The 60,948-nt window shown below is 41.9% G+C and overlaps 6 protein-coding genes, 1 long non-coding RNA gene and 1 pseudogene across 8 annotated transcripts; 7 read left to right on the top strand and 1 right to left on the bottom strand.

The window, feature by feature from the left end:
• The first annotated feature begins 2,622 nt into the window (after positions 1-2,622).
• On the top strand, positions 2,623-4,369 carry LOC115664453 (disease resistance protein Roq1-like). The gene is made up of 3 exons (XM_030586383.2): positions 2,623-3,181; positions 3,351-3,626; positions 3,719-4,369. Exons 1-3 carry the CDS (start codon positions 2,867-2,869, stop codon positions 4,367-4,369), a joined length of 1,242 nt encoding a protein of 413 aa, XP_030442243.2. The 5' UTR covers positions 2,623-2,866.
• Positions 4,370-12,082: 7,713 nt separating this feature from the next.
• LOC115668031 (TMV resistance protein N-like) lies at positions 12,083-16,433 on the top strand. Its single transcript, XM_030589543.2, has 5 exons — positions 12,083-12,685; positions 12,977-14,057; positions 14,226-14,501; positions 14,598-15,512; positions 15,596-16,433. Exons 1-5 carry the CDS (start codon positions 12,099-12,101, stop codon positions 16,028-16,030), a joined length of 3,294 nt encoding a protein of 1,097 aa, XP_030445403.1. The 5' UTR covers positions 12,083-12,098; the 3' UTR covers positions 16,031-16,433.
• Positions 16,434-17,206: 773 nt separating this feature from the next.
• LOC115668046 (UBP1-associated protein 2C-like) lies at positions 17,207-21,691 on the top strand. The gene is made up of 2 exons (XM_030589562.2): positions 17,207-18,547; positions 21,328-21,691. The coding sequence occupies exon 1, from the start codon at positions 17,269-17,271 to the stop codon at positions 18,544-18,546; it is 1,278 nt and encodes a 425-aa protein (XP_030445422.1). The 5' UTR covers positions 17,207-17,268; the 3' UTR covers position 18,547; positions 21,328-21,691.
• A 5,746-nt stretch (positions 21,692-27,437) lies between these two features.
• LOC115663930 (malate dehydrogenase, mitochondrial) lies at positions 27,438-49,495 on the top strand. 2 transcript variants are annotated; one of them, XM_056311223.1, is made up of 7 exons: positions 27,438-27,798; positions 28,368-28,541; positions 28,861-29,029; positions 29,180-29,241; positions 29,352-29,473; positions 29,791-29,908; positions 49,239-49,495. In XM_056311223.1, exons 1-7 carry the CDS (start codon positions 27,538-27,540, stop codon positions 49,374-49,376), a joined length of 1,044 nt encoding a protein of 347 aa, XP_056167198.1. In that variant the 5' UTR covers positions 27,438-27,537; the 3' UTR covers positions 49,377-49,495. The 2 variants fall into 2 exon arrangements, with proteins under 2 accessions (XP_056167198.1, XP_056167197.1); XM_056311222.1 differs by lacking the exon at positions 49,239-49,495 and adding an exon at positions 30,416-30,817.
• On the top strand, positions 31,612-33,184 carry LOC130138120 (uncharacterized). The gene has a single exon (XM_056311221.1). It carries the CDS (start codon positions 31,693-31,695, stop codon positions 33,133-33,135), a length of 1,443 nt encoding a protein of 480 aa, XP_056167196.1. The 5' UTR covers positions 31,612-31,692; the 3' UTR covers positions 33,136-33,184.
• LOC130138121 (uncharacterized) lies at positions 36,257-36,968 on the bottom strand. Its single transcript, XR_008816531.1, has 2 exons — positions 36,825-36,968; positions 36,257-36,557 (listed from the first exon to the last, which is right to left on the bottom strand). It is a non-coding gene; the product is annotated as an uncharacterized LOC130138121 (long non-coding RNA).
• LOC115662620 (uncharacterized) lies at positions 37,256-40,211 on the top strand (annotated as a pseudogene).
• An 8,748-nt stretch (positions 49,496-58,243) lies between the features above and the next one.
• On the top strand, positions 58,244-60,874 carry LOC115662622 (malate dehydrogenase, mitochondrial-like). The gene is made up of 5 exons (XM_056311666.1): positions 58,244-58,532; positions 59,501-59,562; positions 59,673-59,794; positions 60,108-60,225; positions 60,735-60,874. The coding sequence occupies exons 1-5, from the start codon at positions 58,244-58,246 to the stop codon at positions 60,870-60,872; spliced, it is 729 nt and encodes a 242-aa protein (XP_056167641.1). The 3' UTR covers positions 60,873-60,874.
• The last annotated feature ends 74 nt before the right edge of the window (positions 60,875-60,948 follow it).

Below are 60,948 nucleotides of genomic sequence, written 5' to 3'. Positions count from 1 at the left end.
TTGAGACTCTTTAGGCTGTGTTTGGTTGTCCGGATTTCTAAACAGGATAGGACTAGATAGAATGGGATAAGAAATCCTGGGATTTCTTTATATCCTATCCACTGTTTAGTGGATTACGGATTTAAAGTCGGATAGGATAATTTTTTTTTTTGCTATTCACGGGTCCGGAGAAGTTGGTGAAGAAAAAAAAGCCAAGAAATTTTTTTGGTGAAAGCGCACAAGGTGTGGGGATGAAGATAATGGTGAGTGGAGCGTAGGATTTCTGAAAAAAATAGGCATTAGAAATCCTATCCAGGTCTATCCCACCCCCTCGGATTTTTTTATCCGAGCTATATCCGGTCTATATCCGACCTTATCCTATCATGGACCACCACCAAACACAGGATAGGATAAAACATATCATATCCTGACTTTTATCCGGTCGACCAAACGTAGCTTTAGAGTGTTATATAGCAAATTAATCTTCCAATTTCAATTTTTTTTCTTGTCATACGTGACGATAATACGAGAGAAAATCCAATGGCTTTATCCCCCTCCAAGATATAGTTTGATCTTGATGTTTTGTTTGTCTTATTGTCCTGAATGGTGGGTGAAGTGACAAGCCATTCGAATTCATGACATTTAATCTGGAAAACCATGGGTGGAGAAAGGTTCTCCCTTTGGCATTTTCTTTAATGCCATAAGTGGTACTTTCCTTCTTCTTTTTAGAGTGTTAAGTTCAGTAATCGTCCCCTTGGGAATCTGATTCCGATGCTATTGCGTTATTTTTTCAAACGAAAAAATGAAATGAAAAAAAAGAGAGATTGGTTTTGGAATTGGCAATTTTGGGTTTTTTTTGTATTTACACAGTCCGACGCAATATAAGTAAAAGAAATAAAAGGCATATCATAGGGATTTACATATGACGTAACGCAGCTTCAATAAGTTATGTTTTTACTCCATCCTCTAATTGATGAAAATCATCTACATGCAAAATTCAAAAGGCATGTATAACGAGAAAAGCCTTAAACAAACAGCTAAACCCTGCTTGGACATTACTTATCATCACTATGAATTCACTCCTCGTTACGAGAGTTGGAAGGTTTAAATTACTTGATTTTCCTTTGTTAAGGATGGAAAAAATTAAAGAAGGGGTTGTCATGAATGACGAGCAAAAGATAAAGATTTTGAAATGCCAAACGTACGACTGAGTGACTTGAAAAATCTTTAATACGACAAAAGGAATCAAAATAAAGCTGAAGGGAACGCTTCATGCATGAAATGTGATACATTAGAATCAGAAACACGTCTCCTCTTTCGGGCCACTTGGTTTCCATTCTCCTCTTCAATTTGGCCAATTTAATTATAAACATATTGTACTTGTGTCAAATTTATCAAAAACTTTTCGATTGTACCAAAATTTTTTTGACGATTTGTCAATTTAGTCATTCCGGCTAATTTTGATCGTAAATCGCTGACGTGATAGTCCAATCGGCATTGATCGTCTTAGGTGGCACGACCGATGCTGATATGGATGGTTTTTGTAATTTTTCTAAAAATCTTTCTAAATTTCTTCGTTCCTTTTTCTTTTTTATCTTTCCGTTGTCTTTTTTATTTTTTCCTTATTTCCCTCCACTGGTCGCCAACCTCCGACAAGGGTCAGGATGCCCTCGCTAGAGGCGAGCAAGGGCATCCTGGCCCTCGCCGGATCTAGCGAAGGGCCTCTCCTAGTCCTTGCTAGAGGCCGGCGAGGGCGTCCCGGGCCTCGCCCATGCCGATGACAAGGTATCAGCAGAGGGAAACAAGGAAAAAAGAAAAAAGAAAAAAAGAAACGAAAGAAAAAAAAGGAAAAAATTCATAATATCTAAAAAAGATTACAAAAATTGTCCACATCAGCGCCGAATCTGCCACATAAGACGACTTGAGCTAATCAAACCGCCACATCAATAATTTTCGGTCAAAATTAGTCTGAAGGGCTCAATTGGCAAATCGTAAAAAATATGATGACTAAATTGACAATCGTCAAAAAGGTTTAGAACTCAATTGACATAATTGAAAGGTTTATGACTAAATTAATAAATTGTCAAAAGTTTTAGAACTAAATTGGCCAAATTGAAAGGTTTAGGACTGAATTAGCATAAGTGCAATAGGTTTAGGATTTTTTTGGTAATTTTCCCTAGAAAAGCCCTAATCATACAGTTTAACCCAGCTAGGACATCACTTATCATTGCTATAAATCCATGGCTCGTCATGAGAGTCAGAAATTTAGATTACTTGATTTTCCTTTGCTAAGGACGGAAAACTTAAAAGAAGGGGTTGTCATGAATGACGAGCAAAGGATAAAGATTTGAGATGTCAAAGGTGCATTTGAGCGACTCATAATCATTGATACGACAAAGGAATCAAAGCCAGGGGGATTGCTTCATGCATGATATGTGATACATTCGAATCAGAAACACGTCTCCTCTTTGGGGCCACCACAGTTCCCATTCCCCTCTTCAATTTGACCAATTTAGTACTAAACATATTGCACTTGTGCCAATTTAGTCATAAACTTTTCAATTATTCTAATTGAGTCATAAACCTTTCATTGTCACAACCAGAGATGGACATTTATTAGTAGCTCACAATGTTCCTTGGACACGTAAAATCAATTGTTTACATGATCAGAATGCTCTTCAGCTCTTCTGTTGGAATGCTTTTAAGGATATCCGTCCTCAAATTGGTTATGAGAACCTCTCGTATATGTTGATAAATTATGCTAAGGGTCTTCCGTTAGACCTCATAGTATTAGGTTCTCTTTTGCGAGGTAGAAACTAGAAACATATCTGAATGGAAGAGCACGCTGGATAAATTGAAAAGAATTCCCAATGAAGAGATCTTCAACATGCTTAAAATTAGTTTTGATGGACTAGAGGAACAGGAGAAGTCCATTTTCCTTGATATTGCTTGTTTCTTACAGGGGAAGAGTAAAGACTACATAATGGATTTTTTAGATGCGTGCAGATTCGATTCGGTAATTGGGATACAGATTCTCATAGAGAGATCTCTTGTTAGTATTGAGTATGGTGTGATACAGATGCACGATTTGCTTCAGCAGATGGGATGGGAAATCATTCGCCAAGAGTCTATTAGGGAGCCTGGACAACGTAGTAGGTTGTGGTCAACTGATGATGTGCTCTATCTTTTGAGTAACAGTTTGGTGGGTTCCTATATACGTCATAACGTGAAACATATATATTCCGGTGAAATTGATGGTTCCGCTTTTCCTTCTTAGGTTTAGTACTGGCCTTGTTACTTAAAAAGTGACTTCTTTTGGGTATGGGTGTCAAAAGTCTGATGACTGAATCAATTTAACTTTGCTTTTTCAGGGGACAAATGCAGTCGAAGGCATAGTTATAGATTTACTTGGACCTGAAGAGGTGCACTTGGGTGACAATGCCTTCGCAAATATGACGAGTCTTAGACTGCTTGTAATGCATGGTGCACACTTTTCTGGTACTCCTCTCCGACTTCCTTCTGGGTTAAGGTGGATTGAGTTGGCTGGATGTTCTCTTCCATCACTTGAATTTAATTTTGGCCTGAAGAAACTTAAGGTAGTTAATCTGAGGGGCAGCAACATCAAAAGCCTGGGAGCGGGATTCCAGGTACAAATAGCCTTTGCTTTTACATAATGATTCTTTTCCTTTTGCTATCAATCAAGCAAGGTCAGTCACCAATTTTTCTCCTTTCTTGGCAGAATTTCAAGCATCTGAAATCCATAAATTTTGCAGATTGTGAACGATTAATTGAAATCCCTGATTTTTCAACTGTAGAAAATCTTGAGACATTAATTTTTAGTGGCTGTAATGCCCTAACTAAAGTTCATGAGTCGGTTGGATTTCTTTTGAAGCTCGTCACTTTGGACCTACATTCTTGCTCTAACCTCAGCAGTTTTCCTTCCATCATCAAATTAAGATCTCTTGAAACTTTTGCCTTAAGTGGGTGTACCAAGCTAAAAACATTTCCTTGTGTCGGTGAAAACATGCCATGTCTGTCTGATCTTTGCCTGGAAAAGTCCGGTATAGAGGAGCTGCCTTCATCTCTTGAACATCTGGTCAATCTTGAAGCCATATTCTTGGATGGATGCAAAAACCTTACCTGTCTTCCAACAAGCATGTATAAAATGCATTGCCCTCGCCTGCTTTATATGAGTAATTGCTCAAAACTTGGTAAATTTCCTGAGCTCATTGAAGATGTAGACTCAATATGTTTACCTTATCGCTGCTCTTTGTTGAGGTCTGCAAGTCTCGGGGAGCTTGTTCTCAGAAATTGCAATTTAAGAGATGTAGATAACCTATTGGCTCCACAAAGCTTCACTACATTGAGAGGCTTAGATCTGTTGAAATAGTGATCCAATTTCTAGAAGTTTCTAGCATACTCAAGATCTTTGGAGAATAGATACTTAGATGAATAATTTAGAAAGTTGTGAGAAATATCTAAGATATTTCTAGAAGAGTTTCTAAAAAAAAGCTATGATATTTCTAGAAGGTTAATGAGATATGTGTAGAAAACTCTAGAAAAATATCTATGTAACATGCTCTAGATTTTTCCTTAATGGCGGTGGAAGAGGGCTATAAATAGTCAACCCCTCTCCACTTCAAGGACACACCCATCAGAAGAAAAAACTAAGTCCCTTGTACAAAGCCTTCATAATACAATACTCCTTTTGTCTTCTTTGCTTCCTACTTGTCTTCCACTATCAAAAGTTCTGTTCTATTGTTGCTTCAAGTCCACGTACCAACACTTGCTCTCACTAAATCACTCGCTCACTTGCAAAACAAATCACGCTTCCGCAAACACTAACAAATCTGAGAACCCTTTTGTTTGCCTTCCTGCGAGCATTGGGAGGCTCTTTCACTCGGACTGGCTTTGCTTAGAGCGTTGTGGACAACTTCAAGAAATATCACAGTTGCCACCAAGCATTCAGTATCTGTATGTAAGTGGATGCAAGTCTCCGAGAAAGTTTTTGTGGTTGTCAAGAGTGTCTGTATCTGACATGAAGCAGTTACCACTCCTTGAATTGATCGACTTCTCTAATTGCCATGACATGACTTGGTTTGCTGACGGACCATCAGCTGAGGTATCGCTCTGTCTCTCTCTCTCTCATGCGCACATGAAGTGAGAGTGGTGCATTTACAGATTAGAGTTGGTTTGCAGGACTTGAGAACGACCTTAGTTGACGCATATTTTCCAGGAAGTGAAATTCCCGAGTGGTTTAGCCATCAAAGCGAGGGGGGTTCAATATGTTTCCAAGTGCCGTTGGATAGGTTTTTGAATTGCAAGTCCTTCACTCTTTGTGCCGTCTTCGGATTGGAAGAAAGTCTCGCACAAGAATGCGGGACGATGGACGGTACCATAGAGTATAATTTCTCTACCCTTGTCAATGGTCAATGCATTATGAATGACCGAAATGACATGAAGTGCATTGACTCAGATCACTTGTGGCTCTTTTATGGTTCACAAGCTTTGTATTGGTCCCATCAGGTGGTCGAGTATCAGCTGCATGGCTCACTGTGCTTGATGTTTTCAGTCGTAGTTAACAGAGCGCCCTCCAATGTAGTCTTGAAGAGTTGTGGGGTACATCTATCATAACACAAGATGAAAATCAATAAGTATGTCTGGCCTTCACTGGACACATCTGATGATAAAACGGTGAGACAGTCCATGGATTTATATAAGAGTGAGAAGTCCTCCTGATGATGATAATGGAAGTGGTGATTGGAGCATAAAGCGAAAGAGCATCTGTGAAAGTCCTTCTCACTGATCTTGTTGCAGTTTTCAAAGACCATCGGTTTGTCTTCTACAACCGAATTGATGCTGCAACTACATCAGAGTCTGCTCCAGTTTGTGCCCCCTGATGTAAGTTGAGCTTGATCCTCCTCAACAACGTATTATTCGAGTGAAAATCGAAGATCTCAAACCCATCATCTTTCCAATGTCATTCCGAGTACTGAACCGCTTTGCCGATCTACTCTGAGCTTTTGAAGTCATGGTGTACAATCGAAGTGTGAACATTCCAAGGTTAGGAAAGTGAAGTTCCAATCGTGCTAGAGCTCTCAAAGTACTGCGTTGATAGTAAAATATCCAGCTTGTTGGCTACCAGTGAATTAAAACACTCTATTTCTGGCAGCCTCGCTCTGGTTGCAGATTCTTGCCATGCAAGTCCGTGACCATGACCATGAATTTCAGTTCAATCAAAACTTTAAGTATTATTTAAACTTTAAAAAGTAATAATGGATTTATGTATTTTGAAAAAGTTGTGTATTCTATATTAAATGAAAGTCAAATTGCATGAGGTGGTAAACTTGAAAAGGTGAAAATTCAAGAGCTGATAAATATGTGAAAAATTTGCTTAACTATGACAAGTGACTCCCATTTTAGTCCCCAAGATCCCGGGTTCGAAATCTAGGATGCAAGTATGCAACTCTTCGTTCTAATGTTTGTTTGTTTGAAACTATATGTAGTGTGTAATGAAAATCCAATATTCAAAATCTCAAACAACAAATGGAGAATTATATTTTGACCCCATGTGTTTGGCACATGTGACAAGTTGCCCCTTAACGTTTCAATTATTTTCAATATTTCCCTAAAGTATTGATTTGAGCTTCAAAGCCACCTGGACTTTGATCTACACCACGCCCCTCCCCGTCTCTCTCTCTCTCTTTTCCTTCTTTTATTTAGATATTTCTTTTATTTTTTATTGATAATAGAAATTATAAAATCATTCATTTTGATATATAAATATATTTCCCATGCAAGAACTCATAGAAGTAAAATTATTTTAATGATTTGATAATTTTAATGATAAAACATGCTACATCGTCATGCTGCATCAGTATTTGATATTCGTACCATGTTTATTATAAAGTGACATTAGCACAAAAGCAGAATGAACATGTTAGTTTGTGACGGGGAAAATTGTCAAAAAAGTTATAAACCTATTGTACGGCGGCCAATTCGGTTATAAACTGTTTAAGTTTGCCAATTCAGTCCTAAACCTTTTTAATTATTGCCAATTCAGTCCTTCCGGCCAATTTTGGCCGGTCGACGCCGGCCGTCCGGCCAACGCTGACATGGCAATTTTTTATTATTTATGATTTCTTCCTCTAACCAGTCCGGCGACCGGCCAGAGGAGAGAGCCGGCGAGGTCGACCTCGCTAGCCTCGCCCAGCAGAGGCGAGGCCGACCACGCCGTCGCCTGGTTCGCGACGGCGAGGTCGAGCCTCGTCGTCGCGACCCAGGCGACGGCGAGGTCGGCCTTGCCGCCGCCGGGTGAGGCGAGGCCCAGCCAGGGCGAGGTCGAGCCTCGCCCAAATCCGCGAGGCTCGACCTCACCGTCGCGACCCGGGCGACGGCGAGGTTGGCCTCGCCGCCACCGGGCAAGGTGAAGCCGACCTCGCCGACGCCCGGGTCGCGACAACGAGGTTGGCCTTGCCGCCACCGGGCGAGGCGAGGCCTAGCAGCGGCGAGGCCGACCTTGCCGTTGCGACCCAGGCGTCGGCGAGGTCGACCTCGCCGCTACTGGGCGAGGCGAGGCCGACCTCGCCGACGCCTGGAATAATTTCCGAAAATTAAATATTAGTATTTTCAAATGAGTTTAATGCCGAATTGTGATTGTATATGTTTGGATGGTGAGTCCATAGTTGGATTTTACCGTATAAATTAGCGTATTTGGCTAAATGATTTGGATGATTATTTTTGGAATTAAGTATATTTTATTATTAAGTAAATAAATTTCGGATTTAAATATTAATATTTTAGTATTAAATAATTAATTTCCGAAATTATATATGGATATTCTCGGACAAATTCTAATGTTACATTGTGGTTTATATGCTTGAGTTATGATGCTTATTCTACGAATGGTCGTGTTGATTAGTTGGAGTAGCTAAATGAATTTAATGCCTTAAGGATGAAAATTATGTTTTGAAATGAGGTTCACAAAATCGATTGACCATTTGCATATGTGACCACTTGGCTTTGTTCTGTGGTATTGATGTAAGCACGACTCATGCATGCATTGGCTAAATGAAAAGATAAGAATTGGCTTGAATGTTCGAGTGCTCGTGTGGTCACATGTTGAAGCCGTCTTGCTGGATACCGCTTGATGATGCTTGACTTATCGGGGACTGCTGTAGATTACGCCTGATTTGTCGGATGCCTGACTTATCGGGGACCGCTGTAGATCGCGCATGATTTATCGGATGCCTGATTATCGGGGATTGCTGTAGATCGCGCCTGATTCATTAGATGCCTGATTTGTCGAGGTCTGCTGTAGATCGCGCTCGATTTATCGGATGCCTGATTTGTCGAGGTCTGCTATAGATCGCGCTTGATTTATCGGATGCCCAGTCATCCCGGAAGACTGCCATCTCGCTGTGTATCGCTTGATATTGCACTAGACCTAAGAGGTCATGAGAAATTAAGAAATGGAACACGCATGTTGCATAGTGTTCGATTATGCGGTGAATATTGCTAGGCATGGTATGGGACGTGCCCAAGTGATTTTACCTTATAATCGAGACACGCGCGAGTATGGACGCATGATGCATGTGAAATCTCTTTATGTGTTCCGAGTACGTGTTGTGCTGTGTGCATTGTTATGACATTGTTGACTGATGTTATGCATGACACGTGTGCCAAAGCGAGGTAAGGATGCCTGTGGCTGATTAATGACTTGTGTCCAGCACGTGGTCGCGTGATTAGGGACTCCGAGGTGAGTTGGCCTTCTAAACGGGGCTTAGGCCGTTAACTTATTGAGACTTTCGTCTCATTTGTTGTTGTTAACATTTTTTAGGCCCTTAGCATGTTGATGCACCCAATATGGTTCGGGGTGTCTGGAAGCTGGCTTTTTGGGATTGACCTGTTGGTGAAGTAAATTGGCCCCAGCCTGGTATCTTTTTGTTGGCTTTTGTGGTAATGCCTGAAGTGGGCTTGTAAAAATGTTCCCAGGGGTTAATCAAGGGAATATTAAAAATGGTGTTGTTGTTTAACTGTTGTGAATCGTTTTCTTGTCTATCCCTATTTATTGTAGTTGTTCGGGTGATTATTGTTATCGCTTCCGCATGCGTAATTAAAAGATAAAATGAAGGGTCGAAGACGAGTCCTGGGACGTCGCATCGTGACGATCATAGTGGGATGTTGCGCGTCCGTAAGGTTCGGGGCATGACAACTAATGCCAAAAGCACGACCCTAATTGCCATCAATGCAGCCGCCCAACTCCCCGTCAAGCTCTTGCCATCCAACTACTCTTCATAGCGTGCCCAGTTCATGTCCTTGCTCGTGAGGTATAATCCCTTTGGGCCATATCGACGGCTTACTTTCGTAATCATTCAAAAAGTCATAATTACTCACAGGAAAGTTATCGATCCTAATCCTACATATGTTCTTTGGAATCGTTGAAGTCAGCTTCTCCGCCATGCTATTTTCACGTCAGTCTCTGAATTTGTAATCCCATCTCCGCTGCTAAAACCTCATGGGAAGCACGGCACATCCTGGGAAATATGTATGCCAATGGTTTCCGTGTTCGAGTGATGACTCTCGAGGAACAGCTACAACTGTCAACTCGTGACTCGAACTCTATTTTTGAACTTCTCCACGGCCTCAAATTGATTGCTAATGAGCTCACACTTATTGAAAGCCTAGTGTCAATTAAGGATCTCACCTCGCATGTCATCAATGCTCTTGGATTTGAGTTTCGCAAGATATTGACGTTCACTTGCACACACGTCGCAAGATATTGACGTTCACTTGCACACACGTCAGCCCTTTGACCTTTGAAGAGCTCCTTGAAAAATTAGTGGTTTATGAAGAATTCCCCAAGAGTGAGAACACCGCTACCAATCTCCACGTTGCAATCGCCAATTTCACACGGAGGTCCTCCCATATCAACAAGTGGTCAAACTCCACCAAGCAATCACCTCACAACAACAAATTCACCACTCAAATTAATCGGCCTCTCATCATGGCGGTGTCTCGAATCAAAGATGCATCCACATTCGCTACCCACGCACTTTTTTTTGTCAGTCAACTTTGATGGCTAAATTGTACCCATGGAGATCCTAAAGTTTACTATCCAGCCTCCATCGCTCCCATCAACAAGAATTGGGTCATCAATTCCAGAGCCTCTGATCATGTTACCGCTGATCTGAGCAATCTCTTAGTTGCATTCTGAGTACGATGGTCTAGAAGAAGTTGCCATTAGTGATGGTAAAGGTTTGCAAATCACACATGTAGGATACTAACAAGTTTCAAGAAGCCTTGTTGGGAAACCCTTGCATCGCATACCGTGAATTACATTTTTGCCTCCAAATTTTGTCAATTATCATAAAATGCCCAACTGACTTTTCAATTTATGCAATATGACCCTGAAAACTTAAAGCCAGTTGTAACGTCCCTCGTAAGCCATTTTTCAATCACAGCTTCGATCATGTGCTTGTCACATGACTATTAAGCTCCTTTTACATAGAATAGATTTATGCAACAATAAAAGTGAATTGTATTTTACCCCTTGAGTTTTTGCGTGTGTCGTAAGTTGCTCCCTAACTTTTAATTTTTTAAATTTTCTTGTAAAGTCTTGAAATCGATTGTAATGTCTTTCCTAATATTGGCTATGGCCTATTTCCATAAAGACCTACACTTTTACTAAATGCTCATGATCTAAACCACACTTTAATCAATCAAATAACCACATTCTGTATTTCGTTTTATTTATCGCCTCCGAATCTGCACCAAACTTTCAAAGTTGTCATTGTAATCAACCAAAATTTGAACATAATTTTCAAAAAGTTACTTCTTAGGGCTTGCAATACATGGTAAGACACAAAGGAGATTAGATGCAGAGAAAAACCCAAACATTACAAAGACACAATACAATATGCACATTTTATTTATCGGCACAAACGGGAAAATTGTCAAAAAAGTCCTAAACCTATTGTACGGCGATCAATTCAGTCCTAAACCTTTTAAGTTTGCCAATTCAGTCCTAAACCTTTTTAATTCTTGCCAATTCGATCATTCCGCCAATTTTGGCCCCGTGACGACGTGGCCGCCAGTCAGCCAACGCCGACGTGGTAATTTTTATTATTTTTTTAATCTTTTTTTTTCTGATTTCTTCCTCTGACCGGTCCGGCGATCGGTGGCCGGCCAGAAGGGAGGGCCAGCGAGGTCGACCTCGCCCAGCAGAGGCGAGGCTGACCTCGCCCAGCCTGGTTCGCGATGGCGAGGTCAACCTTGCCGCTATTGGGCGAGGCGAGGCCCAGCAGAGGCGAGACCGACCTCGCCGACGCCCGGGTTGCGACGGCGAGGTCAAGCCTCGCCGATCCGGCGAGGCTTGACCTCGCCGTCGCGACCCGGTGACGGCGAGGTCGGCCTCGTCGCCACCGGGCGAGGCGAGGCCCAGCAGCGGCGAGGCCGACCTCGCCGTCGCGACCTGCGTCAACAAGGTCGGCCTCGCCTCGCCCAGTAGCGATGAGGCCGACCTCGCCGACGCCTGGGTCGCAACGGCGAGGTCGAGCCTCGCCAGATGTTTTAAGGAAACTGTGTCGAACACAGGCTTCGGTATCCATTTGTATCGATTCCAATTCTGTTATTGTAATTTCATTTCTTTACAATTATGTATTGTTCGTAATATTTATACTAATGCTAATTTGAATTTCGCAAGAGGAACTCACTGCGGCAGGCCACGCCAGGGGTGGGTGTCGAAGATATGCGGCTTGGGCGGTGGGTGGAGAAGGTGGAGATGGCCGTGGCCGTGGACGGAGGACGAAGAGGGAGAAAAGTTCAAATTTTGAAATTTTTTTTTTATTTGAGATCGTGTGTCAATTTGTAATTGGACTTACACCTGCTTGCCACCTGCTTACGCGGTAGTCTCTAACCGCGGAATATTTTCTGCTTTCTTTCCCTCTCTTTGCGGGACTACTGCATGCTTCTCTCCTCTGCTAAGTCTTCGTCAAAAGGGGCGAATCTGATGTCCTTTTTATGAAAGACCCTCGTCTCTTCCTCTCACCTCACCCTCCTCTCTCTCTCTCTCTCTCTCTCTCTCTCTCTCTCATTCTCCACTTCCTTGCTCGGTTTATATGAGAGTGGAACATCATCATCGTTCACCGAGCTTCAACACAGTCCACTGCGCAGAGCAACCTGGAACACCTATAATCGCCATGAGTCGTCTCGGTTTCACTGGACACTGTTGTTCAACCCCTGAGCGCTACAGCCACGACGTCTTCCTCAGCTTCCGGGGCGAAGACACGCGCTACACTTTCACCGGCCACCTCCTCTGCGCCCTGCGCCGGAACGGAGTCGACGTCTTCTTCGACGACGACGGCCTCAGGAAGGGGGACGAGATCTCGCCCGCTCTCAAGCGAGCGATCGAGGAGTCCAGGATCTCCATCGTCGTGCTCTCGGAGAACTATGCCGGTTCCGCCTGGTGCTTGAACGAGCTTGCAAAGATCATCGAGTGTCACGATCGTGACGAGGAGAAGCAAGTGATTTGGCCGGTGTTCTACCTCGTGCAGCCTTCGCAAGTGAGGCACCAGATAGGCGCCTTCGGCACGGCGTTTGAGAAGCAGGTGCTCAGATTCGGCGAGAACGCCGACCCGGTCATGAAATGGAGGGAGGCGATGAAGAGCGTCGCTAAGCTTTCCGGGTGGACATTGAAGAAGAACGAGTAATCTCAATCCCGCCTTTTAAAATTCTGCCATGATTATCCACATTTTTTGCGTTCCTGCTTCCCATCTTTACTTTATTGTTCCCGTTTTTACAGTTTACTTTACTTTCTGAACACGCTTGTCTCGGTAAGAAGTATGCTCAAACTACTATATGTGTCCGTTCCAACCACCGAAAGATTTTCGACAGATAACCGAGCGGCACTGAAATGGCAGACAATCATCTGCTGTAGTAGGATGATATAGTCCTTTTAAAAATTCAACTCATCTAGATGGCTTTGGGCCTTTGGCAGGTATGAGTCGACATTCATTCAGTCACTCGTCAAAGATGTATTGGGCAAGCTGCATCCCAAATCTCTGCATGTTGCTGACTTTCCAGTTAGGTTGCAACCTCATGTCGATCTGATTATTTCAAAGTTAGAGCGGAACCGTGTCGTGGGGCTCTATGGGATAGGTGGAGTAGGTAAGACGACTGTTGCTAAAGCCGTATATAACCTTATTGCTGATCAATTTGAGGGCAGTTGCTTCCTCGCCAATGTTCGAGAGAATTCCAAGCTGGGGGGTCTAACTAGATTACAAGAAGCTCTTCTTCATGGAACATTGATGGATGTCAACTTGAAGATTGACCATGTTGATCAAGGAATTCACACTATAAGGGGTAGGCTTAGCCGGAAAAAGGTTCTTGTTATAGTTGATGATGTGGATCACTTGGAACAACTGAGAAAACTAGCAGGTGGACCCAACTGGTTCGGTCCAGGAAGTAGAATCATTATCACAACCAGAGATGAGCATTTATTAGTAGCTCACAATGTTCCTTGGACACATAAAATCAATTGTTTACATGATCAGGATGCTCTTCAGCTCTTCTGTTGGAATGCTTTTATGGAAATCCGTCCTCGAATTGGTTATGAGAACCTTTCGAATGAGTTCATAAATTATGCTAGGGGACTTCCATTGGCCCTCATAGTATTAGGTTCCTTTTTGCGAGGTAGAAGCATATCTGAATGGGAGAGCACCCTGGATAAATTGGAAAGAATTCCCCATGAAGATATCTACAACGTACTCAAAATTAGTTTTGATGGATTAGATGAACAGGAGAAGTCCATTTTCCTTGACATTGCTTGTTTCTTAAGGGGGATGAGTGAATACTTCATCATGGAAATTTTAGATGCGTGCGACTTCGATTTGTTGATTGTGATACAGCGTCTCAGAGAGAGGTCTCTTGTAAGCATTGAGTATGGTGTGATACAGATGCACGATTTGCTTCAGCAGATAGGACGGGAAATTGTTTGCCGAAAGTCTGAAGGGGAGCTTGGACGACGCAGTAGGTTGTGGTCAACTGATGATGTGCTCTATCTTCTGAGTAACAGTTTGGTGGGTTCCTATTTACGCCATAACGTAAACCATGTATTTTCTTGGGAAATCGATGGTTCCACTTTAATTCTTAGGTTTAGGAGATGCCATGTCACTTAAAAAGTGATTTTCTTTTCAGTCTGGGTGTCAAAAGTTCAATGATTCAGTGAATTTAACTTTGCTTTTCAGGGGACAAATGCAGTTGAAGGCATAGTTATAGATCTACCTGAACCTGAAGAGGTGCACTTGGGTGACAAGGCCTTCACAAATATGACGAGTCTTAGGCTGCTTGTAATGCGTGGTGCACATTTTTCTGGTGCTCCTCTCCGACTTCCTTCCGGGCTAAGGTGGATTGAGTTGGCTGGATGTTCTATTCCATCACTTGAATTTAATTTTGGCCCGAAGAAACTTAGGAAAATTAATCTGAGGGGCAGCAACATCGAAAGGTTGGGAGCGGGATTCCAGGTACAATTAGCCTTTGCTTTTACGTAATTTTTCTTTTCCTTTTCCTATCAATCAAGCAATGTCACTCACTCGCTAACTTTTCTCCATTTTTGGCAGAATTTCAAGAATATGACATCCATAAACTTTGAAGGATGTGAGCAATTAATTGAAATCCCTGATTTTTCAACTATAAAAAATCTTGAAAGTTTGATTCTTGATGGCTGTACTGCCCTAATTAAAGTTCATGAGTCGGTTGGATTTCTTCCTAAGCTCGTCGATTTGTTCCTAGATGATTGCCCTAACCTCAGCAGTTTTCCTGCCACCATCGAATTAAAATCTCTTCAAAATTTTACCCTAAATGGGAGTACCAAGCTCAAAACATTTCCTGATGTCGGTGAATACATGACACGTCTGGATTGTCTTTACCTACAAGACTCCGGTATAGAGGAGCTGCCTTCATCTATTGAACGTCTGGTCAATCTTCGATCCGTATACTTGACTGGATCCAAAAACCTTACCTGTCTTCCACCAACCATGTATAAGTTACATAACCTTCAAGATCTTTCTCTGGGTGGTTGCTCAAAACTTGGCAAAATTCCTGAGCTCGGCAGAGATGTAGACTCAATATGTTTGCCTAGTTGCTGCTCTTCATCGAGGTCTGCAACTATCAAGTACCTTCGTCTCAGCAATTGCAATCTAAGAGATGTAGATAACCTATTGGCTCGACAAAGCTTCAATACATTGAGAAGCTTAGAACTTTCTGGGAATCCTTTTGTTAGCCTTCCTGCAAGCATTGGTAGACTCCTTTACTTGGACTGGCTTGATTTAACGAATTGTGAACAACTTCAAGAAATTTCGCAGTTGCCACCAAACATCAAGGAGCTGATTGTAAGTGGATGCAAGTCTCTGAGAATGTTTTTGGGGCGGTCAATGGTATCTGTATATGACATGAAGCAATTACCACTCCTTGAATACGTCGACTTCTCTAATTGCCATAACTTGACTTGGTTTGCTGATGGACCATCAGCTGAGGTACTCTCTCTCTCTCTCTCTCTCTCTCTCATGCACACACGAAGTGAGAATGGGGCATTTATAGATTAGAATTTGGGTTGCAGGACTTGAGGACGACCTCAGTTACCATATATTTTCCTGGAAGTGAAATTCCCGAGTGGTTTAGCCATCAAAGTGAGGGGGGTTCGATATGTTTCCAAGTGCCGTTGGATAGGTTCTTGAATTGCAAGTCCGTCACGCTTTGTATCCTCTTCGGATTGGAGCAAAGTCCCACCCAAGAACGCGGAATGGTGGATGGTGTCATAGACTATGATTTCTCTCTCACTGTCGATGGTGGATACATTATGGCTGACAGAGACTACATATGGGGGATTGACTCGGATCACTTGTGTCTCTTTTATGGTTCACAAGCTTTGCTTCGGCCTGATCGGATGGTCAAGAATCGGCTGCAGGATTCGGTGCGCTTCGAGTTTTCGGTCAGAGTCCACAGTGCGCCCGCCAATGTAGTCTTCAGGAGTTGTGGGGTACATCTAGCATAACACAAGATGAAAATCAACAAGCATGTTTGGTCTTCACTGGGCACATCTGACGATAAAATGGCGAGACAGTCCATGGATTTATTTAACAGCGAGAGGTCCTCCTGATGATGATAACGGAAGTGGTGATTGGAGCATCAAGCGAAAGAGCGTCTGTGAAAGTCCCTCTCTTTGATCTAGTTGCGGTTTTCAAAGACCATTGGTGTGTCTTTTATAATTGAATTGATGGTGCGGCTACCAGAGTCAGCTCCTTCGTGGCCCCTGATGTAAGTTGAGCTCGATCCTCCTCAACAACGTATTATTCGAGTAAAAATCGAATATCCTAAAACCCATCATTTTTCCAACATCATTTCTAGTACTAAATCCATTTGCCGATCGACTCTTGAGCTTTTGAAGTCACGGCGTACGATCGAAGTGTGATCATTTCTGGCAGCCTCGCGCTGGTTGCAGATTCTTGCCATGCGAGTCTGTGACCATGACCATGAATTTCAGTTCATGATGCGATGGTTTGATAGGCTGTATGTGCGACTGAGTGCGCTTCCTGCTGTTCATGTGCGTGCACAAAGGGAAAGGATTTTACGAATGAGACGTCCTTAGTCGGGCTTGAATTTATATTCACCAAATTCCAAGTTCAACTGGTTCGGACAGCGGAAAAGCTTTTTTTTTTTTCATCGTTCTCCCGTCGAAATGTTGAACTTTAGAAAATAACAATGGATTTATGCATTTCGAAAAATTTTCGAGTATTTTATATTAAAGAAAGTCAAATTGGATGAGGTAGTAAATTTGAAAAGATAAAATTCAAGAGCTAATAAATTCACGAAAAGTTTGGTTTATATAGATATGTGATTCCAGTCTTTAAGATTTCAAGTTATAACACGCGCCAGAACTCAGGGTGAAATACAATTCACTCTTATTGCGGCGTATATCTATTCTCTGTAGAAGGAGCTAAATAGCCAAGTGACAAGCACATGGCCGGAGCTGCGATCGAAAAAAGGCCGGAATCAACGCTAAAGGGACGTTACAACCGACTTTAAAGATTCCGGGGGTAGGGGGGCGATAATGCATAAATTGAATAGTCAGGGGGCAATTTACAATAATTGCCAAAATTCGGGGGCGAAATGTAATTCACGGTATGCGATGCAAGGGTTCGTTAACATCCACCCAATACGGCAAAAACTTGTGCTGCGAGCATCTCTCTCTCTCTCTCTACCTCCTCATCTTTCTAGCAGTTGATCACTGCAATGGATCTCGCGAAGAAGCGGAAGATGGACGGCAACGGCGTCGCGCCGTCGGCCCCCTCCGATCCCGGCCCCGCCCTCACCCGCGGCGAGGGCCGCCGGATGCTCGAGAGCTTCTCCCAGGACCAGCTCCTCGACCTCCTCCAGGCGGCCCTGCTCCGCCACCCCGACGTCCTCTCCGCCGCCCGCTCCCTCGCCGACGGCGACGCCACCCGCCGCAAGCTCTTCATCCGTGGTCTCGGCTGGGACACCACCAACGACAGCCTCCGGGCGCTCTTCTCCACCTACGGCGAGCTCGAGGAGGCCGTCGTCATCCTCGACAAGGTCACGGGGAAGAGCAAGGGCTACGGCTTCGTCACTTTCAAGCACGTGGACGGCGCTCTGGCCGCCCTGCGCGAGCCGAGCAAGAGGATCGACGGGCGCGTCACGGTCACGCAGCTCGCGGCGGCTGGCAATTCGGGCTCGAGCACGGGCAATTCGGCCGATGTGTCGGACCGGAAGATCTACGTGGCGAACGTGCCGATGGACATGCCCGCGGATAAGCTGTTATCTCACTTCCTGATGTACGGTGAAATCGAGGAAGGCCCGCTGGGGTTCGATAAGCAGACTGGGAAATCGAGAGGGTTTGCTCTGTTTGTTTATAAGACAGCCGAGGGAGCTCAGGCGGCTTTGGCCGAGCCAGTGAAGACCATTGACGGGAGGCAATTAAGTTGCAAGCTTGCAATTGATGGGAAGAGGAAGCCGGGTCCAGCTGGTAATGTTGGACCTGGTAATGGCCACGCTGATGCAGTGGGGATGAGTGGCCCAGGGTCGGTTCCTGGGCAATATGGTGGACCCGGGGGAATGGGGTCCTACGGTGGGTTTCAGGGTCCGCCCGGATTGGTACACTTGAGTTCGGGCGGGCCTGGGATGTCGGCGGTGGGCAGTCAGGTTCATCCCAGTTTAGCTGGTACTGGCGGATACGGCGGTGGGATGGTTGCTCCATATGGTGGTTATGGGGGACCAGGAGCAACTGGATACGGCGGTGCGGGCGGTGCTTTAGGTGGTGTTGGGACTGGTCTTGGTGGTGCAGGTGGTGGTGTAGGCGGTACAAGCGGTGGATTAGGTACCGCTGGTGGCTCATCTTTGTACAGGCCTTCCGGAGGGTATCCAGAAAGTGGACAATATGGCTTATCATCTGCGTCGGCATACCCGAGCCAGCAGCATCAACCAACAGGGACTTCTCCAGCGCCGAGGGTTCCACCAGGAGGAATGTATCCGAATGTGCCCTCCTATTACTGAGGTAATTTCATTTACGAGTATTGATGGTTCTAGTTGTCTATTTTCCTTTTCCAGATTGGTATGTTATCTTATACCTGGTTAGATATGATTGCTTGACTTCCTTATTTGCTGGGGAGCTTGTTATTTTTTTTTTTAAATTTGTTTGTGGATGGACACTTTGTGATGAGCTCTTATGCTAGTGCTCTCAACGATGGCATGAAATGGTTTTTTCTTAGCAACGTGATTCACTTGGTTGTTCTTTTCCACCTCCTACATTATTTTCCTTTGTGCGTGTGCCCTGTCGATTATATATATCCAATACTGCTCTATCTGTGAATTGCATGTGCTTAAGCTTTTTTTTTTTGGGATGCCTTTATCAGGAATGTCAATAAAGGATGTTAAAGTGATCAATTTTTTGATTTGGTTGTCTTGAGTTGCATTAAATATTGTTGGTTGGTTCATGCTGTCCATGCTGATTATTCTTTTATTCCGTTTCCATGATGTTTCACTTCTGCTGCATTTTTCTGATATGTTCGATTATCATGTCTCAATCTGCATTTAGATGCTTGTGGCAGTTTTTGCTTGTGGTTGTAGCTCATGGTTGGATGAGTTTTGGTTGCTGGGTGCTAAATTTATTGATTTTTTTTTTTGTGGTTGTCTTTCGGTAGCATTTCTTGTTGTCAATTGGTTAATGAGGTCCATGACAATTTCAATTTTTTAACATTATTACAGTATTTGAGTTCTACACAAGTGCCTGGATGATTAGGCTATCATTTCTCAGTCTGTTATCTTGGTAGATGACAAATTACTCTGTGTGGTTGTATATCATGGAGGGGTTGTTTGACTGGATTTGGCCTGATAGTTAGGATGGCTTGACTTGCAGCCACTGTATGAATTCTTGTGGCTAAGGAAGTTTAGTTTGCTTTGCTTGTTTTATTATCTGCCATTACAGCTATAAGTAGATGATTTTTGGTTTTGAATCTGAGTTCAACACCTTATTGCCTAGCTAGACAACCTAGCAAAACTATTAATTTGTTCATTGACATTACAAAGTAGTGTCATTACATCGTAAATGTGTATGTTGTCAAAGGTTATTCTTTGCAAGTTGGGATCTTGCTAATGATAAAGATTTACATGATACAAGGATGCTTTTCCAAACTGTTTCAGCTTTCTGCATGTTTGGGGGCTGGATATGCTTTGCTTTGTGCTAGCTCTAAAGGCGTCGTTTGGTTGGATCAAAGGATGACGTTAAAGTGCTGTAATCTTTTATTAAGGCGCTTCAATCTTTTATTGATGCTCTTTATATTTAAGTTAACAATAGAAGGCAGAAATCCAGTCAGTATTGCAATACCTCATCCTCAGAGTCGTCCTTCCCAGGGGTTTTTGTCCTAATTGTAGGAATGAGACTTTGATATAGTTCTAAAAACCAAGGAGCAAGCCCCAAAAAATGAGGAAAAAAAAGTTTTATAATAAGATTACGTAAAGCTATTCACAACGGAAAGCACCATGTTGTATTTACCCTCTGGCTTCCACTTCTGGCTGTCTTAATACCATCTACAGCTTGGCCTATGGAAAAACCTTGACCAATTCTTGGTCCAAAGAAGCAAGCCTGGCAACTAAACCAACATCCACAGTGGAGGTGGATACATCAATTGATTCTTCACACATAGAAAGAAAATAAAAAGAGAGAAAAATATGAGTTCTGGGTCTATTTCAATTTGGTTATGTGATGTGAATGCTCATTTACGACAGAGGACTTGTCCTTAGCCATATTTTATTTTGTCCGATATAGTCAGCCTTATTCAACTCATGCAAGTGATGCTCCTTCTGCCTCTTGTACAGATCTTTCTTGCTATTGCTTTAGTAGGCTTTTGCTTTATTGACTATGTTTCTTTTCAAGTTTGACTGGACTTATGGGCTTTAATACATTAGATGAAGTCAAATGATAAGCATTAGCATTATAGTGTTCTGAATTAAAAAAATAAAATTTCTCAATCTATGATGAAGCTGTCAAATTAGAAAGTTTGCTGTCAAGGGTATGGCTCTAGAGAAAATATTTGGTGTTTTATACTTTTGTGTTTTGTCGTGAGCATTTCAATAAGCAGATGTGCTTTGCATGTCCAGAGTAAGTAATTGCTTCTCTTTGTGGGTCCCTTTTTATTTTCATGCCGGCTGTCTTTGTTTGTTTACTTAGATGGGTTAAGTGGATGCATACTTGTTGGTAGTTTGTTGTTTTTACCCTTGCTTTCTTTTGAAATTTTTAAAAATAGAACATTTAACCTTTATAAGCATATTTGAATTGCTTCATGCTTGAATTTGCAATGGTTATTGTGTTAACAATGTCTGTTTTAGAAGAATTTCGGAAAGATCTGGAGTACTTTGATCTTACAAAACACTCGATATCTAATAGAATAGAGTACAATGGCATAAAAGATTTATAATCCCAATTAGCAGGATAAGGGGATGAGGTTTGATCACTTGCGTTGGTGGCGTCATTGTCGTCGTTGTATGTTTGGTTCTATTCTAACACTTGTGTTTGCTAGCATCTGTTCTCTTTAGTTAATCAGCTTGTTTCATTTTCACAGCAGAAAATTTAGATATCACTTTACCTGAATTTTATGTCAGGGAATACCAATCTTCTTCTCTTTGTAAACTATTTTTGGGACGACTGCCTCACCATTATATCTTTTACTGTTGGCATTGACATTGATGAATTTTTGCCTTAGCTTTATGTGTTTGCTTGAAGAAATTTGTGTTTGATTCTGTTGAATGATGTGACATGTGACTGGATGTTTGATTCAGGTGTATGAGAGCTTGTTGGACGCAGATGCTTTAATCATTCTGGTGATTGCGTAAATGAGGACAATATATTCTCTGGTTGATGAGTGATTACCTGTGCTTTAGCAGCCGCTTGCTTCATCTGCTCCTTTATGCTGTGGATTATTGTGGTTGTCCTGGTTGAAGTTAATTTTAATTATGGTTAGTTTACTTAGTGAAGTTGGTACTTGTGCTTTGGGATCTTGCAGCGTGGAGGGTTGTTTCTGGTGCTTATAGCATCTATTTGCCTTTCCAACGCTAGTTCTGAACCTTTTGACAACTGTTATGGCACCCTTGTATTGGCTGCCTCTTTTTGGTGCTTTACAGTGATTTTGCATATTTGCGATAAGATATTTTGCTTCTATCACTGTTGGGCATAGTGACTATGTTAGCCAATCATTACTATTGCATGTGGATAGAAAGCCATCATGGATCCCTCTATCTACCATCTTAAGTTGGAGTCTGATTGATGGAGGTCTCACATTACTTTGTGGTATTTTAGATCAAGTGATCATTTATATGTCTTCATGGCCCTTATATATTTTTCTAAATAATATTTTGCATGCTTGGAAGCATCGCCTGCCTATGTCGAGCATTCAGGGACTGAGGGGAGGGGGACCACCAATTTATATATGTTTTTGAAGCAAAAGTGTGAATAATTTTTGTATACGCTTAAAAATTTAGTTTGACCCTGCCCAAAAAGACGAAAACACACACACACACAAAAGGAGAGAGAGAAGAAAATGACCAAAAAAAAAAGCTTAAAACTTTCGGGTCCAAAATTGGTGTGAATGGGAGATCAGCAACATCTGAGTATAAAAGATGCACCTTAATCTTGCTGTTTAATGCATTTGGCCAGGCCAGTCATAGTCTATGAGTACTGTTGTACTTGGACTTGCGGACGGTGTATCCATGAACCTCTTGTATGATGTTCTTCTCAATGCTCCCCGGTACAGTTTTGCAAGTGTGATTTTTGGTGAAACTATGAGAATGCCTAGTTGTTGGATGCGTGCATTGATTATTGATTTGCTCTAGACTGCTGCTGGTAAAAGATATTGTGGTCAAGCCTACCTTGTGATTCTGGTACCTTGCAGTTATTACTTGCTGACTCTGGCTCACATTGTAACTTAGGATTCTCCCTTGTCAATTAGTGTGAGTTGTAATCCTTCTATGGCCAACGTTCAGCATGGCACTTAAAGTTAAGGGATTTAGTCTCTTAACACTTAAAGGTGACATCCACTGCTATTGCTTTATTATCTGAATATGGATGTGGGGTTGACAACCACACATTCATGATGATTCTAGCTTCCTGCTAGATTGGGGCTGCTTTCTCGTCTGTTATCTTTTGTACTAACTAGGTCGTTCTGTGTCTTGTATTAGGTAGGTTATTCTGTGCATTTGTTTGAATTCATCCAGTTTATTTTTTATCTTTACTTGAGACTACCTTAACTTTGGATCCTGATAGGCAGTTTCCATTGTCTGAGCAATCCTGCTTACCAAACCGTTGTGTGTCCTTTCAGCATTTCTTTTGCAAGGGTGCTAGTATCCGGCACTTATTTCGTGTCCTGCAGCACCTCGGCCTAGGTGCTTCACATAAAAAGAGTCAATTAAACTTAGGTCCTTGTCATTGGGTTTGGATAATCCATTTGTCCGCGAATCTTCCCTTATATTTTTAACTGCTAGGATAGGATGTTCTAGAGTCCTTGATTTCCAAAGGATAGATATATTGAGGGAAGTGCGTTTAGTTATTGACTTAATTTGAAGGAACTACCTTTGCCAAGGGTATAGGGCAAATCCCTAGTGCTGAATAATTCCGTTTAACTGTCATGATCTTGCCATTTCCTTCTACAGTTTGCGTAAGAAATTTTGATTCTTTTGTAGCATGTTTACCAAGTAGTGGTATTGCAACACGAGGGACTGGGTTATCGAATGTCCATTGCTACATTAATTTGCTAACAGTTTTGGCTTGTGACAAATTTTTGGGTTTTGGTTTGTGCCTTTATCCTTTTCTGGAGGGCATGATGTGGCAGGATTTGTAGCAGGAGGCTGATGCTACATGATTACATGAGAGAGAGAGAGAGAGAGAGAGAGAGAGAAATTTGTCGAGGAAAGCTTTCGAATTTTATCGCATCTCTGGAGACATTTGTCTAGGGAAATTTTGAAATGTATTGCCGAGCGATGTATCCGCTTGTGCATAATGACTATTGTGAAGGCGTGTCGTTTTATGTGACTTACATGATGGGCTTGGCAATCGGATATCTCCTTACATGCAGAGCGCGATTTCCCTTGGAATGAATGACCAACTCGTTATCTATTGGCAATGGGTTTTATCAGCAATGCTCGGAAAAGAGTTCACTCTAATCTTTTTTACATTCTCACTGTTCCCGGGTTTGTTGAGAAACCTAAGAAATGAAGGGAAAGAGCGCTCATTCATGGCCATCGACATAAGTTTAATAATTTCCGTATTGCCATGCACGATGATTACAATAGTCGTTGTAAGATTGGAATATCCTCCGTTGAGCGAGTTCAATATTCTTGGATTTTGTTTGGTGGCGGGCAGAAATTGGCTGGTAGCCCAAAACGGACTATGGCGGTTGTACTTGCATCGATTGTTGCTGTCTGTCAAGGCCCTGAGCAGAGGCAACGGACAGTTTTGTCGCCAACTCATTTGGTTTTGGAACGTTTTGAGTTTCTCTTGTTAGCGGAGCAAGTTGGGGCCGAGGACTCGGGTTACTTGGGATCCTCTCAATCCTCTCAAAATGGGAGACAATTGACAATTGCCGACAGCTATTTAATTTTGGGCTAATTTACTAAAATAATCCATGCACACGTCCAGAAATCCTATTAATTTCTTCAAGATCATCAACATCAGGAGGTTATTATTGATATAATGAATTTCTAATTGGCTCTAATGTTAATAATTTTGAAGGAATTAGTAGCAATCTTTGGATGCGTGGCTGATTTGGTACTAGTGAAAGTTAGCGAATTTGGAAAAAAATACTCGGAACGAAATCAGGATTAAACCTTAAGTTGGGTTTTTTATTTAAAGGAATTAAGTCTTTACTTTTACGCCTCGGCCACGGGGCTTGCACACATGAATGAGCTCCCTTTTGAAAGCAATTGTTTAGAACAAAAAAAAAAAAAAAACACCAAGGCAATTGCGGGCGGCGACTTGTCATGCGCGCCCAAGTCGAAAGCCAATGCCATTTTGGACCTGCTCTCCTCAGACTAGCAACCCATCATTTTCATTTTGTCCTTTTAAATTGGACCTTTTCTACTGGTAAAGAGAACAGTGTATTGTTTTTTCCCTACCTCCATTCTTCTGAATTTTATTAATTTGTGTAATCTTTAAATATTTCGATTAACTTCTGCTTTTTGTTTTTCTTTTCAACTCTTTTTTTTTTATAAAAAAAATTGCGACTTCCGCAATTTGAGCATTGCTTAATGTGAAAAAGCCCATGATCAGAAGCGCTACTTGGACAAGATAACGAAGTTAATTACCTTCACATAAGACCAAAGAGCAAAGAATAGGACATACGAATTAAAAACTTAAGAGAGAAGGGAAATGCTATTTAGTAATGTAATGTCAAATATCATTCAAAGGAGCGGTTCTTCTCAACAAGTCGGATCATATTTGCCTAAACTGATTAAATTTTCGGGTGGCAAGGCGGAACGAATTAGAGTAAAAAAAATTATAAAAGGTGATTTGGGCACGTTCACTTTTCCTCGTCACAAGCAAAATTCAATTTTTTGTTTTTCATTTTCGATTCCTCAAATAATAATGTGTTCATGAGAGTCAGCCAAGGCAAAAATCGCGATCGAAAATTGTATTTTTTTTGGTGTCCCACGTGAGCTTTTCGTCAATTAGGTAGCGAATGATAACCATTCTGTTCCGGAATGAGTTCCTGAACCAGAAATAGATTTTTCTATTTCTGGTTCCTGGATGAGTTTCTGAGAAAAAAAATCCGTTTGATAATGACAAAAAATTTCTATTTCTAGAACAGAAATCCGTTTGATAACAGCACAAAATTTCTATTTCCTGAAATAAAAACCCGTTTGATAAACAACAGAAAATTCTATTTTCAGGAACAAAAATCCATTTTTTTAGAAATGGAATAAAAATAATAAAAAATCCGAAAAATTCATAAAAATCTTAAAAAAAATTCAGAAAATCCCAAAAAATTGAAAAATTCTAGAAAAAATCATCAAAATGTCGAGAAAATAAAAAAAATTTAGATTTCGGGAAAATAGGAAATTTGTTGAATTTTTTCAAAAAAAATCAAGAAATCAAAAATTTCAAAACTTCACGGAATTGCTTAGAATACTGTGGCCACCCACTTTTAGTGAAATTTAAATTTTTTTAGGTGCCCAAAAAAAATCAAAAAATCAAAAATTTCAAAACTTCACAGAATAGTTTAGAATATATGTGGCCACCCACTTTGAGTGAAATTTAAATTTTTTAAGGTGCCCAAAAAAATTCAAAACTCAAAAATTTCAAAACTTTACAGAATGGCTTAGAATACCTGTGGCCACCTACTTTGAGTGAAATTTTAATTTTTGAAGGTGAAAAAAAAGTAAAAAATCAAAAATTTCAAAACTTCACATAATGACTTAGAATACATGTGGCCATCCACTTTGAGTAAAATTTAAATTTTTTTAGGTGAAAAAAACATAAAAAATCAAAAATTTCAAAACTTCACTGAATGACTTACAATACCTCTAGCCACCCACTTTGAGTAAAATTTAATTTTTTTTAGATGCCCAAATGGTATTTTTTATTTTTTATTTATTTTTTTTGGTTCCTAAAGAAAATTAAATTTCACTCAAAGTGGATGGCCACATGTATTCTAAGCCACTTTCTGAAGTTTTGAAAATTTTTCTTTTTTGCTTATTTTTATTTTTTTTCAACACCTAAAAAAAATTAAATTTCACTCAAAGTGGGTGGCCACAGGTATTCTAAGCAATTATGTGAAGTTTTTTATTTTTTATTTTTTTATTTATTTCGGCACCTAAAAAAATTTAAATTTCGCTTAAAGTGGATGGCCACAGGTATTCTAAGCCATTTTGTGAAGTTTTGAAATTTTTTCTTTTTATTTTTATTTTTTTCGGCACCTAAAAAAATAAAATTTCGCTCAAAATGGGTGGCCACAGGTATTTTAAACCATTCTGTAAAGTTTTGAAATTTTTACTTTTTTGCTTATTTTTATTTTTTTTGGCATATAAAAAAATTTAAATTTCACTCAAAGTGGGTGGCCACAGGTATTTTAAGCTATTCTGTGAAGTTTTGAAATTTTTTATTTTTTTTATTTTTTTCGGCACCTAAAAAAATTTAAATTTCACTCAAAGTGGATGGCCACAAGTATTCTAAGCCATTCTGTGAAGTTTTGAAATTTTTGATTTTTTGCTTTTTTTTTATTTTTTTCGGCACCTAAAAAAATAAAATTTCGCTCAAATTGGGTGGCCACATGTATTCTAAGATATTCTGTGAAGTTTTTAAATTTTAGAATTTTTTATTTTTTTTTGGCAACTAAAAAAATTAAATTTTGCTCAAAGTGGGTGGCCATAGGTTTTCTAAGTCATTTTGTGAAATTTTGAAATTTTTTTATTTTTATTTATTTTTTTCGGTACCTAAAAAAATTTAAATTTCACTGAAAGTGGGTAGCATACATGATTCTAAACCATTTTGTTAAGTTTTGAAATTTTTGATTTTTTGCTTTTTTTTTCTCACCTCAAAGATCGTGACTTCCATATGAATATGTGTGTTGAAGAAAATGAATTCCTCAGAAATGGTTCTCACTTTTGTTCGAAATGAAAAACCAACTTTTTTGGTTCTCATTTCGGTTTGAAATCGATTTTGGAAGCAAACTTGTCTAAATAGAAAAATGAAATTGCGTTCACCAAACGGGTTTCTGGTCCAAAACTGATTCTGGGAACAAAAAATCAGTTCTGGACAGAACCAGAATTGTTTTCATGCAGCACCTTAACGTGATAAATATCAATTTTAATTAAACACTTTACGTGAAAATTACTTGTTTTTTTCCGACAATAAAGCTCCATATATATATATATATATACATATATATAAACTAAAAGCCTCCGCCTCGACCTTGCTTTTCGACCTCTCTCGCTCCACCATTTCTAAAACCCTCTCTCTCTCTCTCTCTCTCCGTTCTCCATTCTCCATCTTCGTCAAAGATGAGGACTTCAATGTTGAGGCTGATCCGATCGAGGTCCTCCTCCGCCGCCCCTTCGCAGCCGCGCCTCCTCCGCCGCCCCTACAGCTCGGAGTCGGTGCCGGAGCGGAAGGTGGCCGTGCTCGGCGCCGCCGGCGGGATCGGCCAACCCCTCGCCCTCCTCATGAAGCTCAACCCTCTCGTCTCCCAGCTCTCCCTCTACGATATCGCCGGCACTCCCGGTGTCGCCGCCGACGTCAGTCACGTCAACACCAGATCTGAGGTCTCTACACACTCCCTCCCTCTCTCTCTCTCTCTCTCTCTCTCTCTCTCTCTCTCTCTCGATCAGTTTTATTATATTTTGGTTGAATCTCGGATTTTCTATACATGTTTGTTTGGGGTTCTGTACGTGATTAGCAACCTCTTTCTAGTCTGTATATGCCCTTGACCGCATGATTTTCCCCCAAAGCAAACGATTTTTGGCTAATTTGTTCCCGTGCCTCGTCTGCGTTTGCCTGGCCTGGTTGATTAGCTTATGATGATGATAGCCATTTCTATTGAATTAGAAGACGTTCAACCAGTACCCTCATGTTCAGGAATCATATTTATATGCTTCACATCCGCATGGTATGAGCTACTTCGGTGAAGCATCTCCCCTATTAGTTGGATTTTGTTGCGTGATGGATAATCCATGATTAATTCTCCATCTTGGACTTCTGATATCTGCGAAATAGCTGTCTTTTTAGGCAGACAGAGTTATTAGGATAGCTTCATTTGAGCTCCTCGTTTCAATACGGCTTTGAAATATGATGCGGTGACGTCAGCTCATTTTGTTTTGTTCGATGATCATAGGTTGCTGGATATATGGGTGAGGAACAGCTTGGGCAAGCTTTGGAGGGATCGGATGTTGTCATTATTCCGGCTGGTGTGCCAAGGAAGCCTGGGATGACCCGCGATGATCTCTTTAACATAAATGCTGGCATTGTCAAGTCCTTGTGTACTGCAATCGCAAAGTACTGCCCGCATGTGAGTATTCTATGTTCCACCAGTGAGAGTCTTGACAATATGATTTTCCGATCTCCTCTATAAATTTTACGACAATTTAAGTATATGTGACTATATATCTTTTTCTCTTTTGTTTGTCATTGGTCATTCTAATTTGGTCATCAATATCATAGAATCACCTGTATTTTACCTAATTCGGGTAGTGTTATATGCTCTGTGTCTGAAGTGTCCTTTGACCTATCAAGATGCTGTAAAGCAGTGTCGTATATGCTATGTAGTTAAGTATCCTTGGGAATTCTCTGAAACATATGTTTATTGGAGACTATGTTCATGTGATCAGGCAATTGTGAACATGATTAGCAACCCTGTGAACTCAACAGTGCCAATTGCTGCTGAGGTCTTTAAGAAGGCAGGGACCTATGATGAGAAGAAGCTTTTTGGAGTGACAACCCTTGATGTTGTTAGGGCCAAAACTTTCTATGCTGGGAAGGCTAAAGTCCCTGTTGGAGGTACGATTGTAGAGCTTATTATCAGAAGTCACACTTATTTTTGGTTGCTATGTGCTATTGGTTTTTTTTCTTTATTTCAAATAAAATAAACTTATTGATTAATCTTCTTTAAGTTGCTCAGTCAATTTTTCTTTGCCATATTCTTTGCAGAGGTAAATGTGCCTGTTGTTGGTGGTCATGCGGGCATTACAATCCTCCCTCTGTTTTCTCAGGTACTTGCTTTTCCTTTCTTTTCATTCATTTTGAAATATAAGATAGATATTTGTCCGCAACACCTTAAGCGTATGCATAGGTAATTTGATTACTATTTCTCACTTTATAGGCCGTACCCAAGGCCAATTTGGCGGACGAAGATATCAAGGCGCTTACCAAGCGTACACAAGACGGAGGGACGGAAGTTGTGGAAGCAAAGGCTGGAAAGGGATCTGCAACACTGTCCATGGCGTAAGTGTTGAATGAGGCCATGAGATATATTGTCTGAATATCTGAGTCATTTTTTTGCTTACACTAGAATTTTACTGCAAAAACATAGATGAGGGGTTCCATCAGCTCTAACTATGAGATGAAGGATCTCTCTCTCTCTCTCTCTCTCTCCATGTTCATCTGCACAGATGCTGATGTTTTTGGCTGGTGGGTCCACCGCCACCTGGTCTTATATTTATTTGACAAAATCAAGAAGATTGCATCCCTGTATTTTGATTTTTTAACTTTGCTCCAGTCTTACAATTTATTTTGGTGGATTCAATTTGCATCTTTTGCAGGTATGCTGGAGCATTATTTGCAGATGCTTGCCTGAAGGGCCTAAATGGTGTCCCCGATGTGGTGGAATGTTCCTTTGTGCAGTCTAGCATTACTGAACTTCCTTTCTTTGCTTCTAAGGTGATTAATTCACTCTGGAAATTCTTAAAAGAGTTCTTTTTATGCCTATGGGGTCTTTCATTTGGTTTGTATGCTTTATTTAGAATATGATTAGGGGCTTGGGATGGTCTGGTTTGTCATCTCTATCTCGCTATGCAAAGTAGGAAGTCAAGCCTGTTTGTATTCGAAAAAACAAGTTCAGATATTATCTTAACATGACTAAATGCAAAAGGCTCGGTGTTGAAACTTGGTCTATGTTGGTTGTAATGATTTGTAGCCTTGAACTCTCATAAGGGCTGTATTCGAGATACGTCTATGGAATCTTGATGTTGATGGAGCTTCATATTTAAGCACTAAAATACTTTGTATTGCACCCTGAAGTCGGCTAGGCTAGGCTAGTGCAAGTACATTATGTTCATATTTTTGCACATATCCTTTCCCTTTTCGGAACCACATCAATTTTAGCTGATCATTCTAACTTTCATTAAAAGCATGCGCGGTGAGTTGACTATTTGGTTTTCTTTGTAGGTGAAACTTGGAAAGAATGGCCTGGAGGAAGTTTTGGAGTTGGGTCCTATGTCTGACTTTGAGAAGCAAGGGTTGGAAAGCCTGATTCCTGAGCTCAAATCTTCTATTGAGAAGGGGATCAAGTTTGCCAATCAGTAACTGGGGAACGAAAGACTGATCTCCCCATTTTGTTTGGGAAGCAAGACAGAAATTTTGCATCATTTGTCGGTGTTGTATTCGTTTTTGTGGCCGATGGCACAGGCTGTACTTGAGGAGTAGGAGGCTTCATATGAACATCTTAAATAATTATTGATCTCACACATGGAGGGGCATTGACATTGAGCTCCATTCAATTTAGACAACTTTCATTGATTGAGGATCTTTGAATTGCTGGCATAGTCATTATCTTTGCGATTTCATTCATTTGCCGTGGTTTTGGGAGCTTATTCACATCATAGAAACTCCTGAATGTCAATGATGCAACATTGATACAGGGATTAGATGGGGATGTAGTGAAGTTCCACGCGTAGTTTAAGTCCTCTAAGCCGAGGTTTACATTTTTCAGTGACGTCGTCGGCCTTCTTGCCATGGTCAAGTTCACGAGCTCAGTGGAAGAATACAGACGAAAGGGTGACATGCTTCGTGTTAAGATTAGATGGAAAAACGGTGGTAATTTAATGCCATGGTCAAGTTCACGAGCTCAGTGGAAGAATACAGACGAAGGGTGACATGCTTCGTGTTAAGATTAGATAGAAAAACGGTGGTAATTTAAGGAGAGTTTTGTAAGATACCGTAAAAAGGAAAATATGGGCATGTCATTTCTCAAAATGTAGATAAACCTTAGCGATAGCATCCACTAAAGTCAATCTTGATATTTGAAATGACCTTATTTGAAGATTTTTATGAGCTTTCTAGGGATGTGACCAAGTTCTTGTGGCAAAAGTATGAAGAAGGATTAACTAATTGGCCATTTCTTTGATGTCCTGGATCCTCACTTTGCTTTTGTCTTGACTTCGTTTGGTAAGATGCATGGTCAATAAAAAATTCTAGGATCCAAACTTTCACATACCCTACGGAATAAATAAATCATAAAATACATCCTAGGAAGGTTCAAACGTCGAAGTATATAAAAAAGTTGACAAATCCCCTTGCCACCATGTGCGGTTCCTTAAATGTTTTGCAAGCTCGAGGAGATCCGGCATCAATGGCCGAAAAAGGGTTAGTCTCAGATAGATCACGAGTTAAGATCGTTTCATCAATCTGGACAGAAGATATTGCTTTCTTTTTGGATTCTAGGAATGGGCTCGAAGCATCAGTCCTACAAAAACTCATCGTCATCTAAGCTGCTCTGCTTCAGACACTCTGCACTAGCTCTTATCTTCACCTCCTTGTTTCTCTTCTTGGTGCCTTTTAGGCGCGGTCTGGAGCCACTCTTCGGTACTGACCATACCCGCTTTAATGGAGACCTTAGAGATGCCAGGTTCCCCTGGAACCACCTTTGTTTTGGACCAGCTCTCGAGAAGCTTAAGCTTGCCGTCTTCTCCAAGACATGGCCAGTTGACGCTGCCCCCGGTGGCATGGAGCGGCACGCTGAGACTTTATATCGTGCTCTGGCTGCTAGAGGCCACGAGATCCACATATTCACCGTCCCTTCTGATAGAAAATTACACCATGATATCCACCAAGGGAGTCTCCATGTCCATTTTGCGGCCAACGATCATGGTTCAGTCAACTGTTCTTTGGCATTCGAGATATTCAATCAAGTGAATGCGAACGGACCATTTGATTATGTTCATACTGAGAGCGTCTCGCTCCCGCACTGGCGTGCAAAAATGGTAGCAAACGTGGCTGTGACTTGGCACGGGATATGGTACGAGATCATGCACTCGAAGTTGTTTCAAGAACTTCTGTCCAACCCCGACAGCCTTCTGCCAGGGCCCATGACCGAGCTCCAGGAGGCGATGCCAAGGCTCTTGGACGAGATAAGGTTCTTCCCAAGCTATACACAGCACATATGTATAAGCAACAATGCCGCCGACGTTTTGGTCAAGATCTACCAACTTCCGCTTAGGAAAGTGCATGTAATTCTTAATGGGGTCGACGAAACGAAGTTCACGCATGATCTAGTAGCCGGGGCCCGGTTCAGGAGGAGGCATGGGGTCCCAGAAAATGCAACCATTGTTATGGGAGTGGCAGGCCGGTTGGTCCGCGACAAGGGACATCCGCTTCTCTATGAGGCCTTTGCATCCTTCACAAGGCGCCATCCCGGCGTATTTCTGCTTGTTGCTGGATCTGGTCCTTGGGGAAGAAGATATGCTGAATTGGGCCACACCGTAAAGGTTTTAGGGGCATTGGATCCTTCAGAGCTGTCCGAGTTCTATAATGCCCTCGATGTGTTTGTAAACCCCACATTGAGGCCTCAAGGACTTGATCTGACACTGATCGAAGCAATGAAATGTGGAAAGCCGGTTTTGACGCCGAACTATCCTAGCATTGTTGGGACAGCAGTTGTTAGTGAGGAATTTGGTTACACATTTTCACCCAATGTGGAGTCATTTGTTGAAGCCTTGGAGTCGGTAGTGCGAGATGGAACGAAGAAGTTACGGATCAAAGGCAAGGTCTGTGAGCAGCGTGCAGTTTCGTTGTTTACAGCGAGTAAAATGGCATCTGCTTATGAGCGATTCTTCCTTTGCATGAAAAACTCCCAATACTGCCAGTATCCTCTTCCCACAGATTGTTAGGACTATTTCTGGTATATTGCAGAAGTACTCTCAGCCATTGAAAATTTATGCACTGTAATACAATGAACTTTATCCTTTATAGTTCATATGGTCCTTGAAAATTTCATGACTACTTTTTCAGTCTCCGGGTGAGTATTTGAAATCTCTAGGTTTCTACTGATGATTTCTATAGCTCAGACCTACTTTCTATGGGAACAACATATAGATAGTGGTTCCTTAGGAGAGACTATGCATAACATACCTCGCTAGGATCTGAAGAGTGTCCTGGAAACATGCGATTTTAACACAGTTCTATGTTTAAAACCCTCGTAATATAAAGATTTGTGCATCTGCTGATATTACTTTGCAGCTTGGGCAATGAAATTGTCATGGCATGAAGAAAGAATGTTGAGGCATTATTCTGCTTTCTACTAGGTATTTTTCCACAAGCAAGAAGATCAAGTCATACCCTTTACTCTCCTAATCCCAATCCTCTATTCATGAATTGACAGCTCCCTACTGTTGAGGGCAAATTAGATTTACTCGCTAGCTTTGTAGGAATTCAATAAGGTGAAATGGCTTCCCTGGATTTGATTCACTCGACTTGTATTGGGATGAATTGCCCTGATGCATACGCTGCAACTAGGATGATGCAGAATCTAATTTGACAGGAACAGAACCATATGACTTAATTGACAGGAAGACTACGAAAACTAACAAAGGATTTTCTTTCTTGGAGCAGCATAAAATACTAAGCCGTTGCACTTTTACCAGTAAAAAGATTAGTTGGAAGGATCATGTCCGGAAAATTCTCTTGCCCAACTGCATATTACAGGACCGAGCATTAATGGGTTTCTTGCCAAAGGCCAAGTACTGTCCCGAATGTTTTAACTCGTCTGACATTGTTCTACATTTCACAAAGCAACTATCATCACACACTTGAGGATAGAAAACATCAACAATAACAAAGATCTTCCAACTTCATTTTTGCATTAGTGAAATATTAAGTGAATAATCTCGCACTCACTTTCTTTGCACTTCAAAAAGAAATTAAGAAGCAGGCGAGGTATTCTTTAGCAAAGAGAGTTTTTCTCTCTTCTTTGGGTGCTAATAGAAACTTTAGGCAGAAATATTAAGTTATTGACAAATGATTGCTAGCGATGTTGAGGATCTGGTCCTCCTGGTGACGCTCTCTGTATCTCTGCTCCCATCCTCCTCCTACTGAACTCCAACTTCGAAACACTGTAGCCTAACTTATTCAAAATCTCCTGGCGATCAATCTTCTTCTCCGTCTTCGAGAACTCAAGAGTAAACCGGACCTCTGAGCTTACCACGAGCAAATTTACAAGTAGCAGCAGCAGCAAAATGTGTGCCTTAATTAGACGAGCCATATGATAGGGTTGTATCGGAACCGAATTAGAACAATTACACAGATAATAGAAAATTTGGCACACGAGTTTACTCAGGTTCACCCCAGAATAGGGCTACGTCCTGCAAAGGGATTCCACTATGATATTTAGGTTTTACAACCACTACCACTCGTCATAATGATTTCTCATACGAATATAATATATATAGGACTTAAAATGGGCCCAAAACCCAAGCCTATCCAAATCCCTTTGATCCCACAATAAACGGGTCAGCAAACCTGATGTTGTTTCGGGGGCGCTGCCCCCGAGCTCCCGCCGTCCGCTCACCGGGGAGCGGAACCCCCGCCCACTGTCCGGTCAGCGGGACCCCTGTGTCGGGCGTTGCCCCCGAACTCCTGCATTTCATGCGCAGGGGTCACATATCGTCGGATCATACTTCGATTTCCCTAAACTCATGTGGGCGTGCCCGATATGAGAAACAAGAGTCCCCGAAGTATTCGCCAACTCCAACACCATAGAGGATGAAGACTAGCGGGAATGCTAATGTAAAACAGCAAAACAAGCAAGCAAATGAAGGTGGTTGCAATCTGCATTAAGCAGCTCTAAGTACTTGCCTGCTGGAAGCTAAATTGGCCCCAGAATTTATAGGACTAAGGGCTTTAATATTTTCAATTCTACTGAACATTACAAGACAGAATGATAATGAAATATCAGCATAAGCAGAATACTACTTTCTTATGGACCCAAGCCCCACAATATTATCTTCATTGTAAAAGGTTGGATCTTTCTATTTTCTTGAATCAGCACATAACTTTAATGCACGGAACAATTGTCTTCATTCTGACGAGTAAGCCTATTTGGATTGTGTGATAAATGCTCGGGCCAATGTCATTCAAGTCTGTTAGAAGTTTAAAGGGTAAATTGGTCTTTAGGATTCTTAGGGTTATTTTGTTGGGTTATTTTGTTGCTAATTACTGATGTATATATATATATCCTTTTTAAATTCCTTTCACATGGTATTAGAGCTCGGCTCTCAACCCTAATCCACTTGCCGCCGTCGACTAGCCGCCGGAACCGTCGACCATCATCGCCGCCGCCGCCGCGGCGGGCTCCACCCTCACGCGAACCTCACTCGTGCAACCCTCGCGCTCTGCTTGCGCGAACCTTGCTCTCGTGCGAACCTAGCTCTCGTGCGTGCTCTTCTACTGCTCGCGCGTTGCTCGTGGGACTCGCGCAACCCTCGCACTGCTCTTACAACTTGTGCGATGTGCTTGCTGTCTTTGCTTGCGCTACCTCGCCATCGCTGACTGTGGTTACTAGATTCTTTGTGTCCCCATGAATTAATATGATCCATTTGTCACTAGCTCCGTAATCTTTTGGCCAACACATGAATACCTGAAGTCGCTTTTGTTAAAGTATTGCACTGGATGTCACTAGATGTTGTGGGTGTTGAATGTTGTGGTGCATTGAGGAAACTTGTCGGCAGTGATAGAGTTTGGAATTAAGAGGGTTTCTTCCTCTGTTTTTGAGATTCATGGGTAGTTGGGTACCAAGGGGTGTCAAAAAAATCCGCGCCAGTCCGACCCGACCCGGCCTGACCCTACCCAAAATTTTGGGGTATTTTGGGGTCGGGTCTTGGTCTTTTTCGGATAGGGCCTTTCAGGAGTGGGTATTGCTGGGGTCGGGCCGGCGCGGGTCTTTTGACACCGCTACCCAAAAACACGCTATCCCATTCCGAGCCCTAATTTCCATTCCACCCTCGTTCTCTTCCGTTCCTTCTCGCCTCGCTTGTTGTCATCCTCTCTCCTCTTCCTCGTCCATTGCAGCATTCACTCAAACACCATCTCTGCATCCGGAGGCCTCGACAGATGTGGTTCCTCAGGGGGAGATCTTCGGCGAAGACGACGGCCACGACGGATATGCGGGCAGCGAGCTTCTAGAAGAAGAGAAAGAAGAAGTGCCAGAACTGGCCTATGGGCAGCCAAGGACGGGCGGGAAAGTGCCTGATCTGAGTGTGAAGGAGAAGAAAGACCTTGCATCGTGGGTTTTCGAGGGGTAATTGTTAGGTAAGATCTTCAATAGTTGATGGGTTTTGGTTTTTTTAGTTCTAGGGAAGGGTTTCATCTGCAAAAATTAGACAATTGTTTTGGCTAGTTTAGTTTAATCTGTGTTATCGACTAGGATTTACTTCTATGTCTGAGAGTGGAAGCATTGTCGGAGTGTGATTTCATGCATCTCCATGGTTTCTTGGTCTTAAAGCGTGATGTTCTTTGCCAAGTCTTTAATGCCTTGTGCAAGATTTGGTTGCCTCATATGGATCTGCTTAAGTGCATATTCGACCCCTGTGGAGACACTATTTTCAAAACACCCAGGGACTTATCTTTGTGGTCAGTAGTAATGACAGAGAGAGGATATCGGAAGCTAGGGACGAGCTTCATTGGATGTTGAGTGAGGTTAAACTCATTTCTTCCTGGTCACTGGTTTGCCTTACTTCATGCTACTAATGGCTGCGAACTAAACATGGTAATCTTTCAATGTGAAACAACTGCAAGACAAGTTGTGCAATGCGACACTGCTTGTGTTTGCGAAGATTAGTTGTGTTTTGTGCTTTAGATTACTTGTTTTGCTTCCTAGATCAAATTACACAAGACTTGTCCTGGTGACCTAGATGAGGTTGTGAAGCAACTGGAGTTGGTCACCGACTCACCGGATTAGTTGTTGTTGGTTAGATTGGTAGGACCATTATCATATACAGGCCCAGCATTACCAAAATGCGGGCAGAGGAGAAGAAGAAACAGGCTTGCAGGGTGTTTGTTAGAAAAGGAGCTGACCCCAATCCGCTGCTCTTGGTAAAATGAAAAATCTTGGGATTCTCTTAGTTTACTCAAAAACATTATCCCTATTGCAATTTGTGGGAGCAATTTGAGAAGCTTCCTTAACATTTCGTGGTCAAATGCAGAAGAAAGGTCAAGCATCAAGACTTGCAGGACGTGGTCGTCGTGATAGCACCGGGGTCGGATTGATCGACTCGCCGCCTCAGCTAGATTTGTTGACCTTGTAATTAGGTAGGTCTCTTCTATCCAGACCATAGTTAAGTTCCATCTTCAAAATGAACCCAAAGCTAGAATTGGTTACCTGGCAAAAAAATATCTCTTGCCTTCTATGTCTATTAGCTAGAAGCCTAGAAATAGCTGAAGTTGCATTTGGTTTCATATTTTACATTTTGAATTAACTAGTTGTGCGATTGTGAAGGCCCTTGATCAACACTTTTCCTGCTAAGATGAAGTACGAGTGGAAGCGGCATTTAGAGGCTTGGAGATACAGATGTGGTTTAGACTATGAGCTATGAGGATGCATAGCCACATGACAAGATCTTTGTCAAATGGGTTGTTGAACATACTAGGGTGAAGTGCTGCAGAGAACTTGGTGGCACTTCAACAATGTATCTTTTTCTTTGTAATTGTCCATTTTAGTGGAGGAATTGTTGGAAATGCTAGTAGGAGGATTACCCTGCTAACATTCAACTCCAATCTTTTCACCATTAGCACATAGGTCAAGTGCACATCCACCTATCCAAGCTAGCGGCCATCGATGGTAGTCACTAGCTACAAGTTTGCGGGTCGGTTCGGGTACCCTAAATGTTTTCTTTATCATTGTGTTGTTGCAACAGTATGCTCTGCAAGTACTTAACATCACCTAGCCCATACCACGCATGACACATTCAACTTTGCGAGTTCAGTTGATTAGTTGGTGTTTTCAGTTAATCACGCAAGGAAATGAATTTAAGCACTCATTTCCAATCTATTTGTAATAAGAATAAATGGGGAAATGCGAAGGTGAGGGTGGTGATTCCATAACTATTTGCTATTCGGGTTCACACACATTTCCATTCTATTTGCCACAAAAAAAGAGAGAGAAGAACCGAAACCCGACCTGGGCCGACTCGACCCGACCCGTTGCAGGTCTCGGGCAGGGTCGGGTCGAGTCAAGCGCGTCACTATGTGGTTTCGGGTCGGGTCGGATATCATGGAGACTCGGCCCGACCCGACCCGACCCATTGACACTCCTATTGGGTACTGTGCTGAATTGAATTTTAGGTAATGGTTGGTCTTTTAATTGGTGGTGTTTGGGGGTCGTGGAGACTTACAATTGTATTGGGTTATTGAATTGTTGGAGTTGAGTTGCCTAAAAAAAGATATTGTGAAAATCTTTTATTATTATTGGAGAATGGGTGACCTAGAAAGAGTACAGATGAGGGTGATCCGGAGAAGAATAATGCTGCGATGACTGAGGTGATTTCCTCTTCATCTAATCGAATTACTAATAAGAAACTTGAGGGTAATGCTAACTTTCATCAATGGAAGAAAGTCGTGAAGCTTACTTTGACGGGTAGATATCAACATAGACACTTAACTGAGTCTAAGCCCAGATATGATGTAAATTAGGATCTTGTTGATGCACATATCCTTGGAGGTATTGGTCCAGAATATGAAACTGTTACGTCTCAGATTATTGGTGGAAAGACCATTGCATCACTCACAGATACATTTGTTCGGATTCTTCGAGTGTCTCGTGAGACTTCTCAGGATACCACATCTGTAGTAGATAGTTTAGCTTGTGTCCCAATCTGGAACTGGTAGTGGAAGTAGGAGAGATGGAGGAAACTGTGGAGGTTCTAATGGACGTGGGGGCTGAGGGGGAGGCTGAGGCACAGGAACAGGGAGACATCATGGCCAGCAAAATATTTATGGACAATCCCACCTGTCTACTGATAGCTCAAGGGCTACATGGACTTGTCATTACTGTGGCAAACCTGGTCATATACAGAAATTTTGCTACAAGTTACATGGGAGACTAGGACAGCAATAATAGTTTGCAAATACTACATTGGGTACTGACTCTTCTCCACAATCTTTCGACGGAAAGGTAGTGGTTATGTCTAATGAAGAATTTGCGTTGTACAATCAATTTCAGACTTCACAGCCTGCTTCTTCCACTGCTACTTTGGTACAGACAGGTAATGCCGTTGCATGCCTTTCAGCTGCTTCTCATCCTTGGATCATTGATTCAGGAGCTTTGATCACATGTTGGGTCTTTCAGGTATATTCTCCTCGCTCACTCCATCTTCATCCATAGTTACTATAGCTAATGGTTAATCTACACATGTTAAAGGGATTGGCATTGTTCATCCCACTTCTTCATTGCCGTTATCCTCAGTGCTTTATCTTCCGCAATTTCTATTTAATCTCATGTCTATTAGTAAACTTACTAAAAACTTTCAGTGTTAAGTAAATTTCTATCCCGATTCTTGTATTTTCCAGGATCTGGCTATGAAGAGGACGATTGGTAAAGGACGTGAGGTATGGGGGCTATATGTGCTTGAATATGCTCCTTCCATTGCGTGCTCTAGTGTTACATCTCCACATTAGATCCGTTGTTGTCTTGGTCTTCCTTCTTTACATAGTTTTCAAAAGTTAGATTCCATCTTCAAGTCCATTTCTAGTTTAGAGTGTGAGTCATGTCAACTTGGCAAATTACATCGTGTCAGTTATCCATCTTGAGTCATTAAACAAGGAGCATCTCCTTTTTTGTTAGTTCATTCAGATATTTGGGATCCTTGTCATGTGGTTTCTAATTTAGGTTTTAGATACTTTGTTACCTTTGTTGATGACTATTCCAGAGTCACTTGGTTATATTTAATGAAAAGTCGTTCAGAGTTATTTTCTATATTTCGTGCATTTATATTTGAAATTTATACTCAGTTTGGTGTGCATGTTAAAATTTTGCATTCTGATAATGCTAAGGAGTACTTTTTTGCACCCTTTTTTGACTTCATGACTCAACATGGTATGATTCAGGAATCTTCCTGCCCTAATACACCACAACATAATGGTGTTGCTGAAAGGAAGAATAGACATTTGTTGGAAGTTACTAGATCTATGTTATTTGAGATGAAGGTCCCTAAAACTTTTTTGGTCTGATATTGTCCTGACTGCATGTTATCTTATTAATCGCATGCCTTCTTTTGTTTTGCGAGGTGGTATACCCTTTTCTACTTTGTTTCCAAATCAGTCACTATTTGACTTACCATCCCGTATTTTTTGTTGTGTCTGTTTTGTCCGGGATCATTGACCCGGAGTATCAAAACTTGATTCCAGGGCTATCAAGTGTATGTTTATGGGTTACTCTTGTATTCAAAAGGGATATCGGTGTTATTCTTCATTATTGATAAAATACTTTATAACTGCTGATGTTTCATTCTTTGAATCCACTCCTTATCATGATGTTCTAATTATTGTTTCTGAGTTGGATGAAGATTTACATGTGACTAAGATTCAATCAACTTCTCCAGCTGTTGAATCAGTACCTACACAGGAACCACCTTCTTTGTAGGTTTGTACTTGGCGCCCTCGAGTAGCTACTGCCCCCCCTCTTCCTCCTGTCACTACTACGTCATCTTCCGTGCCAAATCCACCATTAGTTGATCCTCCTCCTGTGTCTGATCTTGATCTTCCTATTGCTCATCACAAAGGTACACGTACTTGTACTCAACATTCTATTGCAAATTTTATTTCATACTCTTCTGTGTCTCCTTTCTTTTAGTGCTGTTGAACAAAATCCTATACCCAAGTCAGTAGCTGAGGCATTACAAAGTTCTGGCTGGAGGACAACTATGGAAGAAGAATTAAAGGCTCTATAGGTTAATCAAGCTTGGGAATTTGTACCTCTTCCCTCAGGCAAAACTGCTATTGGTTGTCGGTGGGTGTATGTTGTGAAAGTCAATCTTGATGATTCTCTTGCTCGCTTAAAAGCACGACTTGTTGCAAAAGGGTATGCTCAAGTGTATGGGGTTGACTATCTTGATACTTTTTCTCCTGTTGTCAAGCTTACTTATGTTTGTATTTTGATCCCTCTTGCTGCAACACATAACTAGCCCTTGTCTCAACTTGATGTCAAGAATGCTTTCTTGCATGGTAATCTTCATGAAGAAGTTTATATGGAGCAACCTCCGGGGTTTGTTGCTCAGGGGGAGTCTCGAGGACTGGTTTGCAAATTAAAAAGTCTTTGTATGATTTGAAGCAATCTCCATGAGTGTGATTTGGAAGATTTTCTTAGGCTATACTTTCTTTTGGACTATCTAGATATGGCAATGATCCACTCTTTCTTTTATAAGCAATCAGGGGGAGGCAAGTTGTTCTTGACTGTGTATGTTGATGATATTATCATCACGGGAGATGATTTAATTGGTATAGCTGAACTAAAAATCTATCTTCATTAACAGTTTCAAACTAAAGACTTAGGGAAATTGAAATATTTCCTAGGGATTGAGGTGGCACGGTCACGGAAAGATATTGTTTTGTCACAGCGAAAATATGTCCTGGATTTGCTCACTGAGAAAGGTATGTTGGGATCACAGCCTCTTGATTCACCCATGGAACAAGGGGTTAAACTGGTTGCTGAGGGAGGATAGATTTTTTATGATCCCGAGAGATATAAAAGACTAGTAGGTAAGCTGAATTATCTCACAATTACTCGATTGGACATTGCCTTTCCAGTTAGTATAGTGAGCCAGTTTTTGTCTTCTCCTCGTACATCTCATTGGGATGCAATCGTTCGGATTTTGAGGTACTTGAAGAAAGCTCCAGGGAAAGGAATTATTTATCAAAATCATGGTCATGGAAAAGCTGAAGGATTTTTTGATGCAGATTGGGCAGGATCTCCAGATGATAGGAAATCAACCATCGGCTACTGTAACTTGGTTGGAGGAAATATGGTGTCATGGAAGAGTAAGAAACAAAGTGTGGTTGTCTGCTCCAGTGATGAGTCAGAATATAGAGTCATGGCACAGGTGACATGTGAATTAGTGTGGATTCAATAGTTGTTAACTGAGTTAGGCTTTAAAACTTTAGTTCCTTTGTCTCTATGGTGTGATAATAAAGCTGTCCATATAGCTTCCAACCCTGTGTTTCATGAGAGAACAAAACACATTGAGGTTGACTGTCATTTTATTCGAGAAAAACTACAGAGTGGAGTGATTCTTTCCGGTCATATTAGAACCGATGAACAGCATGCAGACATTTTTACTAAACCTCTGGGTAATGGAATGATAGAATATATTTGTAACAAGTTGGGCATGATTAATATCTATGCTCCAACTTGAGGGGGAGTGTTAGAAGTATGTTGACACCTAAGGGCGGTCGCGACAAAGTATAAAGGGTAAATTGGTCTTTAGGACTCTTAGGGTTATTTTGTTGGGTTATTTTGTTGCTAATCACTTATGTATATATAACTTTTCTGAATAATAAAATATTAAGAATTCCTTTCACATAGTCAAATACTTTCAGCCGCCAAATGGATCCCGCTTCTACTTTCTCATCTGCACTTAAAAGCTCAAACTCTCGTTGGAGAACTAGATCACCATCCTATTTATTCTTTTGTTCTGTTGCGACCATAAAGCAAAGTGATTCTCAGGAACAAGTAAGGACAGTGCAACCTTTTAACTACAGCCAAGCCGTCGTAACCACAATCAATACTTAATGATTTCTCGGGAACCTGAAAAGGTTTTTGGTCCATGAGAACCTACAAAATAACCCATTGTGAGCTTTGCTGACTTGTCCTTTTGCATGTCTATGCTACTTGTTTTGAACTATTTATGCAAAGGCAACTAACTTTTGTGAGTCCCGCATTACAAGACAAACATATTCAAGACGTTCCATTTGCTTCTTTAGTGCAAAAGAAGGCAAAAAGAAAAGGCGAGGCGCGTCATCAAGAAACGATGTAATTTTCACTAATATTTGGTTAAAGCTCCAGGTAAAGTAACTTTCCCCAAGCCACACATGATGAAGAACATATGAATTTAATCAGATGTTAGTACTTTACACGGTGAATTACTTGACTTGACAAGCCCTTTCTCTTGATCAAATGCATGCATGTATAGCATATGGATCTCCAACAGACCACTGATCTATTAACTACTTTTGTTTTTGGCGTTAAAGTTCTCTGCAACATGTGCATGTTGAATAGGCTTTGACACTGACTATATATTGCACTAACTGTCTAGTAGGTATAGTTTACATGGGACTGTAACCACCCTCGCATCATCACTACTGAAGATAATATTATAGCTTCAAAGGAGATTGTAATTGGCGATTCCTCTTGTAAAACAGTGGCCACTGGCCACAAAAGTACCACAAAAGAAGAGCAACCGGCCATGACGATCCCTTCACTGGAACTGATGCTTGTGCTCGGACAAAAGCTCCAACGATAAAAGTTTGGGCTGGTGAGGCCCATTGCGCAAGATGCTCTGAGAGCTCAACCCAATACAGTATAAATGCTGTTAGAGTTAGGCCACTGTGGTTCTGATCCTCGAGTAGTTACAAATTGTCGAAACCATGCGTGGGACTGTACTGTAGCGCTAATACTCTTCATCGTTGAGGTACTAAGTTTCCAAAGTGACCGTAGAAAACTCTCTTAACTCTCTCATGGTGAATCACGCGCATTTTTAACATCAACGTGGATGTCTGCTAGCACCCGAAACACCACAAACCGTGCGATTGTTCGTTACTAAGTCCGTTGTTCTTAAGTTCAAATTTCTGAGTTTCGTTGTGGTAATTAGATATGCCTTTAAATTTCTAAATTTTGTTGTGGTAATTAAATACGCGTTACTAATCAAGAAAAAAGAAGATTGATAGGCCTTTGTTAGCACAGCGTCGATCATCGATTCTATGAACCAAATGCCTTTTAATTTTACATTTTAGGGTGCATTGGGTAGAACATTTTCAAAGTTCTTTGGGTTTTCAAAGGCCCTTGAGCCAAAGAGGAGATGTTTGGCAACTAAATTTTAAAGGCCCTTGAGCCAAAGGTGAGCTTTACAAATGTTGAAAGCATAATGCAACTCCAAACCAGCTTTACCTTTCAGTATTCTGAAAATGCTACTTCAGGGCTTGAGTGAATTTTTTCCTTCTAATCTTGTCCTCACTAATATTTTTGTATTCCTATCTTGCCATCACTAAATTATTTGTATTCCGGTGTCACCTTCACCTCAAGCACGCTCTTTCTCCTTCCCCTCTCTCCTCCGCCTCGCCATTGCTCGACCTCACCACATCCGACTAGTCTAATATTGGACTCCACCCGCAATCACTGCCGCACCAACGAGCCCTTTTAGCCTCTATCTTCTACCTCCCGCATCGCTCATGGCTTGGGTCCGCGAGCCCGCTCCGCCTAGGGTTGGTGACAGCCTTGGACCTTAAAAAAGGCCACTTACCTCGCCACCGACCCAATCAACCTCGAATTGACCTCGATCCAACATCGAGCGAGCCCAAGATTCGAGATTTAGGGCTCAAGCGACCCTAGATCCAAGATTAGATTTCGATCGAGCATGACAATTTCGAGACTAAGGCTCATGCTCAATTTCAAGCCCTAGTTGAGTGCAACTAAGTTGGAGACTTGAGGCTTGTTGCCCTTGTCAACGGCTATGGCGACACGAAGCAGGACAAAGGGGAAGAATGATGATAGATGTAGAGATGGAGAGACTGATTCATGGTCGGGTCAAGATGTAGAGCCAGGGGAAGAAAGGGCGATGGCGTGTTGGGCCGATGGATGGGGCGGTGAGGCTGTCCTCGGTGGGGCTTTAGCTTTTATGATCAAAAGCAAATCTCTTTATTTTACTCTACCAAACACTATTTATTTTGAGCAAATACACCTCCAAAGTTCTCCCAGACACACGCTGAGTCCCTAGTTGTGCTACTACTTCTCGGCCTTCCTGGTTAGGAACATGTAGGTTTTCTTCTTAAATTACAGTGCTAATAGGATTTCCGAAATGTGATTGATTTGGTCCAGGAGAAATTAATTAAGGACGCAAGTATTTCTCCATAAGTACCCCAATTACCAATTAATCCTTTATCGGAGAGCAAGCAAGGAACTTTTTTTTTGGTCGCTAGCAAGCAAGGTTGCTTGATTGGGATCATTGTCTGTCGTTTGTGCAAAAGCAATAGCTCTCCATGATTCAAATGCCTAGTGGAAAAGTACACCCACTAATCACGAGTTGAAGAGCAAGATCACAAGAAACTTAATCTGCATTCTAGTGGAGCACCCATATAACAATCATTAATCTTGATGTTGTATGGAGATTAACCGTATAAAGACCAATATGCACCATCAATATAGTGGGGGAACCTTATTTCTTAATGCTTGTTCTTTTTTAAACTCAAGCCCTTTCTGTTAAAAACAACTAGTTCCCGCCAACGTCAAGCTAACAATCAATCATCGAAATGATGTAAAGACTTGCCGAGGCGCAGTGCCGAATTGGCATTTATTCTAGTAAAAGAGGACAGACGGTGCAATTTCTCTCTAAAAAAGAGAAATAGCGACAAGCAAAGTACAAATTTGCATCCTAAGTATGCCATGTAAACCGTAAAGCTCGCCGATTCAATCTCCCTTCTTGAGTGGAACGTCCCAACCGGGGTTCAGTGATGCTGCGGATCAGGTCCTCCGGGGGCAGCCCGCTTCGAGTCGATGTTCCACTCCATCTCCTCCTTCCTCTGCACGTAACCTATCAGGACTTGTTTCGCGATCTCCACCCTTGTCCTGCCTCCGCTGTTTGACAATGCCTTGGGCGTTCTTGCTTCGTTACACGAAAACGCAAGTAGAAGCATCGCAAGTCAGAGCCAGGACCTCAGTGAAGCCATCTAATCTAAGCCGAATTCAGTTTCTTCTCAGGTTAACTTGGTGAAGTGATGCACCAAGAACCGGCGTGGGGATGTATTTATATTGGTCATTATCCTGATACTATATTCGGAGCGGAATGTGTGGATCCGCATTAAACCGATAGAGGGGCGGCACGTTTTTTCGGTCAGTGACTCAGTGCATGCTTGTTTCCTTGTGATAAAAAAGAAAAGAGGGAGATTCAACGGGAAAACAACAATCAGGAGCTCTAGTTTCTTCTGAAAACCCTTATTTTCCTTGGCCTTATGCAATCTGACTTCAAAACATGATATTGAATTCAAATACCGACGTCGGTGGGAAACGGTGGATCCTCCCCGATAGCACAATAATGCCAGGTGGCGACTTTCCGCCGCCAATCTTAGCAAAGGAGCTCTCCTCTCCACCAACCCAAGTCTAATCTCAAACTCGAAAACATGTTTTTCTTGCTTTCTTGAACCTGACGGAACATATATACCCTTGCCCCTTTGGTTGGTGAGCGAGCGAATGAGGAAACCTTTTGGGTTTGACATTCACCCTCGCCCATTCTTGTCTGTAATGTTTTGCCAAGTTGAAGTGGTGTGCGCTTAGTCATTGCTAATGACTCGGTAGTCATGGCCGCATTTGTCCTCACTCACCCATCATCGACGTGGTGAAGTTCAACACCCCATTATCGCCTCAAAGCATGAACAGATTTCCATCCTAAATCTTTGCTCTGAGATTCTGTCGAGATTCAGAAGAAACCCTTTTGGTTTCGCTTTCCAAAGATATGAATGATGACACCGCCGAGTTTCTTTGATTTCTTGCTCTCAGTCTTTAGACTTTCTTACCTTAAGCCGCCATCTCTTTTTCCTCGGGAAAATTGTCCAAAAAGGGTCGCCGACCAATTTTGGCTCTGTATAATAGGTTTAGAATTGTATGGACAATTTTCCCCATCTTCCTCCTCTCTTCTCACTTGTTGCTTTTGATAGCTCTAAATTTTGAGTCTTTATTTCCAATCAAATGAAGGAGTTTTTATTTTTCTGCGATGCCGGGGAAGAATTCCTATAAATGCTATTATTCACTAATGGAGCATTGAGAAAATGGATTGATACATAGAAATCATTCGCCACAATTCACTATTTTTTAGGGTACAAAGAAAATCAATCGCCATGTTAACAACTTATCACTTTGAAAAATAATGTGATGCATCTAGAAGTGACTAGTATACGTTATTATCATTAGATTAGTAAATTCCTTTTTTTTTTGGAGTCAAACGGATTAGTAAATTTTACAAGTGTGTTCCATGACGCAATACATGACATCATCACACATGTTTATGCCCACGCCAACCCAACGTTTTCACTATTGTAATCGATGCGCATGAATGAATGAATTATACGAACCCAAAATGCTTTGTGAAAAGTAGTGTGGCAGGGGCAGTGTAGCTTAGACAAAAACACATTAGAGGAAACGAAAACGACAAGAGTTTTGAAAGTGTTGAGAGTTTAGAGATGGAAGAACTACTCAGTACGTCAGTAATTTAAGAGATTCAAGTCGCACGAATTGCACCTGAAAACGCTTGAAACGGCAAGTGCAACTCAAAACTTAAATCCAATCGATTACGTCTGAACTCTATGTAAAGTAGAGGAACGTGAAAGCCAGAAAAGGGGAGAGGCTAAACTTTTGGCCCAAATAAAATTTCAAAGCACAGGTTCATCAAAAACCTTAAAAGTTTATTGAAAAAAGTGCAAGCGAGTTTTAGGACATTCAAAAAGTTGCTCCTTTAAGTTGCTCAGTGAATCCTTCTTTGTCATATTCTTTGCAGGGGTGAATGTGCCTGTTGTTGGTGGTCATGCGGGCATTACAATCCTCCCTCTGTTTTCTCAAGTACTTGCTTTTCCCTTCTTTTCATTCATTTTGAAATATAAGATAGATATTTGTCTGCAACACCTTGAGCGTATACGTAGGTAATTTGATTACTATTTCTCGCTTTATAGGCTGTACCCAAGGCCAATTTGGCGGACGAAGATATCAAGGCACCTACCAAGCGTACACAAGATGGAGGGACGGAAGTTGTGGAAGCAAAGGCCGGAAAGGGATCTGCAATATTGTCCATGGCGTAAGTGTTGAATTAGGTCATGAGATGTATAGTCTGAATATCTGAGTCGTTTTTTTTGCTTAAACTAGAATTTTACTGCAACAACTTAGATGAGCGGTTCCATCAGCTCTAACTATGAGATGAAGGATCTCTCTCTCTCTCTCTCTCTCTCTCTCTCCATGTTCATCTGCACAGATGCTGATGTTTTTGGCTGGTGGGTCCACCGCCATCTGGTCTCTTATTTATTTGACAAAATCAAGAAGATTCTGCATCCCTGTATTTTGATTTTTTAACTTTGGCGCGGTCTTAAAATTCATTTCGGTGGATTCAATTTGCATCTTTGGCAGGTCTGCTGGAGCATTATTTGCAGATGCTTGCCTGAAGGGCCTAAATGGTGTCCCCGATGTGGTGGAATGTTCCTTTGTGCAGTCTAGCATCACTGAACTTCCTTTCTTTGCTTCTAAGGTGATTGATTCACTGTGGAAATTCTTAAAAGAGTTATTTTTATGTCTGAGGGGGCTTTCACTTGGTTTGTGTGCTTTATTAAGAATATTATTAGGGGCCTGGGATGGTCTGGTTTGTCATCTCCATCTCGCTATGGAAAGTAGAAAGTCAAGCCTGTTTGTATTCAATAAAACAAGTGCAGATATTATCTTAACACGACTAAATGGAAAAAGCTGGATATTGAAACTTGGTCTATGTTGGTTAGTGTAATGATTCGTAGCTTGAACTCTCATAAGGTCTGCATTCGAGATACGCCTACTGAAGCCTGATGTTGATGGAGCTTCATATTTAAGCACTAATATACTTTGAATTGGACCCTGAAGTCGGCTAGGCTAGGCTAGTGCAAGTACACTATGTTCATTTTTATGTGCATATCCTTTCCCTTTTCGGAACCTTATCACTTTTAGCTGATCATTCTAACTTTCATTAAAAGCATGGGCAGTGAGTTGACTATTTGGTCTTCTTTGTAGGTGAAAATTGGAAAGAATGGCGTGGAGGAAGTTATGGAGTTGGGTCCTATGTCTGACTTTGAGAAGCAAGGGTTGGAAAGCCTGATTCCTGAGCTCAAATCTTCTATTGAGAAGGGGATCAAGTTTGCCAATCAGTAACTGGGGAACGAAAGACTGATCTCCCCATTTTTTTGGGGAAGCAAGACAGAAATTTTGCATCATTTGTCGGTGTTGTATTCGTTTTTGTGGCCAATGGCACAAGCTGTACTTGAGGAGTAGGCTTCACATAACCATATGACTTAATTGACAGGAAGACTACGAAAACTAACAAAGGATTTTCTTTCTTGGAGCAGCATAAAGTACTAAGCCGTTGCACTTTTACTAGTAAAAAGATTAGTTGGAAGGATCATGTCCGGAAAATTCTCTTGCCCAACTGCATATTACAGGACCGAGCATTAATGGGTTTCTTGCCAAAGGCCAAGTACTGTCCCGAATGTTTTAACTCGTCTGACATTGTTCTACATTTCACAAAGCAACTATCATCACACACTTGAGGATAGAAAACATCAACAATAACAAAAGATCTTCCAACTTCATTTTTGCATTAGTGAAATATTAAGTGAATAATCTTGCACTCACTTTCTTAGCACTTCAAAAAGAAATTAAGAAGCAGGCGAGGTATTCTTTTCCAAATAGAGAGTTTTTCTCTCTTCTTTGGGTGCTAATAGAAACTTTGGGTAGAAATATGAAGTTAATGACAAATGATTGCTAGTGATGTTGAGGATCTGGTCCTCCTGGTGACGCTCTCTGTATCTCTGCTCCCATCCTCCTCCTAATGTACTCCAACTTCAAAACTCTGTAGCCTAACTTATCCAAAATCTCCTGGCCATCAATCTTCTTCTCCATCTTTGAGAACTTAAGAGGAAACCGGGCCTCTGAGCTCACCACAAGCAAAGTTACAAGTAGCAGCAGCAAAATGTGTGCCTTAATTAGACGAGCCACAGAGGATGAAGATTAGCGGGAATGCTAATATAAAACAGCAAAACACAAGCAAATGAAGGTGGTTGCATTAAGCAGCTCAAAGTACTTGCCTGCTGGAAGCTAAATTGGCCCCAGAATTTATATAAGGAGGACTTAGGAGGGCTTTAATATTTTCAATTCTACTGAACATTACAAGACAGAATGATATTGAAACATCAGCATATGCAGAATATTGTCTTCATTGTAAAAGTTGGATCTTTCTACTTTCTTGAATCAGCACATACTTTAATGCACAGAGCAATTGTCTTCATTCTGACGAGTGAGGCTTATTTGGATTGTGTGATAAATGCACGGACCAATTTCTTTCAGGTCAACTACTTTCAGCCGCCAAATGGATCCCGCTTCTGCTTTCTCATCAGCACTTAAAAGCTCAAACTCTCGTTGGAGAACCAGATCACCATCCTATTTGTTCTTTTGTTCTGTTGTGACTATAAAGCAAAGTGACTTTCAGGAACAACACGTAAGGACAGAGCAACCTTTTAACTACAGCCAAGCCGTCATATCCACAATCATTAAGTATTGATTGTGGATACGACGGCTTGGCTGTAGTTAAAAGGTTTTTGGTCCATGAGAAACTACAAAATAGCCACGCCCATTGTGAGCTTTGCTGACTTGTCCTTTTGCATGTCCATGCTACTTGTTTTGGACTATCTATGCAAAGGCAACTAACTTTTGTAAGTCCTTCATTACAAGACGAACATATTCAAGACATTCCATTTGCTTCTTTAGTGCAAAAGAAGGCAAAAAGAAAAGGAGAGGCATGTCGTCAAGAAACAATGAAATTTTCACTAATATTTCGCTAAAGCTCCAGATAAAGTAACTTTCCCCGAGTCAACATGATGAAGAACATATGAATTTAATCAGATGTTACTACTTTACACGGTGAATTACTTGACTTGACAAGCCCTTTCTCTTGATCAAATGCATGCACGTAGAGCATATGGATCTCCAACATACCGCTGATCGTTTAACTTTTGTTTTTGGCGTTAAAGTTCTCTGCAACACGTGCCTGTTGAATAGGCTCTGACACTGACTATATTGCACACACTGTCTAGTACGTATAGTCTACATGGGACTACAACCAACCTCGCATCATCACTACTCAAGATAATATTATAGCTTCAGAGGAGATTGTAATTGGCGATTCCTCTTGTAAAACAATGGCCGCTGCCCACAAAAATACCACAAAAGAAGAGCAAAACAGGCCACGATGATCCCTTCCCTGGAACTGATGCTTGTGCTCGGACAAAAGCTCCAACGATAAAAGTTTGGGCTGGTGAGGCCCATTGCGCAAGATGCTGTGAGAGCTCAACCCAATACAGTATAAATGCTGTTAGAGTTCGGCCACTGTGGTTCTGATCCTCGAGTAGTTACAAATTGTCGAAACTATGTGTGGGACTGTACTGTAGCGCTAATATTCTTCATCGTTGAGATACTAAAGTTTCCAAAGTGACCGTAGAAAACTCTCTTAACTCTGTCATGGTGAATCACGCGCATTTTTAACATCAACGTGGGTGTCTACTAGCACCCGAAACACCACAAGCCGCGCGATTGTTCGTTACTAAGTCCGTTGTTCTTAAGTTCAAATTTCTAAGTTTCGTTGTGGTAATTAGATATGCCTTTAAATTTCTAAATTTCGTTGTGGTAATTAGATACGCGTTACTAATCGAGAAAAAAGAAGATTGATAGGCCTTTGTTAGCACAGCGTCGATCATCGATTCTGTAAACCAAATGCTTTTAATTTTACATTTTAGGGTGCGTTGGGCAGAGCATTTTCAAAGTTCTTTGGGTTTTCAAAGGCCCTTGTGCCAAAGAGGAGATGTTGAAAGTATAACGCAACTCCGAACCAGCTTTACCTTTCAGTATTATGAAAATGCTACTTCAGGGCTTTAGTGAATTTTTCCTTCCAATCTTGCCCTCACTAATATTTTTGTATTGCTATCTTGCTGTCACTAAATTATTTGTATTCCAATGTCACCCTCACCTCACGCACGCTCTATCTCCTTCCCCTCTCTCCTCCTCCTCGCCACCGCTTGACCTCACCACATCTGACTAGTCCAATTACTGGACTCCACCCGTAATCACTGGCACATCAACGAGCCCTTTTAGCCTTTGTCTTCTACTTCCCGCATCGCTCATGGCTTGGGTCCGCGAGCCCGCTTTGCCTAGGGTTGGTGACAGCCTTGGACCTCAAAAAAGCCACTTACCTCATCACCGACCCAATCCACCTCCGATCAACCTTGAATTGACCTTGATCCAACATCGAGCGTGCCCGAAATTCTAGATTTCGCGCTCAAGTGACCCTAGATCCAATATTAGATTTCGATCGAGCATGGCATGTTCGAGACTAAGGCTCGTGCTCAATTTCAAGCCCTAATAGACGGCGTCAAGCAAGCCCTAGTTAAGCGCAACAGAGTTGGAGACTCGAGGATCGTTGCCCTTGTCAACGGCTGTGGCGACATGAAGCAGAACAAAGGGGAAGAATGATGATAGATGCAGAGCTGGAGCGACTGATTCATGGCTGGGTCAAGACGTAGAGCCAGGGAAAGAGAGGGCGATGTCGTGTTGGGCCGACGGAAGGGGCGGTGAGGCTGTCCTCGGTGGGGCTTTCACTTTTATGATCAAAAGCGAATCTCTTTATTTTGCTCTACCAAACACTATTTGTTTTGAGCAAATACACCTCCAAAGTTCTCCCAGACACACGCTGAGTCCCTAGTTGTGCTATTACTTCTCGGCCTTCCTGGTTAGGAACATGTAGGTTTTCTTCTTAAATTACAGTGCTAATAGGATTTCCGAAATGTGATTGATTTGGTCCAGGAGAAATTAATTAAGGACGCAAGTATTTCTCCATAAGTACCCCAATTACCAATTAATTCTTTATCGGAGAGCAAGCAAGGAACTTTTTTTTTGGTCGCTAGCAAGCAAGGTACTTGATTGGGATCATTGTCTGTCGTTTGTGCAAAAGCAATAGCTCTCCATGATTCAAATGCCTAGTGGAAAAGTACACCCACTAATCACGAGTTGAAGAGCAAGATCACAAGAAACTTAATCTGCATTCTAGTGGAGCACCCATATAGCAATCATTAATCTTGATGTTGTACGGAGATTAACCATATAAAGACCAATATGCACCATCAATATAATAGTGGAAACTTATTTCTTAATTCTTGTTCTTTCTTAAACTCAAGCCCTTTCTGTTAAAAACAACTTAACAACCAATCATCGAAATGATGAAAAGACTTGCCGAGGCGCAGTGCCAAATTGGCATTTATTCTAGTAAAAGAGGACAGACGATGCAATTTCTCTCTAAAAAAGAGAAATAGCGACATGCAAAGTACAAATTTGCATCCTAAGTATGCCATGTAAACCGTAAAGCTCGCCGATTCAATCTCCCTTCTTGAGTGGAACGTCCCAACCGGGGTTCAGTGATGCTGCGGATCAGGTCCTCCGGGGGCAGCCCGCTTCGAGTCGATGTTCCACTCCATCTCCTCCTTCCTCTGCACGTAACCTATCAGGACTTGTTTCGCGATCTCCACCCTTGTCCTGCCTCCACTGTTTGACAATGCCTTGGGCGTTCTTGCTTCGTTACACGAAAACGCAAGTAGAAGCATCGCAAGGCAGAGCCAGGACCTCAGTGAAGCCATCTAATCTAAGCCGAATTCAGTTTCTTCTCAGCTTAACTTGGTGAAGTGATGCACCAAGAACCGGCGTGGGGATGTATTTATATTGGTCATTATCCTGATACTATATTCGGAGTGGAATGTGTGGATCCGCATGAAACCGATAGAGGGGCGGCACTTTTTTCGGTCAGTGACTCAGTGCATGCTTGTTTCCTTGTGATAAAAAAGAAAAGAGGGAGATTCAACGGGAAAACAACAATCAGTAGCTCTAGTTTCTTCTGAAAACCCTTATTTTCCTTGGCCTTATGCAATCTGACTTCAAGACATGATATTGAATTCAAATACCGACGTCGGTGGGAAACGGTGGATTCCCCCCGATAGCATATAATAATGCCAGGTGGCGACTTTCTGCCGCCAATCTTAGCAAAGGAACTCTCCTCTCCACCAACCCAAGTCTAATCTCAAACTCGAAAACATGTTTTTCTTACTCTCTTGAACCTGACGGAACATATATACCCTTGCCCCTTTGGTTGGTGAGCGAGCGAATGAGGAAACGTTTTGGGTTTGACATTCACACTCACCCATTCTTGTCTGTAATGTTTTGCCAAATTGAAGTGGTGTGTGCTTAGTCATCGCTAATGACTCAGTAGTCATGGCCGCGAGTCATGGCCGCATTTGTCCTCACTCACCCATCATCGACGTGGTGAAGTTCAACACCCCATTATCGCCTCAAAGCATGAACAGAATTCCATCCTAAATCTTTGCTCTGAGATTCTGTCGAGATTCAGAAGAAACCCTTTTGGTTTCGCTTTCCAAAGATATGAATGATGACACCGCCGAGTTTCTTTGATTTCTTGCTCTCAGTCTTTAGACTTTCTTACCTTAAGCCGCCATCTCTTTTTCCTCGGGAAAATTGTCCAAAAAAGGTCGCCGACCAATTTTGGCTCTGTGTAATAGGTTTAGAATTGTATGGACAATTTTCCCCATCTTCCTCCTCTCTTTTCACTTGTTGCTTTTGATAGCTCTAAATTTTGAGTCTTTATTTCCAATCGAATGAAGGAGTTTTTATTTTTCTGCGACGCCGGGGAAGAATTCCTACAAATGCTATTATTCACTAATGGAGAATTGAGAAAATGGATTGATACATAGAAATCATTCGCCACAATTCACTATTTTTTAGGGTACAAAGAAAATCACTCGCCATGTTAACAACTTATCACATTGAAAAATAATGTGATGCATCTAGAAGTGACTAGTATACGTTATTATCATTAGATTAGTAAATTCCTTTTTTTTTAGTCAAATAGATTAGTAAATTTCACAAGTGTGTTCCATGACGCAATACAAGACATCATCACACATGTTTATGCCCACGCCGACCCAACGTTTTCACTATTGTAATCGATGCGCATGAATGAATGAATTATACGGACCCAAAATGCTTTGTGAAAGTAGTGTGGCTGGGGCAGCGTAGCTTAGACAAAAACACATTAGAGGAAACGAAAACGACAAGAGTTTTGAAAGTATTGAGAGTTTAGAGACAGAAGAACTACTCAGTACGTGAGTAATTTCAGAGATTCAAGTCGCACAAATTGCATCTGAAAACGCTTGAAACGGCAGGCGCAAGTCAAAACTTAAATCCAATTGATCACGTCTGATCTCTATATAAAGTAGAGGAACGTGAAAGCCAGAAAAGGGGAGAGGCTAAACTTTTGGCCCAAATAAAATTTCAAAGCACAGGTGTCACGCCCCGAACCCCACGATGCGCAACATCCCTCGCAAAGGTTGAATTTGCTGCGACGTCCCAGGCCGCGTCGCCGACCCAACTCCCAACACAGAGCATAAGGCACATGCGGAAGCGATAATTAAAACACCCGTACAAAACGATACATGACCAAGGGTAACAGGAACGTCGAACAATTCAAAGCCTAATAATCAAGACTTTCATTTAACTTCAAAACATATACAATGTCCACTATACACTAATACAAATCGCCAAACAAAAGCGGGTCGACGGCCACTACTAACAAAATCCCTAAGTGGCCAAAGGGGCAGTCTAAGGTGGGGCTATAATCAAAAGGGTTACTGGCCCGACCTAAGGGAGGCTAAGGCTGATCCTAGGAAACTTAATCGGGATTAGATCCCGATGACTCGGACTCAGTCTCGATTATCTCATCCTCCGAATCCATCTACTCGACCTCGCCAACCTGTTCGGGTTCCGGCTCTATGGGCTCCGGATTCACATATGGATCGGGTACACCAGGCAACCTCTATCAGGAGTCTGAAAAACGGGGTTTAAACAACTATGAGACGAGTCTCAGTGAGTATGCCTCCTAAACCGAAACTAGGCTAACATGCACCTCCCGACAAGCAAATCAACACATCAACGGACAATAATGTCGATCAAATGACCTAGGCCCTTGAGCCCGGTTCGCTTACCTTGCTGACCCTGCAGGTTAAACAGTTCGACATAAAAATCACGGCACATACGTGGCACACATTTTCACACGTACGCCATATGCATGCTCATACTCAAAGTGTTCATCTCGCATGCCATTTACCGAGTCTTGCACACTCGCACACTGGCCAATGCATTCTTATGCATGCAAATGTCATCATCATGCCATGATTCTGGCTCACACTGCACACTGGCATACAGCTCATTTTTAATTAGAAATCGACCGGAAGGCCACGGCCCGAAGGCTCACAACACTCCACGGCCAGCGTAAAAACGCCCCAGGCCCAGTGTCTCTAGCCTGCTACAAAGTGCATGAGGCGCAACACCGATCTCCTTCTTACGAACCGGAGCCTGCTACAAAGTGCATGAGGTTGGTCGTCTTCCGGACATATTGGGCATCGTCCTGCTACAAAGTGCATGAGGACGGCACGACCCGAAGGCCAATAAGTGATCACACGGCACACTGCCAATTTTTATCTGAACCCCGCGTAAAACGCATCAGGGTATAATTAGGTGATCACATGCTCATGGAAGACACGCATTCTCGCACAATTTCGTCACATGCCTCACACTAGGCATACACAATGCGTGGCCATGCAATGTCGTATAATACAACATGAGTATTCAATTTCAGCACGGCATTTCAACAAACATGCGAAATCAATGTGCTCAAATAGCCAATCAATTGCCCATACTTATTCGCATAACATGCGCACTTGGCCAACTAGTACCATGTGGCCCAAAACATAATTTACGCACTTGGCAATAAACATTCACACCAATGATTGGCCAATCACACACCGCATTGCTCGAACACGAAATCAGGCGGCATGGCATTAAACAATTGAGCACGACAAAGTACCATTCAACCATCGAGTCGCTCAAACGAGGCACCACAAAATTTAACACAATCAAGCACAATTTGTACCCAAATCAGCCACTAATCAGTCCGAGAGAGAGAAAAACCGGAAATATGCAAAATCGGGTCCAAACTGGGCAGTTGCACAGTGACCGAAATCCATTTGAAATAAATGGTAAATCAATTCCAAAAATTATGAAATTTGGATATGTTGTACAAAACATCTCGATAAACATTTTCCGTGAGAACTAGAAACCCAGTTCTAACCGTAAACACCTCGTTTTGACACACAAAGTCGGACAAAATCCGATTCGCTCGGACAGCCCCTCAGGCCATCAAAATACAACTCATTCAGTATCCAAATCATTTTGGAAAGCCTTGAAATTTTTATATGTTATAGCCACAACTGTCCCCAATAATTTTTGTGAAGGAAGTATTTTGAAAATAGGTCTGGAAAAATTTATAAAAATTCGAACAGACCAGAAGGTCGGGTGAACAGTAAATCGGGCAGTTTCGTTTCGGTCCAAAGATGGACTTCTGAATGGCCTCAAATGATTTCCAAAAATTCCCAAATTAAAGTATGTTATACTTAAAGATGTTGGGAACAACTTTCATGAAGAAAACTTCTTCAGATTCGGCCCACAATGATCACAAAGAAAATAACAAAGCGCAGAGGTACAGTAAAATCAGTAATCCGAGAATCATTAAACTTGCACCATTAAGCAAATCCAGCTCATACAACCTCTAAACCAAGTCTCCACAGCCTTAAAACCATCCCTAAATCATCACCTTAGGTCCTTAAAATCACCACCACATCAGCCCAAATCAGCCCCTACTAATTAACCCCTAAAACTTGTCCAAAGTGCACATAATCCTAATTAAGGGTTAGGATTTCCACTCACCTATTTACGCTCCCCAAAATTCTAGTCGACGGGAACGGGCGGCCGATTGCCGGTAAACGGCGAAATCGGCAGCGGCGTTCCGGCGGCTCACGGCAGAGGTTCTGGTCGGTGAGGGTGGTGGCGGTTTGGCTGGGCGGCAGGCGGTGATGGCCGGCGCGTCCTCGCGCGGCGGCGGGGACGTGGCCGCGGCGGCTCTCCGGCGGTGCACGGCAACGGCGATCCACAGCGGGGCTGATCCGGCGTGGTCCTCACGCCTCACACGACCCAGAGAGAGAGATGGGATGGTGGTGGTGTACGGCGATGCACGGCGGCGGCTTGAGCGGCGTGCGACGGACGGCGCTCCGGCGGTGCTCCGGCGTTCCACAGCCGAAGAAGAAGAAGAAACGAGGAAGAAGGTGACCGGCGGAAATGGAGAGAAAGGAGAGAGAGAATGGAGTCAAAATTGGTCAAATAGTCCAATAATTCATGCCACGTGTCGCAATCCGGTACGTTGGACCATTTTGCCCTTTGATCCAATGGATATTATTCATTCTTACTCAATAATTGATGGGCCTTTTGTTCTTTCAATAATTCTGAATTTTCTTGATAATTATCCACAACTTAATCCCAAAAATAGCCCAAAATTCGGAACCCCAAAAATAGGCTATAAGGGCAAAATAGTAATTTTCCGGTCCCGGGTCGAAATTCCATTTTTCGACCGTACCGACCCCAAATATGTGTGGCCACTCAAAAATGACGTCGGCCTCGCAAAATAGTCGCAAACACCCATAGAATTTCGACATCGAAGTTCGGGTCCAATTTGGCGATCAAAATTGCTCAATTCAAAATTTTAGAGCCTCTTACTGACGGGTGGCTGTTTAGGGGTTACGCGTATCGACCTAGGGTCACTCGAGTCGTGACGGTCTCGATTACCGGGAGAACGCAAGGAATTATTGGTTATTCCAGGGGTCACGATCGTTCGGTTCAAGTTCGGGATTTGTTCGCCACTCATACTCTCGGTCGAGCGGAATCACCCGCAATCCGATCGTACGTCGTTGGCCAAACCAAATCCGTCACTTTCCTAAGATCGGCCCACACTGGCCCAAAATACTTCCCTGTCGTTTCTCGGAATCAGTGCCCGATTCGCGATCGGGTCCCCGGTCCACGTACCGTTTTCCTAGTTAGCCTTTCCCATTAGTCAGTATCCCGCGAGGGGCCAGCTCCGGGCGAGATGTACTAAAATCAGATGAGAAATAATATCCACTTCATTGGATCCCGGAAATGGATCGAAATTCAGGATGTTACAACAGGTGCATGAAAAACCTTAAAAGTTTATTGAAAAAAGTGCAAGCGAGTTTTAGTACATTCAAAAAGTTGCTCCTTTAAGTTGCTCAGTGAATACTTCTTTGTCATATTCTTTGCAGGGGTGAATGTGCCTGTTGTTGGTGGTCATGCGGGCATTACAATCGTCCCTCTGTTTTCTCAAGTACTTGCTTTTCCCTTCTTTTCATTCATTTTGAAATATAAGATGGATATTTGTCCGCAACACCTTGAGCGTATACGTAGGTAATTTGATTACTATTTCTCGCTTTATAGGCTGTACCCAAGGCCAATTTGGCGGACGAAGATATCAAGGCACCTACCAAGCGTACACAAGATGGAGGGACGAAAGTTGTGCAAGCAAAGGCCGGAAAGGGATCTGCAACATTGTCCATGGCGTAAGTGTTGAATTAGGTCATGAGATGTATAGTCTGAATAACTGAGTCGTTTTTTTTTGCTTAAACTAGAATTTTACTGCAACAACTTAGATGAGCGGTTCCATCGGCTCTGACTATGAGATGAAGGATCTCTCTCTCTCTCTCCATGTTCATCTGCACAGAAGCTGAAGTTTTTGGCTGGTGGGTCCACCGCCACCTGGTCTCTTATTTATTTGACAAAATCAAGAAGATTCTGCATCCCCGTATTTTGATATTTTAACTTTGGCGCGGTCTTAAAATTCATTTCGGTGGATTCAATTTGCATCTTTGGCAGGTATGCTGGAGCATTATTTGCAGATGCTTGCCTGAAGGACTTAAATGGTGTCCCCGATGTGGTGGAATGTTCCTTTGTGCAGTCTAGCATCACTGAACTTCCTTTCTTTGCTTCTAAGGTGATTGATTCACTGTGGAAATTCTTAAAAGAGTTATTTTTATGTCTGAGGGGGCTTTCACTTGGTTTGTGTGCTTTATTAAGAATATTATTAGGGGCCTGGGATGGTCTGGTTTGTCATCTCCATCTCGCTATGGAAAGTAGAAAGTCAAGCCTGTTTGTATTCAATAAAACAAGTGCTGATATTATCTTAACACGACTAAATGGAAAAGGCTGGATATTGAAACTTGGTCTATGTTGGTTAGTGTAATGATTCGTAGCTTGAACTCTCATAAGGTCTGCATTCGAGATACGCCTACTGAAGCCTGATGTTGATGGAGCTTCATATTTAAGCACTAATATACTTTGAATTGGACCCTGAAGTCAGCTAGGCTAAGCTAGTGCAAGTACATTATGTTCATTTTTATGTGCATATCCTTTCCCTTTTCGGAACCTTATCACTTTTAGCTGATCATTCTAACTTTCATTAAAAGCATGCGCAGTGAGTTGACTATTTGGTCTTCTTTGTAGGTGAAACTTGGAAAGAATGGCGTGGAGGAAGTTTTGGAGTTGGGTCCTATGTCTGACTTTGAGAAGCAAGGGTTGGAAAGCCTGATTCTTGAGCTCAAATCTTCTATTGAGAAGGGGATCAAGTTTGGCAATCAGTAACTTGGGGAACGAAAGACTGATCTTGTCACGCCCCGTACCCTACGAAGCGCTAACATCCCTACCTTGGTCGATTATG

This window comes from Syzygium oleosum, unplaced genomic scaffold (assembly GCF_021117445.2).
Source record: "Syzygium oleosum isolate NSW1041296 unplaced genomic scaffold, Sole_v2.1 Sole_v2.05, whole genome shotgun sequence".
Lineage (NCBI taxonomy): Eukaryota > Viridiplantae > Streptophyta > Magnoliopsida > Myrtales > Myrtaceae > Syzygium > Syzygium oleosum.
Note: the sequence above shows the minus strand (reverse complement) of the source record. Positions and strands in the feature narration are given on the sequence as shown.

Bases quoted from the DNA above. Each gene is read 5' to 3' on its own strand.
- LOC115668031 (XM_030589543.2), top strand. From the start codon at position 12,099: ATGAGAGTGGAACATCATCATCGTTCACCGAGCTTCAACACAGTCCAC. The intron at 12,686-12,976 runs GTAATCTCAATC...GGCCTTTGGCAG, and splicing joins TGGACATTGAAGAAGAACGA to GTATGAGTCGACATTCATTC. The intron at 14,502-14,597 runs GTACAATTAGCC...CATTTTTGGCAG, and splicing joins GGTTGGGAGCGGGATTCCAG to AATTTCAAGAATATGACATC.
- LOC115668046 (XM_030589562.2), top strand. From the start codon at position 17,269: ATGGATCTCGCGAAGAAGCGGAAGATGGACGGCAACGGCGTCGCGCCG.
- LOC115662622 (XM_056311666.1), top strand. From the start codon at position 58,244: ATGGCCGGCGCGTCCTCGCGCGGCGGCGGGGACGTGGCCGCGGCGGCT. The intron at 59,563-59,672 runs GTACTTGCTTTT...CTCGCTTTATAG, and splicing joins TCGTCCCTCTGTTTTCTCAA to GCTGTACCCAAGGCCAATTT. The intron at 60,226-60,734 runs GTGATTGATTCA...TCTTCTTTGTAG, and splicing joins TTCCTTTCTTTGCTTCTAAG to GTGAAACTTGGAAAGAATGG.
- LOC115664453 (XM_030586383.2), top strand. From the start codon at position 2,867: ATGCTTAAAATTAGTTTTGATGGACTAGAGGAACAGGAGAAGTCCATT. The intron at 3,182-3,350 runs GTGGGTTCCTAT...TTGCTTTTTCAG, and splicing joins ATCTTTTGAGTAACAGTTTG to GGGACAAATGCAGTCGAAGG. The intron at 3,627-3,718 runs GTACAAATAGCC...CTTTCTTGGCAG, and splicing joins GCCTGGGAGCGGGATTCCAG to AATTTCAAGCATCTGAAATC.
- LOC130138120 (XM_056311221.1), top strand. From the start codon at position 31,693: ATGGGCTCGAAGCATCAGTCCTACAAAAACTCATCGTCATCTAAGCTG.
- LOC115663930 (XM_056311223.1), top strand. From the start codon at position 27,538: ATGAGGACTTCAATGTTGAGGCTGATCCGATCGAGGTCCTCCTCCGCC. The intron at 29,242-29,351 runs GTACTTGCTTTT...CTCACTTTATAG, and splicing joins TCCTCCCTCTGTTTTCTCAG to GCCGTACCCAAGGCCAATTT. The intron at 29,474-29,790 runs GTAAGTGTTGAA...CATCTTTTGCAG, and splicing joins TCTGCAACACTGTCCATGGC to GTATGCTGGAGCATTATTTG.